Source organism: Molossus molossus, unplaced genomic scaffold (assembly GCF_014108415.1).
Source record: "Molossus molossus isolate mMolMol1 unplaced genomic scaffold, mMolMol1.p scaffold_m16_p_3, whole genome shotgun sequence".
Classification (NCBI taxonomy): domain Eukaryota; kingdom Metazoa; phylum Chordata; class Mammalia; order Chiroptera; family Molossidae; genus Molossus; species Molossus molossus.
The window spans coordinates 99570677-99641101 of record NW_023425366.1 but is presented as its reverse complement, the minus strand read 5'-3'; the positions used below and the strand labels follow the sequence as shown (position 1 = coordinate 99641101).

General features: G+C 52.0%; 3 protein-coding genes and 1 pseudogene across 3 annotated transcripts; 1 reads left to right on the top strand and 3 right to left on the bottom strand.

Moving 5' to 3' along the window:
* Nucleotides 1–38975: 38975 nt before the first annotated feature.
* Nucleotides 38976–51861, bottom strand: TMEM270 (transmembrane protein 270). The gene is given in 6 exon segments (XM_036279725.1): nt 38976–39306; nt 39443–39765; nt 39768–39821; nt 39824–39875; nt 41302–41349; nt 51793–51861. Coding segments are annotated over 6 exon segments (861 nt in total). The 3' UTR covers nt 38976–38991.
* Nucleotides 51862–60441: 8580 nt separating this feature from the next.
* On the bottom strand, nt 60442–60513 carry LOC118643045 (annotated as a pseudogene).
* A 2388-nt stretch (nt 60514–62901) lies between these two features.
* METTL27 (methyltransferase like 27) lies at nt 62902–67242 on the top strand. Its single transcript, XM_036279527.1, is given in 7 exon segments — nt 62902–62975; nt 63273–63399; nt 63997–64125; nt 64321–64456; nt 64851–64943; nt 66904–67024; nt 67026–67242. Coding segments are annotated over 6 exon segments (729 nt in total). The 5' UTR covers nt 62902–62975; nt 63273–63276; the 3' UTR covers nt 67153–67242.
* A 1644-nt stretch (nt 67243–68886) lies between these two features.
* CLDN4 (claudin 4) lies at nt 68887–69810 on the bottom strand. Its single transcript, XM_036279528.1, has one exon. The coding sequence runs from the start codon at nt 69597–69599 to the stop codon at nt 68970–68972; it is 630 nt and encodes a 209-aa protein (XP_036135421.1). The 5' UTR covers nt 69600–69810; the 3' UTR covers nt 68887–68969.
* Between the last annotated feature and the right edge of the window lie 615 nt (nt 69811–70425).

Here is a 70425-nt window from a genome sequence, read left to right as displayed (position 1 = left end):
AGATGCTAAAATCCTCAGTAGAATATTAGCAAACTGGATCCAGCAATACATTAAAAAGATCATACACCATGATCAAGCAGGATTTATTCTGGGGATGCAAGGTTGGTACAATATCTGCAAATCAATAAATGTGATACAACATGTAAACAAATAGATAAAAACCACATGATCATATCAATAGATGCAGAAAAAACATTTTATAAAGTCCAGCATGCATTTATAATAAAAATTCTCAGGAAACTGGGAATAGAGGGAACATACCTCACATAATAAGGCCATATATGACAAACCCACAGCCAAGATCATACTCAGTGGGCAAAAACTAAAAGTGTTTCCCTTAAGCTCAGGAACAAGAAGGGAATATCTGCTTTCACCACTCTTATTCAACATAGTACTAGAAGCCCTAGCCACAGCAATCAGACAAGAAGAAATAAAAGGTATCCAAATTGGAAAGGAAGAAGTAAAACTGTCATTATTTGCAGATGACATAATACTGCATATAGAGAACCCTAAAGATTTTACCAAAAAGCTACTAGAACTGATAAGTGAATTCAGTAAAGTAGCAGGATACAAAATAAATATCCAGGAATCAGTTTCATTTTTTATACACCAATGATAAACTATCAGAAAGGGAAACTAAGAAAACAATCCCATTCATAATTGCATCAAAAATAAAATAAAATAAAATATCTAGGAATAAATGTAACCAAAGATGTAAAAGACCCATACTCGGAAAATTATAAGACACTAAAGAAACTGAAGAAGATACAAATAAGTGGAAGCATATGACATATTCATGGATAGGAAGAAGTAACATAATTGAAATGTTCGTATTACTCAAAGCAATCTATAGATTCAACACAATTTCTATCAAGATACCAATGGTGCCCTGGCCAGTTTGGCTCAGCAGTTAGAGCATCGGCCTGCGGTCCTGAGAGACCAGGGTTCGGTTCCCGCTAAGGGCACGTACCTCGGTTGCAGTTTGTCCCCGGCCCTGGTTGGTCGTGCGGGTGGCGGCCACTCGATGTGTCCCTTTCACATCGATGTTTCTCTCTCTCTCTCTCTCTCTCTGTTCCTCTCTCTCCCTCCCACTCTACCTGAACAAAGAAGTGAAAAAATGTCCTCGGGTGAGGATAAATAAAAAAAAAAGATACCAATGGTGATTTCACAGAACTAGAACAAATATTCCAAAAATTTGTATGGCACCACAAAAGACCCCCAAATAGCCATAGCAATCTTGAGAAATAAGAACAAAGTTGGAGAAATCACACTACCTGATATCAAGGACACAAATAGGCCCTGGCTGGTGTGACTTTGTTGGTTGGGTGTTGTCTAATTGCCGGTTGATTCTTGGTCAGGGCACATGCCTGGGTTGCGGGCTCAGTCGTCAGTAGGGGGCGTGCAGGAGGCAGCTGATGGATGTGGCGCTGATGTTTCTTTCTCCCTCCCCTTCCCTCTCTCTCCAAAAATCAATAAACTATTCTTCAAAAAAAAAAAAGGTGGGGGGGACACAAATAGGTTAAAAGTAAAAGAAAGGAAAATACTTTCCATGCAAACTATAACCAAAATAGCTGGGATGGTTATACTAATTTGAAACAAAATGAACTTTGAGTCAAAAACTGGTATAACTAACAAATAACAAGATTATATTTTAATAAAAGGGTCAACTGATCAAGAAGATATAACAATTATAAACATTTATTCACAAAACAACAGGGTCTCAAAATATATAAATAAAATATTGACAGAATCTTAAAAAAGAAATAGGCAGTACTACAATGAAGTTGGAGACTTCAAAACTCTACTTTTAATAATGAATAAAACATCTAGACAGAGAATCAATAAGAAAAAAGAAGACATGAACATTATAAAACAATTAGACCTAACAGACCTACACAGACCATCTAGTAAACAACAGCACAATACACATTCTTCTCTAGGGCACATGGAACATTCTCCAGGATAGACCATATGTTGGGCCACAAAACAAGTTTCAATAAATTTTAAAAGATTGAAATCATATTTTCTCTTACCACAATGGAATGAAGATAGAAATCAATAACAGAAGGAAAATTGGAAAATTCACAAATATGTGGAAATTAAACAACACAATCTTAAATAACCAATGTTTTAAAGAAGAAATCACAAGACAGAATAGAAAATACTTAGAGACAAACAAAATGAAAGCACAGCATACCAAAATTTACAGGACATAGCAAAAGCAGTGCTCAGAGGGAAATTTATAGCAATAAATGCCTACATTTAAAAAAAAGAAAGCACTGGCCAGTTTGGCTCAGCGGTTAGAGCGTCGGCTCGTGGACTGGAGGGTCCCAGGTTTGGTTCCCGCTAACGGCACGTACCTCAGTTGCATTTTGTCCCTGGCCCCGGTTGGGGTCGTGAGGGTGGCGACCATTCAATGTGTCTCTCTCACATCAATGTTTCTCTCTCTCTCTTTCTCCCTCTCTCCCTCCCACTCTATCTGAAGATAAATGCAAAAATGTCCAGGTGAGGAGAAAGAAAGAAAGAAAGAAAGAAAGAAAGAAAGAAAGAAAGAAAGAAAGAAAGAAAGAAAGAAAGAAAGAAAGAAAGAAAGAAAGAGAGAGAGAGAGAGAGAGAGAGAGAGAGAGAGAGAGGGAGGGAGCGAGGGAGGGAGGGAGGGAGGGAGGGAGGAAGGAAGGAAGGAAGGAAGGAAGATCTCAAATCAATAATCTAACTCTGTATCTCAAGGAATTAGAAAAAGAAGAGCTAACTAAACCCAAAACTAGTAGAAGGAAGGAAATAATAAGGATTAGAGTGGAGATAATGAAATGGAGGATAGGAAAAAAAATACAATAGAAAGAATCAACAAAATCAAAAGTTGGTTCTTTGAAAAGATCAACAAAATTGACAAATTTTTTGCTGGATTGACTAATAAAAAGAATAGAGAAGACTCAGATAACTAGAATCAGAAATTAAAGACTGGACAGCCCTGGCCAGTTTGGTTCAGTGGTTAGAGCATCAGCCTGCGGACCAAAGAGTCCCAGGTTCAATTCTGAACAAGGGCACATACCTCAGTTGCAGTTCATCCCCAGCCCCAGCTGGGGTCGTGCGAGTGGCAACCAGTCAATATCTCTCTCTCACGTTGATGTTTCTCTCCCCCCCCCCCCCCACACACACACACACTCTGTCTGAAGAGAAATGTAAAAATAGCCTCAGGTGAGGATTAAAACAAAAAAAAAAGACTGGACATGATTACTGACTTCAGAGAAAAAAAAAGGATTATAAGAAAATACTATGAACAATTGTATGCCAACAATTAGATAACCCAGCTAAAATGGATGAATTCCTAGAAACACAGAAACTAACATGTGACTTAAGAAGAAATAGAAAATCTGAATAGACCTATAATAAGTAAGGAGATCTAATCAGTAACAAAAAACCTCCCAACAAAAAAGAGCCCAGGACCAGATGGCTTCACTCATGAATTCTACCAAACATTTAAGGAATAATTAACACCAACCCTTCTTGAAATCTTCCCAAAAATTGACCAGGAAGGAACGCTTGCTAACTCATTCTACAAGGCCAGCATTACCCTGATACCAGAGCCAAAGAAAGACACTACAAGAAAACTATAGATTAATATTCCTTATGGATATAGATGCAAAAATTCTCATAAAATACTAGCAAATTGAATTCAGCAAGTGTATTAAAATAATTATACACCGTAACCAAATGTGATTTCCTTCCAGAATGCAAGAGTGGTTCAACATATGTAAGTCAAGCAAACATTAACAGAATGAGGGGTAAAAACATGATATTTCAATTGATGCAAAAAAAGCATTTGACAAAATCCAACAGTCTTTCATGATAATAATAATAGTAAACTAGGAATAGAAGAGAACTTCCTCAACAAGATAAAAGCCATATATGTAAAACTCACAGCTAACATTATACTCAATGGTGAAAAGCTGAACACTTTTCCTCTAAGATCAGGAACAAGACAAGGATGCCCACTCTTACCACTTCTATTCAACGCAGTACTAGAAGTTCAAGGCAGAAGAATTAGGCAGGAAAATAAAATAAAAGTCATCCAAATTGGAAAGGAAGGGGTGACACTCTCTCTATTCACATATGATAGGGTCCTATATGTAGAAAATTCCAAAGAATTCACACACACACACACACACACACACACGGTTAGTTGTGTGCACAACTGTAAAAACTAATAAATTCAGTAAATTTTCAGGGTACAAAATCAACCCACAAAAATCAGTTGTCTTTCTGTATACTTTCAATGAACAATGCAAGAAAAAAAAGGAAATTTAAAAAACAATTCCATTTACAATCACATAACAAACAAAGCCCTTGGGAATAAATTTAATCAAGGAAATGCAATACCTGTACACTAAAATCTACAAAACATTGCTGAAAGAAATTAAAGAAAACCTAAATAAATATAAAGATATCCTGTATTCATGGATTGGAAGACACGGTATTAAGAGGACCATACTACCCAAAGCAGATAATGATGCTATCAAATACAGATTTAATGCAATCTCTATCAAACCCCCAATGACATAATTTACAGAAATAGAAAAATCCATCCTAAAATTCATATGGAATTTCAAGGAACCACAAATAACCAAAACAATCTTGAAAAAGAAAAACAAGGTTGGAGACTTCACACTTACCAATTTTAAAACTTACTACAAAGCTACACTAATAAAAAATAATAAGAAAGTGGTACTGGCATAAAGACAGACATGTAGACCAATGTAATAGAACCACATCAATGCCAACCTCAAAACTATGGCCAGTTGATTTTTAACAAGGATGGAAGACTATTCAGTGAGGAAAGAACACTCTCTTCAATAATCAGTGATGGAAAAACTAGATACCCACACACAAAAGAATGAAGTTGGACCTTTGCTTTATACCGCGTACAAAAATTGACTCAAAATTAATCAAAGACCTAAACTTAAGAACTAAATCTATAGGACTGTTAGAAGAAAATCTTCATGACCTTGATTGGGCAATGGTTTCTTAAATACAACGCCAAATGCTCAGGCAACAGAAGAAAAACACATAAATTGAACTTGATCAAAATCGCAAACTTTTGTGCTTTAAAGGGGCACTATCAAGGGAATAAAAGACAACTCACAAAATGAGAGAGTATCTGTAAATCATATATCGGATCAGGGTTTTATATTCAAAATATACAAAGAACTCCTATAACTCAACAACAAAAAGACAACTCAATTTTAAAATGAGCAAAGGATTTGAATATACTTTTCTCCACAGAGGAAATGAAAATGTTCTCAAAATTATGAGCTATTAGGAAAATGCAAACCAAAACCACAATGAGATACACTTCACACCTACTAGGATGGCTACAATTATTTTTTTAAATCAGAAAAATAAGAGTTGGCGAAGATTGAAACCCTCATAAACCATAATGGAGATGTACAATGATGCAACTGCAGTGGAAAACAGTTTGGTTATTCCTCGAAAAGTTAAACACAGAATTACCATTCTATAACCCAGCATTGCACTCTAAAATAATTAAATGCATGTTGTTAGGAATTGAATGTGTGTTTCCTCACATGTTGAAGCCTTAACTCCCCAATGTGGTGGTATTTGTAGATGGGGCCCTTGGGAGATATTTGCAGTTAATTGAGGTCATAAAGCTGGGGTCCTAATCTAATGGAATTGGTGGCCTTATAAGAAGAGGAAAAGAGAGGAATACCTCTTACCCCTCCCCTCTCTCTCCCTTCCAGGTCCACTGAGAAAAGGCCATGTGAGCACCCCGTGAGAAGGTAGAAGGTAGCCATCTGCAAGCAAGCAAGAGAAGCTCTTACCAAAAAACAAATCAGTCAGCACCTGGACCTTGGACTTCACCTCCAGAACTGTGAGAAAACGAATGTCTGCTCCCTGACTACCCAGTCTATGGCATTTTGTTACGGCAGGCCTAGCAGACTAACGCACAGGTATTCAAACAAATACTTGCACGTGAATGTTCTTAGCAGCACTATTCACAATAGCCAAAAGGTGGAAACAACCCAAATGTTCATCAACTGCTGAAGAAATAAACAAAATGTGGTATGTTCATGCAACAGAATATTACTAAGCCATAAAAAAGAATGAAGTTCTGATACGTGCTACCACATTGATAAACCTTGAAGACAATACACACACACACACACACACACACACACACACACCCCACAATAGAGAGAGGGGCAAGGGAAGGAAGAAGGATGGAAGGAAGAGGAGGGGGGAGGGAGGGAAGGTGAGAGGAAGTGGGGGAGGAATCGAGGGTCAGAGGAAAGCGGGAGGGAGAGAGAGAGAATATAATGAAAAGAACTACAACTAAGAATAATACTCAACCCAGCTGGTGTGGCTCAGTGGTTGAGCATCAACCCATGAGCCAAGAGGTCGTCGGTTCGATTCCTGGTCAGGGCACGTGCCCAGGTTGTGGGCCCGATCCCCAGCGGGGGGCATGCAGGAGGCGGCCAATCGACGTTCTGTCTCATAGGTGCTTCTCTCTCTGTCCCTCTCCCTTCCTCTCTGTCTAACATCAATAAAGAAAAAAAAAATTTAAGAATAGTATCCACAGAAATACTCACAGGGAGGCACGATTGCAGGGCGTGGGCACTGAGCATGCAGGTGAGCAGTGTGCCAATGGGACGTGTCCACGGACACCCTGCCTAGACCCCTTGGCCCACCTGAGTTCGCCTGCTGCTGGCGAGCTCCTGGCATGAAAATAGCTTCCCACCTGGAGCTTGTACTTCTGTCTTTCTTCTTCTCTGCCTGGAGGTTCTCTGACAACAGGGAACTTGCCACTCAGAAAGGCAAAGGTCTTGATGACCCCAGGCACGACCCTCTGTTAGAGAATCAGTGCCCTGGCCCCCCCTAGAAATGCCCTACAGTTAATTTAAAGTAAATAAAAGTAAAAATTCACTTCTTCAGTTGCTGTAGCCACGTGTCTAGCACTCAGTAGCCCACATGCAGCCAGCGGCCACCATTCGGACTCGGTGGGTTGAGAACATCCCCTTCATTGTACAGTGGAGTCCCCAGGGGTCTGGGCCTCGGCAGCTGGCTCGTGAGCATGCCTTTTCCTGGCTTTTCTCCCTTCCCTCTCTCCTTTTCCCCACAACCTTTCCTGCGCTTTCTGGGGTCTCCTCCCACATAAAACACCTGCACCAAAGTCATTCTCTCAAGATCTGCTTTCAAGGGAACCTAAATCAATGCGCTGGTGACGTCGGAGTGAAGGCAGCTGGGGTGACTTAGCCACGCCCCCCACTCCCCCACCCCCACCCCCCACCCCCGAGAGCTCATGAGTAGCTGAGGGACTGTGTTGATGACTTGCCCTGACCTCTCCAAAGGTGTCAAGTGGAGGAATAGCCAGAAGCCAACATGCAGGGAGGTCAACAACCCTGAGATCTGAGTGTGAGCAGCCTCTCAGTTTCTGGGTAATGGCAGTGGGGGTCAGAGCCCCTGGCTGTCCCTCTTCCCCCTCCCACCCAAAGGTCCCAGCCCTGCCTGCAGCCAGGCGTCAGGCACTGCCTCCCAGCGATGGGAGTTCCCTCACAGAGGGACCTTTATGTTCCCAGTGGGGACCTGGAGGCTCAGAGAGGGAGGCGATTCCTCAAAGGCTGCACAGCTGCTGAGGAGCTGAGCTGGCTTCTGAGGCCTGGTCTCCTGATACCCAGGCCCTCACTGTGCCCCACCCTCTGGGGAAGACACGGGACCATGACCATAGGAGTTTGGGGCAATGCAGGCCCCAGGCTGCCCAAACCAGAGGAGCTGGCACCTTCCAGCTGGCAGTGAGCAGAGAGCAGCTGGTCCCCCTTCGCTGGTGAGCAGCCTTCATTTGACTAAAAGGCACATGGCTCCAGAGGCCCTGAGAGGCTGCTCCATGGAGGGAGCAGTCAGCACAGTGACAGGGAGTAGGGGGACATCCTGGAACGGGGGTTCTGGCCATCTTACCTTGCCCCGACATTCCCTCACTCCCGGGAGTCTCCCTGATGGGACTGTACAGGCTGGCAGTCGGAGCACTCAGAGCCATGAGCGTTGTCTCAGGGCACTGTCAAAATTAAATTAACATTTTTTCCATTTCCCCTTTATTGCAAGCACATTGAATGCTGTTGCACAAACTCTATTTCTCTGCTGGCTCCTCCACCCCATGGGTTCTTGGCCTGGGTTTCCAGGGCAGGCCTGGCAAAGGGTGAGGAGACAGGTCTCATGCCACCTTCCCAGCTAAACCCTCAAAGGCCCCGTTTCCCTAGAGACGGAGCCAAGTGTCAGCCCCAGACTCAGGCCCACGACCTCCTGACCACCTACTCTTCTTTCTCTGTGGCTGCCAGCCCTCCCGGCTCCCAGGCCCCCACCCCTCTCTGTCCCTCTCCCAAAGTGTTATAAATCTCAAAGGAGAAAAAGTTCCCACACCCACCAGCCACCAACCTATGGCAAAAATGCTCAGAACTCAGACATCAGGACCCAGAGCTGGGAGTGCAGCTGGGGCTTCGGTTGCTTCATCTCAGCTCGGTCTTCGAGGAAGGCGAAGACTTTGCCGGGCTCATTCATTCATTTGGTCAGGAGGTTCGTGCTGAGTACTCCCTCTCCTTCAGCCGGTGGAGACACCAGAAGGATCATGCACAGAGTTCACCCTCAAGAAGGGGATGCAGCGAGGCAGCGAAGCCACCCAGCGTGGTAAGAACAGGGTCCTGGAGGCCGTCACCAAGGAGGGGACTTATGAGTTGGGCAGACAGTTTGTTTTTTTGAGAGAAGGAAGGTGTGTCCCGGGCAGGTAAAATATTAGAAGCAAGAATCAGTGTGGTGTGGTTGGGGGTGATGAGCACTTGGAGGGGACAGAACATGAGGTTGGAGCTGGGTGGAGCTGGAGGGGTGGTCAGGACCTGGCCACAGAGGGCTCTGAGGAGTCGTGGGCAGTGGGGAGCCAGCGAAGGGTATTGAGGTGGGGCATGGCAGAGTCAGGTTTGCATTTGAAGGAGCTCCCTCTGGCTCCCCGTGGAGGGCCAGCTGGAGGGACAGAGACCAGTGACGTAGGTGTTGCAATAGTCCTGGACAGCTAGTATGAGCTCAGAATGAAGTCAAGGGCAGTAGGGAGAGACTAGTCACAGGATCTCATAGATCAGCCTTGGTCGACCAACTAGACCAAGGATGAGGGTGAGGGAGAGGGAGGAGTCCAGGTGCTGCCTGCATCTGTCCCCAGGAATCAGGTAGGTGGTGCAGCCCTTCACTGAAAGGGGTGCGCTTGGGAGGAGCAGGGCTGAGGGGGCGCACACAGCTGAGGGCGAGGATCAGCAGACCATCCAGCGGGGCGCATCAACTTGTTTTGAGACATGCCGGTCTGGAGCCTTGGGGAGGGCAGGGCTGGCCATTCCATCGGGGGGCTGCTGGGGCATCCTCGGCTGCAGCGTTTGATCATCGGGCCACTAGCCCGGGAAGAGGATGGTAAGAAGGGAAGAGGGTCTGGGATGACCACCAGCATGAGGAGGGGCTCAGAGGGACACTCTGGGGGAGGTAGGAAGAGACCAGGACCAGCAGGGTAGTGTCAGGCGGGTTGGTGACGGCAGGCTTGGGGGCAGCAGGGAGGAGCAGTCTTCGTGACAAGAGCTCCAGTTCCCACCCCTCCATCCGTAGAGTACTCGAGACGGACCGAAACTGGACGGGAGAGGGCTCCGGAGAGAGCAGGTGGTGAGAAAATAGGGAATGGGAAGTGTAGACAACTCTGAAGAAACTTGGCTATGGACAAATGAAGAAAGCCGAGGTGGGAGACCAGGAGGGTTATTTTTCATTTTAAGATGAGAGGGAATTGCCCTGGCCGGTTTGGCTCAGCGGTTAGAGTGTCGGCCTGCGGATACCTGCGGACAAATGGGTCGCAGGTTCGATTCCAGTCAAGGGCACGTATCTTTTTTGCTTTAATCTTCACCCGAGGACATTTTTGCATTTATCTTCAGATAGATCAGGAGAGAGAGAGAAGAGAGAGAGAAACATCGATGCGGAAGAGACACATCAACTGGCTGCCACCCACACAACCCCAACTAGGGCCAGGGACAAACTGCAACCGAGGTACGTACCCTTAGTGGGAACCAAACCCGGCTCTCTCTGGCCTGTGGGCTGACACTCTAACCGCTGAGCCACACCGGCCAGGGCAAGGGCAAGTATTTTGATTATGATTTGACCCCAGCCCTGGTTGGGGTCTTGCGGGAGGCAGCCACTTGATGTGTCCCTTCCACGTCAATGTTTCTCTCTCTCTCTCTCTCTCTCCCCCCCCTCCCACTTTATCTGAACAAAAATGGAGACATATCCTTGGGTGAGGAAAAAAAAGAAAGAAAGATGAGAGGGAATTGAGTGTAGTGATGTGCTAAGAGCTAGTTAGTGTTTGCAGACAGAGAGCAGGAGCGACTGCTGGGGAGTGAGGTCCCTGTGTCCAGAGGATGTCAAGCACTCTGTGGACAGTTTTGAATAAGTGGATAAGCAGGTACAGATGGCAGGAGCAGACTTGAGCACCATTTAGGCCCCTCCATGTTGGGGACAAAATAAATGGAAAGCCAGCTGAGCAGGGGGATTTTGTAGATGGGGCAGGATAGGGCAGGAGTCTTCATGGGCAGCTTATGTGCCTGGAGTAAATGGGGGAGCAGAAGCAGGTCCTCCACCCCTGCACCCCGCCACTTCCCCGTCGGTCATCCAGGAGCACACGGAATGTTAGGCGTGGGCTGGAACCGACGCTGCGCTGCATGGGGAAGGGCAGGAGTGTGGGCCTCGGACGGAAGGTCGGGCCTGGGCCCTGCCCAACCCGACCTCTGACTCTGCACGTGACCAGGAGCAGACCCTTCTGCCCCCCGGGAGCCCTACTTACCCACCTGCAGAATGGGGACTTGGTGTCAACATGCTGTCAGAGGGGTGCGATGTGGCATTCCACGAATCCTGCATTTCAGGCCTGTGGAATTCCGAGAAGTCAATACTGTATAATTCCAGACTCCTGAAATTCTGTAACATAATTTCTGTATTGCCACCAGGGATGGGTCCAGCAGACATCTCTCCCCTCAAAATTGCTCTGTCTGCCCATCCCAGCTGCCAGCTCTCCTTTCCTCCCTTCTCCCCATCAACTCTGGGCACAGCCAGCCTCGAACACGTCCCAAGTGAGCACTTGGCAGGCGGGGCCGTGATTCATGCCCCTCCAGAAGGCTTCGTGGCTAGCCCGCCCGCCAGAGTATGCAAGACATTCCTGGCCTCGCCTTGCTCTCAGGATTAATGGGGCGGGGGCGGCTGGGGCTGGGGGAGACAGTGTTCTCTGTCCTCAGCCAGGCACGGGGCATCCAGGCACGAGCAAGTCTGCAGTGGCCGCCAAGCTGGCCAGGGAAGGAACATTGTCCATAAACCAAGGCCACGTCTGGGACCCAGACAGCAGGGCTGGGTGGGGACATTCAAGGAAGGCCACCACCTGTTCCTTGTCCAGGGAATGAAGAGGACCAGGAGTCGGGGGCAGGCAAGGTTGCTCACCCCAACCCCTGCCCCTATTTCCCCCATGGGCCCCTTCCCATGCCCCTTCCTCCACTTAGGAGCCTGGCCCACTGCCTGGATCCCAGGCTCGGCTAAGAATGAAACCTACTTCTGGACAGTGAAGGTTCAGAAGAGCTCAGGGGTCTCCAGTCTCTCTCCAGGTCCCCCCACCCGGACACTCCCCACTCAGGGACATGCCGCTACCCTCAGACCATCATTTCAGAGCAAGATATATCTCCTTAAAAGCAAGCCTCCCAAGTCAGGGCTGTGTACACACACACACACATACAGAGAAAAACACAGGTACCTGCAGACACACATGCACACACACACAGACACACAGGTACACACAGACACACAGATACACACAGACACACATGCACACACACAGACATGCACAGGTACACACAGACACATGCACATTGAGACCAGTATCCTAGGACAGGGCCTTGTTCCCCCTCAAACCATCACCTCAGACCAGGGCTGTACCTCCCCCTCAGACCAGAATCCCCATGTCTTGTCTTTCCCTCGGAGTGAGAGAAGGCGGTGGGATCGGGACCTTGGACAGCCCAGGGAACAGAGATGAAGGAGGTGCCGGTGCGTGCTCTCCTGGTGCGGAGGAACCTGTGCCGAGGACAGGTATACACAGCCTCCATCTCAGGGCCAGAGGCCTGGGCTAGACCGGACACTGAGGGGCGGCTTCCTGGTGAGGTGACCTTGAAGAAGGGTCTCTGGGCCTGTGGACAAGGAGGGCCCAGCCGGGGCAGCTGACAGCAGTTTTTCGTCTGGTGGGGGCAGTTCTTCCCGATCCCCGCAAGGCTGTGGCTGAACCCTGTGAAATCCTCCTCCAAGGCAGCCCTCACCCTGGGGCTCTGAGGCTCTGCAGGGACAGAGGAGAGGGCTCAAGCTTTGGGTCAGACCACCTGAATTTAACTCCTGACCATCCAAACCCCCCACCCCAACCCCGCCCTTGCTGCTCGACCTTTCCGAGGCAGGTTTTGCTCATCTAATGTGTGAACAGGCACAGTAGACCCTGCGTCGGGGGTCCCTGTGGTCAGTGAGATCACATTTGTGAAGACCCCTGGCAAATACACAGTTGGCATGAAATCCACGGTGTGCTCTTTCCCTCGTTTGGCCACAGGTAACCCAGGTGACAACAGGACCAAGACACAAGAAGCAATTAGTGTGAATCCAGCCTGTCCCTCATCCCACGTCCAGCACCAAGTCCTCCAGGAAGTCACTGAGACCACGCAGAGTGGTGGGGTGGAGAGAGAGCTGGCTGGTCTAGGGAGGGACAAGCTCAGTGGCCTCTGGAGGAGGACAGAGCCCCCTCCACCAGTAACTGGAATCCCTGGCCCCTCAGGGCTTCCTCAGGAGTCCGTCTCTCCCTAGAGGCTTAGGGTGGGCAGTCCAAAACAGAAGCCCCGGGCTCCTGGCCCTGAGCCCCTGCTGGAGAGGGGAAGGGGTCCTCAGCCGCTCCTGAGTGGGGATGAAGAAGGGACAGAAGCCAGATGGGACAAGGCATGCTTCCAGCCCCAGTTCATTTCTGATCTAAGCACTGAGACCTCTCCCCACAGGGGCACCCAGCCAAGCCCCTTCGAGACTGGGCCAGATCCGGAGGACAGCTCAGCCCAGGGACAGAGCTCGCTCCCTGTTCAGTCCTTAAAAGTCCATTGGGCTGATCGCGTCTCCCACTGTGGAGAGGCCTGTGTGCGCAGGGGCTGCATTCCCAACGTGCCACGGAGGGGGAGCTGACCAAAGGTCTCCCCAGAAAATGCCTGGCTCCAAGCCAGATCCTGGTAAGAGACCACAGTACCAAGACCTGGAGTGACGGGGAAGGGGGCTGTGCAGTTAAAATGGGACTCAATAAGAGGATGAGGGACAGTAAGGGAGACAGCGAGGTGATGGGGGCTCAGAGAGAGGAAAAGAGGCTTAGTGGGCTTACGGAAGGGGAGGCGGGGCCTCAGAGAAAGGGTTCAGGTGAAGTATGCTTGGCAAGAGGCCCAGGCCCGCTCTCCCTCTCATCAGCCTGCCTCTTATCTGTCTCTGCCACACAGTCCTCACTGGTCACTGACCCTAGGCCGTACCCTCTGGCCTCCTGCCTGCCTGGGCCTGACCATCCACCTTGTCCGTCTCCATCCAGGACCGCAGTGAAATCCAGGACCGATGGCCCGAGGCCGAGGCCCTCTCGAAGGACAACTCGAAAAGACCTGGACAGTCAGGCGAGTGGGATTTGGACTCCAGGCTGTTCGGCCTCTGGTGCCAAGCAGGGAGGCACAGGAATTCCTTCCTAGAACGGCCCTGGGGAGGGAGGGGACACAGGCTGAGAGTCAGATCACTGCACACACAGAGACCCAGGCTGCTGTGGTTCAGCTCTGGGTGCAAGCTGGCCCCAGGGGCAGAGGTCAGCGCCCTCCAGCAGCCCAAAGAAAGCTGCCTTGAGGAGGGGGCGTGAGCCTTGAGCTGGGCTCCGAGGAGGAGCAGGCCAGGTAAAGAGGCCTGGCCATGGGTGTGGGGGGCTGTCCAGGGGCAGGTGTGTGGCAGGGGGCGGACACGGGAGGGCTGAAGAAGGGCTGGGTGCTGCCATGCACAGCCTGGAAGTAGGGTTCCATCTCAGAAGCAGTGACAGGGAGCACACAAAGGTGTGTAGGCAGGGGAGCGACCACCTGGGAGAGGGTCCCCAGCGCTGACATGCTCCCTGAGGAGCAGAACAAGAAAGACGTGGCTGCTGGGAACCGCTCACCCCAGGATTGCTCTCCACCCTCTTAAGCTGAGGGAATTTCTTGGACTCTGCAACCCCCCCCCCCCCACACACAGAGTTCATCCATAGAAGATGCACTATCAAAGGTGGGGGGGCGGGGGGGTCATGCAGTCATCCCCAGGCTCTGTGGAGATCAAGGGTAAGACAGGCCCCCAGGCCCCAAGCCCATAAACTAACAGGGGTTGTGGGTCACAGCAGGACCCGTTCCTCCCCACCCTTCTCACCACCCACCACCCAGAAATGCAAGTTGCCCTAGAAATACTGTTTAAGTACAAACACTTCTTCAGGAGATGTCCTGAGGGGAGAGGGTAGGAGCAGGCCCTCTGGGGAGAGACCAGGCAGTGGGGGCCACGGAGAGGTCCCTTCTAGTTACCAAGTGGTCCTGGTGCCTGGGGAAGGGTGGGCAGGGCCAAATCTGCCTTTCCCAGGGCCCCAAGGGACAGCTGGAGTGGAAGGGAGAGTGACAGCAAAGGGGGGAAGGGCAAAGGAGAGTCCTGGACCAGGGTTCCAAGGCCAGATTGCACACCCTGCTCTGCTGCTAGATCTGGGCCTCAGTTTCTCTGTAAAATGAACACATTGTCCCCATGGCTCCTTTTTTTTTTTTTTTTTTTTTTAATATTTTTTCTTTATTGATTTTGGAGAGAGAGGAAGGGAGAGGGAGAGAGAAACAAAAACATTGATGAGAGAGAACATCGATTGGCCGCCTCCTGCACGCCCCCCACTAGGGATTTGGCCCACAACCTGGGCATGTGCCTTGACCGGGAGTCGAACCAGCAACCTCTTGGTGCATGGGCCAATGCTCAACCACTGATGCACACCAGCTGGGAAACCCCATGGCTCCTTTGACTCTGGTTTTCCACCTCGCGTGGTCTCTGCTGCTGTCAGGGCCTCCCCTAGCAGGAGAGGGATCCCAGGCACTTCCCGCTCAGCCCCTTGCAAAAGCCCCTCTCTGCCACCCACTTCTCTCCTCAGAGCCAGTGTGAGAAGGAGCAGCTGGTTGGGATATGGGGGTGCCACCAGGGGGCCAGAGCTGAGGAAAGAGCCTGAAAGGGCAGGGTGGAGAGGGTTTGGAAATTTTTAGAACCTTGACAGCTGGATCCCCGTGAGTCAGTGGAGCAGATGGAAGTGATTAGGAACTGGCGGGAGGCGCAGCGGGCAGACAGGAACCAAGTGCGGGGAGCTCGGAGCTCAGAGCCCAGCGGGCGGCTTCCTCCCAGCCTCGAAGCCCCAAGGCCCAGGGGCCGGGGCTGCTGTGCGGCCAGGCTCACGTGCTGGGAGACCAGGAGGCTAGAGGCGGGAAACCCAGGGAAGAGAGAGGATGCAGGGCAGGAGAGAGGCATGGGATCCAGAGCCGGGAGCCTCCTGCTATTGGCTCCATCGTACTTTCTGTCCAGAAGAAGAGAGGTTCTCAGTGCCTGCCACTCATGTCCACTTTCCCTTCCGGGACCACCCCCAGTGATCATGCAGACCGTCCCCCACCCATCCATCAGATACTTCCCCCTTGGGAGACCACTCTGTGTCCCTCAAATGCTATTTCATCTCTGGGGCAAAGGAGAGCAACGAGTAAGCCATTTTCCAGAGAATTCCATTTTAAACCACCTATCAAGTCCCTCCAGGGCCAAGCCCATGCTGGGTTCTGAGGATTTTGAGGAGAGCCTGCTGAGACCCTGCCCTGGAGAAGAATCCAGTCACACAGGGGAGACTGTTTGTACCACGGCCATGGACAAGCAGAGTGCCTGAGGGTGACCCAGCAGAGCACGTGTGGCAGCTGGAAGGCCAGGGAGGCTGGGGGGGGGGGGTGCTGGAGAGGCAGAGGAGGAAATGGGAGGGAAGTCAGGAGGAGGTGGGAGGGCAGGCACCTCACTGCTCAGCCATTCAGACTGTTGAACAGGGAGCCCCTGTCTCCATGAGGCAGTGGGGTGGGGGCCGAGTCAGAGTGGACAGAGGAACGAAGACAAGAAGAGGAAGTGAAGGTGACCAGAGCCCACCTACAGGCGGGGGGGGGGGGGGGCTGACAGAGGTGAGTCCTAAGGGGATGGGTTGGGAAGGCAGGGAACACACATGCACAACTTGTCCCAAAGCCCAGGACCCACCTGGTGCAACAACAGCCATGTCAGCCAACTGCCTGTCCTCCCCACAGACCAGCCAGCAACTCTGCAAATCACCACAGTGCTCGAATGTGAGCATGGCTGCGGACAGCACACCTAGCTTTTCCCCGAGCAACTCGTGGCTCCGTTTCTCTTCAACCACCCCACCCATCTCCTCGGTGTTCAGCAAACATTCACCAGTGGCCACTGTTCCAGGCCCCTGCTGGGCTCTGGGGCATGGAGGTACAGAGGGAGACAGGTAGAGGGCCCTGGGAGCCATGGCAGACATCTAGAAGGAGAGATCATCAGTCCGAGGAGAAGTGGCTATGGAAGTGTGTCTGGTGCAAGGAGCAGGAGTTTGCCAGGCAGGCCAGGGTGAGGAGCTGTCATGGGCACAGAGATGGAGGGTATAGGGGGCCTCACAGAGGGTGCAAGGCAGAGGTGGGCAAGGTCAGAACGTCAGCACTGAGAACCTGGAGGCCATGGGACTTACCAATAGATTTTAAACAGTGAGGATCTAGGTTGTAGAAAGATCACTCTGGTGGCCTGTGAGCAGACCAGCATAAAGCCTAAACTTAGTGGCCATACATGAAAAAGAGGGGACAGACACAAGAGGAGCTTAGGAGGTAAAACCTGTAGGATTTGGGAACGGGGTGCAGGGACTGCAGGGAGGTAGAAGGAAGCATCCGGTAAGCGGGGATGACAGGGGTGTTGCAGGTGGGGATGGAGGCAGTGGAGGAGGAGCTGTTTTGGGAACTATCACTGATCCTTAGAATCTAGCGGCTTTGCAGCATCTGGGACGTCTCAGTCAGTGATGATAGCCACAGGACCATCACACAGAGCTAGAAACGGAAGTCTTTAATGGGGATGAAGGAAGGATCTTAAACAAGAGGCCAGAGAGCTCACAAGGTTCTCATGGATATGAGAGAATCATTTGGGCAGCAGGGAGGAGGCTAGGACAGAGGAAGACTGGAGGCACGGATGCCTGGGATAAAGGTGAAATGTCCCCTTACAGGCAAGCCTCCAACAGTGGCCAGGGTAGGGTCAAAGAGCAGGCCCTGGGAAGTGACTAATCTAGGTTTATAGGTCACAGTGGATCTCACTTTTTACATAAGTGGTGTCTTGACAAGGTGAGTCATAAATTCTGCTTATGCTGATGTTTATGTCAAACCCTATTTTAAATGACTCAATCCAAAATTTAAATTAAGAAAACAATTTTATTTATAATAACATCAAAAAGAATAAAATACTTGGGAATAAATTTAACACAAGAAGTACAAAACTTGCACACCAAAAGCTGCACATTGTTGAAAGAAATCAAAGATATAAATAAGTGGAAAGACATCCCATGTTCATGAATTGAAAGACTCAAGATTGTTAAGATGACAGTGCTACCAAAAACAGATTTAATGCAATCCCTAGCAAAATCCCAATGGTATTTTTTTGCAGAAATAGTAAAATCCATCTTCAATTTATATGGAATTTCAAAGGGCCCCAAGTAGCCAAAACAATCTTGACCAAAAACAAAACAAAACAAACAAAAAAACTCACACTTCCTGATTTTAAAACATATCACAAAGCCACAGTACTTAAGACAGTGTGATACTGGCATAATGATAGACATATTGCTCAATGGAATAGAACTGAGAAATAAGCTATTACATTTATAGTCAATTGAATTTTGACAGGGGTGCCAAGACCATTCAATGGGGAGGGAAGAGTCTTTTCAACAAATGGCTGGGACAACAGGATGCCCACATGCAAAAGAATGAAGTTGGACCCCTACCTTACACCATATATAAAAATTAACCTTAAATAGATTGAAGACCTAAATGTAAGAGCTAAACTATAAGACTCTTAGAAGAAAACATTGAAGTAAATCTTTCTGACCTCAGATTTGGCAATGGTTTAGATATGACACCAAAATCACAAGTGACCAAAAAAAAAAAAAAAAAGATAAATTGGACGGCATTAAAATTAAAACCTTTTGTGTATCAAAGGACACTAACAAGAAAGTGAGAAGACAATTCACAAAATATTTGCCAACATATTTCAAATGACTGAAGAGAATATGTTGTATAAAAGACTCCTCTTGGAAACTTCTCCACGGTGGGTGTGGAAGAGGGAGACCCTTCCCAATGTACAGCGTGCAACCATCCTGCCCAGCCCTTCATGGAGTAAATTTGCCCAAAGGAGATCTGCCTATATAAGAAATTAGGGAAATGAGAATCGGGGGAGGGTGGGAAGAAGCAGGGACCCTTGCCCCCAAGGCAGCCATAGTTCTCTGGGAACTTGTTCACAAATTCCCCAAATTCTCCCATATTAATTTTAGAACTAGTCCTAGAAACCCGAGGAGTCTGGGGGACGACCCGGCGCCAGTTTGGGCAGCTCTCAGAAAGGGGACAGCATGAGGGAGAGGCTGTCTGGCCTGGCCTCCTGTCCCAGCCAGGCCTCGTCCATGGGAAGGTCACGAGAGGCACGAGCCAGGGCCAAGCCCCGTGCAAGGCGTGGGCCCAGGCAGTGGGCCAGAAGGTCCTAGGGCCTGAGGTCTCAGTTCCCACTGACATCAGTGCAAGGTGTCAGGGGGCCTGAATCATCAGGGCTGGGGCCAGCCCTCTCCCGGGGGGTGAGCATAGCAGAGGTATGAGGCAGCCCCAGCCAGGCAGGCGGCCGGCCCTGGGCTGGGCTAGGCTGGACACGGTGACTGTTTTATAGAATTAGCAAGTGGGACCTGCCACAGGGGGAGGTGGAGATGTCATTGTCCTGGATTCCAACAGGCGGCCCCCCCTCCCAGCCACTTCTGATTCACAAAATTAATTCCAACAGCTAGAGAGAGGAGCCTGTCAGCAGGGCCAGGGGGTCATAAACACGGGGAATATTAATAGCTCCAGCCAGGCTGCCTGGGGGGCTGGGGGACCTGCCAGAGGGACTGACTTATTTAGTCTCCTCATTAATGATGTGGAAAGAGGAGAGTTTACCCAAGCCTGGGGCGGGTGCTGACCTACATCAGGGCAGGGATTGCCCAAGCTGAGGACAGAGGGGGTCCATCCAGGGCTTCGTTTCCCCCAGAGAGGATTCCTCTTTGTACTACCAGTGTGTCCTGGCCCCACAACCCAGCAGGTGTGAGTAGGTACACCAGTGAGTGCCCTGGCTGGTGCGGACGGCTCTCCTTTCTGCACAGGGGGCTCAGAGGTGACTCGCGTGTGCACATGAACACCTTTGCACATTTCTGACAACAGGATAAGATGTACCTCCTCTCTCTCCAGCCAGGTGGGTCCAACCTGGGCATGTGGGACCAAGTTGGGGTACAGAGTGTCTAGCCACTTCCAGAGGTGCATGCTGACCAGGTGAGGATGGGCTCCTTCCTGAACAAAGCCCCTAGCCCTTTCTCCCCACCTCATTCTGCAATTAATCAGGTCTCAAGATACTCAAAACTGGGAGCTCAAGAAAACGCTATCCGCACGTGTGTGTGCTCGTACGCACGTCTTGGTACATGTCTGATACCCACTCCCACACACACTTAGCTGGGCCCACTCTGTGCATGGCCCATCCCACTAAAGGAAACAGAAATCAGTGCAGTTGGCACACTCTGCCCCTCCCAAGACCCTTAGGTCCTGAGAATATTATTCCAAATAGACCTCAGGGCCCTAGCATCAGGGGTCACAAGCACAGGAGTTTATGAAGAGAAGCAGCTGGGAAAGGGTTTGCAGAGAATGGGTTCAGAGGCATGCCCAGGGCGCACTGCAGACGGACTGGGAAAACCTCCACCCCCCGGACACCTCCCAGGCTCCCAGCTGCATGGCTCCTAGCTGCCAGCACAGGGACAGACACAGACTGGCTGGGACTGGCAGCAGCTGGGGCTGGGAGCCTGCCGAGTCCCGAGCTGGAATGAAGGAGAAACCTGTCCAGCGATGAGATCAAGGAGATGGCACTAGTGTCTCCCCAGGGAGCTGAGCTCCGCGTCCCAGGACATTCCAAACTCTGCGAACAAAACATGGGGTGGGAGGCTGGCCAGGCTGGGCCAGTGCCAGGTGGCCCCCCACCCTTCCCATCAGCAGGGGGGCCTGCCCAGCAGTGGAACCGGCTGGGAACGTAGCATGAGCTGCCGGGAATGCTGCCCACACAAGTCGCCTGGGGACGCAGCGTCCAGACACCTGCCACGTTCCCTCGGCAGGGTGCCACGTGTGGTTATCTGCCCAGACTCCTCTGAGCCGGGCCCTGTGTGGAGCGCTGTGGACCGAACCGGCACATCCACCTGCACGGTTCTGTTCCCCTTAGCAAACACCTTCAAAGCCACAATGGGATTCAATAACCTCTGGAGGAAAGCCAAGCCTGGCAGGTTTCCCCCATTTTGTAGGAAACTGGGGCCCAGAGTGGAATTTGTTTGAGGCTACACAGCTATTGAGAGGGTGATGCAGATTCTCACCCAGGACTGCTGCCTCCCTCTCCCAAGCTCTTTCAAATTCACTCGGTATGGGCAGCAGGAGACCACTGAGACCCTGGGCTCAGCCTCCCTGACCAAACCCGAATTCCACAGCAGAGCCTCGGAAATTTGCAAGTTCAATGCCTTCGTTCTATAAATAGGTAAAAACATAAACATTTTTAAAAAGACAAGAGCTTGCCCAAGTTCAGAGGACATTAGAGGTAAAGGTGAAATTCTGATGAAGCTCACAGGAACTATACCAGGAAGCTGATTCTAAGGCAGCTGGACAGCAGCCAGCGTCCAGGGCTCAGGGGGTTGGGCAACAGAGGAAGAATCGTGATGGCTTCCTGGAAGGGTTTTCTCCCCAGCAGCCCAGTCCTCTGTGAAGCCAACGCAGGTGACCCTAGGTAGAGACAGTGAGAGACCAACAAAAGAAAAATTGCCAAGAAGAATCAGAAACGTTGGGGTGAGTTGTAACTGCCCATGTGACCTTGGGACTGTCACTTCTCTCTAGGTCTCATCAGTGCAAAGGGGGAAAGGATGCTGGCTCCCACGGGCTTGCCAGCTCCCACACTCGTGGTGCAGTACTCTGAGGACTAGCCCAGGGCTGCTCCTGGTCACCTAGGAGACCTCAAGCTCCGGTATGGTGCCTGGGGAAGGCAGGGGGCAGGTTGCCCCCAGCTCAGCTGGGATGTGAGGCCTGGGAGGAGCTGGGTAAAGCCTCGAGGAGGTGAGTAGTGCTGGCAGAAGCTGGAGGAACAATGAATGAGCAGGGGATAGAAAGCATGGGCGTAAGTGGCCAGCATCAGCAGCTTGGACCATATTCTATAAATGATAGGAAACTAAAAGAATTAAGTGAGGCAGCGTCATGGTCAGATTGACCATGACGTGGGGAACACTGGCCCAGGCAAGGTCTCATCCATGTAGCCCAGCCATGTAGGCCATGAGGCTGCAGCAGAAGGTTGAGAAGACTCAGGGTGAGACTCAGAAGCGGAATCTTTCTCTCACCCATCCATCCTGGACTGTGGGCCCCTCAAAGAGAAGAGAAGAGCCTGGTCCGCAGGGCAGGTATCAGGAGGCAGGATGGGCCTGATGGCCGTGTTCTGACCCTGAGGGAGCCTGGCCATCACAGCCCCCTGCATGGAGGTGCCACCACCCCTGGGCTGGACCAGGTCATGCTGACCGAAGGCACGACTGACATCTGGTTCAACAGGCTCCTCCCAGTGGCCACAGCTGGCGGTACAGAATGGTTTCCAGAAATTGCAGTTCAAATGTCACATGAACAAAGACAGAGCTTCAAGGAGGAATGAATTATCCACCCTGACCCAGCAAAGGCTCACTGAGCACCTACTCTGTACCAGACTTAGGGATGGTGTGGGGCAGAAATTAGGAAGATAGGGCCTGAGACATCAGGGGAAGAGGATGTCCAGAGATCCATAAGCCGTGGGGTCCCAGGGAGACTGGGCAGTGGGCACCTGCCTGGGGAAGGACCCGAAAATCAGGGCCTTGGCTGGTGGAGAGGACCTAGGAGCAGGAGAAGGGGCAGGAGGGCCAGGGCCAGGCGCTGCCGGAGCAGCAGGGAACATGGAATCAGGAGTCTGCAAGTGAGTGGGAGGGAGGGAAGAGGAAGGGGGCTTGGTGGGGGAGGAGGGTTCAGCAGTACAGTCCAACTCTGGACTAGGGCAGGACCCCAGAGCCCACCTTCCCCAAAACCACTCGTCTTGTCAGGTTTTGGTGGAGACACAGAAGCAGGGCTATGGGCCATTTTCACCTTTTAAAAACCACAGACATCTGACTCTGAGCACCAGAGCCAATTTTCTGGGAGAGACAGAGGCCCTGTGGGCGCTCCGCCTGACGTCAATTGGGGCTTCTCTTTTGTGTCTGCGGCTTTGACCGGCGGAGGCCAGATCAGGGGGCTAACCTGAGGGAGCAAGAGAAGGACCGGAGGACAAGCATGGCCCCTAGGCTTCTGACTGTCCGCTCTGTGCAGAGCCCTGTTTGGAGACCCTGCTGATGAGCAGGGCAGGTGTCGGTTACCGGACAGAGACTGCAGACACATCTGAAGTTAGTGCCACAATCAGGACCCCTCACCCAGCCTCATGCCCGAGTCCGAATGTTAAAGCCACACCCCGTGAGATCTGGGAGGTTCCCTTTGATGACAGAGGTGATACCATCAGCCACAAAGAGACAGTAGGTGCCCTCTTGGCTACAGACCCTCACCCAGTGGGCCCACAGGAAGGTTTTCCGTGCCGGCCCTTCCTTCTTCCCCCTGCCCAGTCCAGGCCTCCCTCCGGGCCAGAGCTCTGGCGGTGGCCCCACAGTTGCCCTCCCACCTCCAATCCTCTTGACACAACTGTCCCCACTGCCGGTTCAAGTTTCTGCAGCCTGGCTCAGCTCTCCAACACAGCTTCTCGGGGAAACTGAGGCCCAGCGAGGGCTGAGGGGCTACCTGTGCACCCTGTGTCTCCAGGACCAGCACAGGCATTAGGATACATTAGGAACTAGACAGAAGTTCCCTCTCCACACACCAAGCCCAGCCCAGCCCCCATTCTGCCTTTGGACCCCTTCTGAGGCTTCAGTAGTCAGGGAGCAGCTGGTTGTGGGAGCAGGGGAGAGACTGGGGTGGGGGGCAGGGATGGCTTTTAACACATACCTGCCTCGATGAGCCCAACACAGGGGTTCTGTCCCAATATATACTGAGTGCCTAACCTGACACTAGTCTCAACCTCAAACCCAGAGTGACCCCAACTGAGCGTGACCCCAAACCGAATACCAGTTCTACTCCCAGACTGAACTCCAACCTGAAATAGAGGCCTACCCTTGAGCCCAAGTCAGATTACGCTCTGACCCTAACGCCAATCCCAGGTTAACCTTGATCCTGACCCCGAACCCAGATCAAATCTTAAACCTGACTCCAAGGCAGAGTCCTGGCCCAGCATAAACAGCCTGGGAAAGACTGTTAGGACACCAGGGCCTTCTGAATGTGGGGACCCTCCGGGTACAAGGAAGAGTAAGACAGCAGAGGCCCCCGACGTATTGTGTCACCCTGGCCATCACCACCCTCCCCGGCCTCAAGTTTATCAAAGCACTGAGCCTGCCTGCCTCTGTGCGAGGTGACCCCGGTGGGATGAAAGAGGCCCAGGTAGGACACTGGGCCCACCCTGGGCCCATATACCCCCTGCACCCAGGTCTTTCAGGAAGAGTAGCCTGACCCAGGGGCGCCCATTCCAGAATGGGCTGTGTTCTGGCATTGAGCCTTCCTCCATGAGGTGTTGACCGTGCCTGGGGCCAGCTGGACCAGGGCCACAGTCTGCAGAGGGTGCAACTGGGGTATCTGTGCATAGGGCTAGAGCACGGGGCCAGGGGCTCAGCAGTGGAGGGGTCCCCCAATCTCTGGGCCTTGCCTAATAGCAGGAGATGCAGGGTGGGGAGATAGCAGTCCAAGTTCTCAGGGCTGACAGGGGACTGGGGAACCCCCGGCCTGAGGGGGTACCCCTCCCTTTCTTCAGGTGCCTTCTGGTCCCCAAATGCAGGATCAGGGCCCTGGGGAGGCCCACCTGAGCCCCCTTCCACATTCCCCAGCCCTGGCCTTGTTTCCCACCTCACTGTGAGAACATGCGCTCGCAGCCACCGCGAAGAGATCAGCATGAAGGAATGTGCTGTCCAGGGGCCAGCGGACAGGAGGGGCCTGCTGGAGAGGGAGCGAGCGAGGAGAGCGGGGAAGATCGGAGCTGGGGAGGAAGACAGAGATGTGCTTAGGCAGCAGGCCAGGCAGCACCGGCCCAGCCATTGTTTCCAGCCCCACGGGTCAGGTGCACTAGGCCCTCCGCCAAATCCCAGCCTCTGCTCAGCGCGGCCCCAGACTTCCCGAGGCTTGCCCGCCTCCCTCCTGTCCCGGACCCTGACCGCTGGGGCTGGGCCCAGCCTAGGAGAAGACAAACCTGGTCCCCCGTGCCCCCAACCAGCTCTATGGACCTCTGTCTCTTGGCACATCTCTCCTCCCCGCCTCCCTGAGATCCAGGTCCTTCCCAAGCCTTACTCTGTCCAGACCTCTCTTGTGGGAGGAAGCTTCTGGTTTCAATGGCCTGATAAGTTAGTCCATGTGTGGGCGTTAATAGCCGATAACGACTTAGACCTGTGTTCTCAAAGTGTGGTCCCCAGACCGGTAACATCAACACCACCTAGAAATTTGTTAGAAATGCAAATTATTGGACCCCACCCCAGACCCACTAAATCAGCAACTCATGTTTTAACAAGTCCTGCAGAGGCTTATGATACATACTCAAGTTTGAGAACCACTGACTTCGAGTGTGACCATGGTCAATTCCACAAATGTTGATAGAAATAATAAGTAATTGAATGAATGAACAAGCAAGTGGATGAGTTTCAAAAGGTCTGGTCTTGTCCCCAGGTTTATGTAGTATGGTTCTTTCTTGCTGTGTAGTGTCCAGTCCCCAGGGACAGTTGAGATCTGCAGATTGAACCAGGGAAGGACTGTCCCTCTGAGATGGAACAGGCTCTCAGTCAATGTCACCTACGAATAGCCATCCAGCGGGTCATGCCTGGGGCCCAGGCAGACCCAGAGGACTCATCAGAGTTAATGTGAAGAAAAGGTCCAGGAGGTCAAGGGGATGTAGTGACAAGAGTCTGGGACCTGGAAACCAGGTAGGAAGGCAAAATTATGGAAATCCAGAGGCAGGGAAGAGGGTCCCCAGCATATGGTTGGGGTCCAGGACTCTCATGCTGGGGAAGAAATGACAAGAGGAACCGTGGGAGCAAAACTGAGCCTCCTTTATTAGAACTGGGACAGGAGTTTGAATGCCGATCACCTGAACGTTGAAGTTGGCTCCTTCAGAAAACCCCTCCCCAGGGTCAGGCTAGGCCCCAGAGTCTGGGGCAGAGCTGAGACTGCCGGTGGAGTTCAGAGACTCCAACCGTGAGGAGGGAACAGGGAGCTGCAGGGTGAGAAGTCGGCCTGTTCTGAGTCTTGGCAACTTATCCCCAAAACTGGCCTTGATGTCAGATCCCTCCTGATGCCGGGATTGCCCTTTCCAGAGCGTCACACCAGCTTGATGAGTGAAGCCCTCCAGCTTTCCCAGCCGCCTGGGTCTTGCCCAGCCTTGGCCATGGTCGACTGAATCGTGGCTAGTATTTTCAGAAGAAGTTGAGAGAGATGAACGAGGTCTGTCCTGACCTACTTGTTCTGTCCACCTGCCAGCTCGTGTGCCGTCAGTGCCAAGGAAGAGGACAAATCCTGCGGCCAGACCTCCACGCCCACACCACGGAACCTCCCGCGGCCAACTTCGTTGTGTGTTGAAAGGGTAATTTTCCACGTGATGTAAAAAGAAAAGCACCTTCGCCCACAGCTGCCATCTCTCCCTGAGGTGTCCCCTAAACCTGTGTGCCCATAGTACGTCTCACATGTCCTGAAAGACTCCATGCGGAAAACACTGTTCACCAGGGCCCCTTCTTAGAAGATCAAAGTTCCTATAACAATGAAAGGCTCTGAGAAGTTCATGAGAAAACCTGTCTGACTGTCGAATCCAGTATTTCCCCCAGCTTAATGGATCCAGAACCTATTTTTCTCTCCCAAAACAATATTCCATGGAAAAAAAAAAAAACACCCAGAATGTAAAGCGGCAGTGCCCACTGCCATCTTGACACAGGTGGGCTTCTTTCTGGTGTTTCAGGGAGGAGAGTGTCTCATTAAACAGTCCTGAAAAAGAGCAGGGACTCTGGAGACACACAAGGGCTCAGCATGGACATCCGTCTCCCAACCTCCAGAAGACGCCATCTCCAGGGCCACTGTCCCAGAAAAGGTGTCATCCGGCAAGTGCCTCCGAGGAGGGGTACACGTGTCTGCTGCTCGTGGAGACGGGTATACACAGGCTGGAGCACCTGACCAGCAAAGGAATAATGGGCACTTCCCAGCATCTCCTGGGGCAGGCAGAGCCTCATCCTTTGGCTGGACTTGAACCAAAGACCAATTCATGTCTCCAGCTGACTACCCAGCCTTGCCCAACTGTCTTCTTCCAGTTCTGCATCTCCCAGGACCTGGAACAGCCTCCCAACCCCCACCTGTGAGCTTTGAGGCTCCCATTCTCTTTGACGTGAAGGGGAGAGCAATCCTGCCATAGCTCCCTCCCTCCTGCCTAGACTCTTGGCTGCCTTCTGAAGCCAGACAATACAGGGAAATGTTTGCACCCAAACAACTCCCCTGCTTCAGGAACTGCCTGACCCTGCCCAGGAAGGCAAACTCCTGCAGCTCCACCCTGCTGCCCCCAGTCTGAGACCAGACCAGAGCGGGCAACCCAGCAGAGAGGTCACCAGAGCAGAAAGGGTCTTAGCCCCCTCCCCCCAGGGTGGGGAGAGGGGAGCTCAGGGGTTGCCTCTCTCTAGGAATGGGGGCTTTCCTTCCTGCCTAAGTCAGAGGGAGCTCTGTCCCTGTCTTTTACACAAAAGCCAGATTGTCAACATTTATCTGGAGAGCATGGCTCTGGATTAATCTGGCCTGAAGATAATGAAAATAGCACTTTGATGTGATTTGAGAAATGTATTAATTCATTCAACAAGCATTTGCTGCTCTTGGGTTCTGGGCCAAGCCCTGTGCCAGGCACTGGGGATGGTGGGGTGGATCGGCCCCCCACCCTACCCTGGAGAAGCCCCCAGTCTAGGGGAAGAAATGGACATCCAAAGTGGAACATGAGGGCAGGAAGGGGGGGACCTGCTGTGCCCCCACTGAAGTTTCTCCTGAGAAATGCCAGCCTGGTGTTGGCTAAAGTGAGGGTTAGTGGGATGGGTGCACACAGGGATGGGTGGACCGGGGAGTCATCACCAAATGCACCCGCAGCCCTAGCCACTGGGCCCAGTGCAGTTCGTAACAGCAGAGGTCCGGATCCCCATGTTTGATCAAGACTGAAATGCCCTCTGGCGGTTCCCCTCCCAGCAGCCCTTCCCATCTGCTTGATTCTGCCCTCGCCAACCCCAACACAGCCCTGAGGTGAAGAACTCCAGGTGCCAGCCAACAAATGCTGTGAAAAGCACAAGAAGGAAAAGCAGACTCGCTTCTCCTTGATTGTTGCCACAAACATGTTCACACGTGACACTGCCGTGGGGGTTGACCTCCAGGCATTCCTGTGCACAGACCTTTGGGGCACAATCTGCTTCCTGTTTCCAGCAGTGGGGGTGGAGGGCAGAGATCACCGACCCAGGCCCCAAACTCAACCCACTTGCACAGCGGCCTGGCCTTTCTTGTTACCTTTGAGGAAACCGAGGCTGAGAGCAAAGGAGCAGGGAAGATGGAGGGGCAGGCTGCTGGGGACAACTCAGGTCAAGGCAGCCAGCCTGCTTGTCACAGCCCCTCACGCCCACCTCGACCAAGTGCCAGAGACTGTGTGTTTTTGTCTTTCTTGGGGGGTGCGGGGGGGGGTGCGGCTCACAGCCTTGAGTGATGAGTTAAGTGACAATGAATTTGAACCACATGGAGCCCGGGCTTAAGGGGAAAGTGTTTTGGCGAAACGCAGCTGGGATTTCATCAGTCCCCACCCCGCAGACAGTACAAAAATAGTGCGGGCCAGGCAGGCTCTGACCCACAGGCCTGGCCCAGTTTCGCCACCCCCTGTCCTGGAGAGGCTCAGAGTGGCCTCTTTCCCTGAATCTGGGTTTCGCAATCCTTCCTTGTTGTTTTGGTCGCCTGTTTGTTGACTGGCCTGGTTTGTCTGGGAGAATTTGTTCCCTGACAAGCTTCCCACTGCTTGGCCCTGAGGAGCGGGTAAGGCAGGAAGACCCTCTCTCGCCGTGGGTAATCGGGCCCGTGGGGGCCTGTGTGAGGCCAGAGCTGGGCTGTCTGGGAGCCTGCCCGGGAGGAACTGTCACAGTCACAGCCTGGGGACTAGTCGGGGAGCCCTGTTGTCTTGGGAGTGTGGATGCGTGATGGGCACTAGACACTAGGGTGAGAGGTGGACTTCACCCAACCAAGAGGGGGAAGGTCCCCTCAACACTGCAAGTCCAACCCCGTTCCTCAGAAGAGGAAACTCAGGCCAGAGGTAGGAAGTGAGGGATCTAAAGCACCTGGTTAGCAACCGGGAGTCACCCCAAGCAAGTAGTTCTGCTTCCCACGCCGAGCCTAGCACCAAGGAGACATCCAGAGTGTTTGCGGATTGAGAGAATGATCAAAGCCCTTCCACCCCCAATCCTTCACTCACACGAAAGAAACAGGGGAACTGGGTCCCTGGACAGCGGGAAAGTCCACCCTGAGCACCTGCCTCTTAGTAACAATCTTCCTCCAGAAGTGAATGGCGAGAGCTGCTCCTGAGGGCTCTCCCAGGTGTGGCCTGGGGGAGGGAATGCTAATAGGGCGCTCGCAGTCCAGCTGCAGGGCCGTGGGACAGCAGCCGAGGTAACGCGCTCCGCTCGAGGCCAGGGGCTACTGGCTGGAGAGCGAGATAGCAGCACCCCAGGTGCGGGCCTTGGGTCAGCCACAGCGTCCCTCAGACCAGCCAGTGAAGCCGCTGACCTGACAGTCCAGAGTCACAGCTGGAAACCTCAGCCCGACCCGGATGCCTAGACCAGGGCTGGACCCTGCCATCCTGGGGGTTGGGGTGATGAGCAATGGCCCTGAGTGAGCATGGCTGCAGGGCCACCGGTGTTCAGTGGCCATTTTGAGAATCGGCATCCTATCCCAGGCACTCAGATAGGACACATCCTCCCAGGACCTGAGCAGAGCATGGAGTCCCGGAGAGACACGGGCCTGGAGACCAGAATGAACAGAGAGCAGGCGCCTGGGCATCGGGCCTTTGCGGCAGGAAGGCGCACGGGACTCTGCCTCCTGCTGCTAACTGAGCCGGAGCTGCCCCATCTGTAACTCTAACAACAGAATGGACAGCAAGGGACGGCACTGGGGGTGGGCGGTGGTGAGAGGCCAGGAAGGGCCACAGAACGTTCACCTGGAGAGACCACGGGAGCAGCTAGGCTGGCCGGGGTCCAGCCAGGGCGTCTTCTGTGGGCTGCGGCAGGGTCACCGAGCAACCTCCCCCTCCCAGCACTCAGCCTGCCGGGGCGGCGGGGGCAGAGGAGGTGCTGTCAGGGCTGGACCAGCAGCTTCCTACTCTTGCCAAACTCAGTAGCGTCAAGTCAAGTTAACCTGGGTCTTACCAGAACCGTCCTCCACTTTCTCCTAGGCTGGGGCCCCCCAGGGAGAGCCAATGCCCTAGGACCACAGCACGGCCGTGTCAGTCCTCCCTGCCTCGGTCTCCCCAGGCAGAGTCAGGCCAAGAACCTCACTGGCACACAGGAAGTGTGGCCCGACGCTGTCTTCCCCCATGCTACCCCTTGCCCTGTGGACCCTGGGACCCAGCTGATTAGAACCCCTGCTGGCCTGGCCTCCCTCCAGGTCACCTCAGAGAGGGCTTCCGCTCCTTTCCCTCCCATTGTTCTCCCCGCTGGCCCTGGGCCAGCCCCTGAAGGCCAGGCGAAGCCTCTTGAAGCCAGCCAGCTAGGGCATAGGGGCGACAGGCTGGGGCTCTGGGAAGCCTGGCCCTACCCCAGGAGTTTAGGGGCAGGGGGGTTTCTCCCCAGCCCTCTTGGTAGGGATGGGAATTAGGAGCTCAGTGAGAGAGGTCAACTGTGCGGGCCAGTGGTTTACCCTTTCCAGCCTCAGCTTCTTCCTAAAACGAGGATGACAATGACAGCTTCCTGCCACGGCTATGGGACTAATGAGATGTCACATCATGGTGCAGTTCCCACCACGGTGCCGGGAATGAGTGCCCACTGAGGGTGGCTGCCATGTTTGTGCTGAAGGTCGCAGCTCTGGGTGGCGGGAAGGTGCCTGCGAGACGAGGAAGGTCGGTCAGAACAGTCCGAAGATGATGCCAATAGCCCCAGAATGCCCTCTCCTCCTTCCGTCCGTTTAGCTCCTCAGGCAGGTCAGATGGCAAGAGACGCCCCCTACACACACACACACACACACACACACACACACACACACACACGCGGAAACCCCCGGCTCCAGCCCTGGAAGCTCTGAGTGACTCTCTAGACAGAGCCTCGACCTCAGAGCCAGGTTTTCCCCAGGAGGCGGGGCACAGAGCAGATGTTCCTCACAGCCCCCAACAGCCCCAGACTCCTGCCTTCTACAATAGCCAGCGGAACCAGCTGTCTCTGGCCAAGCCTAGCACCAAGGAGACATCCAGAGTGTGTGTGAGACTCAGATAAAGCACAGCCTATCTGTTTGCCTTGGAACACTTGACAAGGTGGGGGACAACCCTTTGATGCCTGGACATCTCAGCCGAAGGCCTGGGGCCACAGGGCAGGGTGGCCCTGTAACTCAGCCAGTTTTGCTTCTCCTCTTAGGTTTGGGGCAGCAGAATCACTTGTCAGGGCCTAAGACCTATCCCTCCCTCTGCTTCTCTCTGTGCCTCTCTCTGCTCTCTGTCTCCCCCGTGCACTCAGCTTGCAGAGAGGCAGTGAGGACCAATGGTTAAAGACGCAGACTGCCTGGTTTGAATTCCAGCTCTGCCCCCCAGTGGCTGAGTGGACCTTACCTCAGGTCCCCCATCTATAAAATGGGTTTGTGAAAACAACAGTACCTCCTCACAGGGAGGCTGGAATGAGTTAATGCAATCAAAGTCCTCAGAAGGTATCTGACCCATAGCGAATATTCAATAAATGCTAGCCCTCATTATTTTTTATCTGTGTCTCCGTCTTGCATGTTTGTTGACTCATATTTTCCATGGGTAAGGAGATGCAGAAGGAGGTATGAAGCTCTGTGGTTTAAAGTGCCTATTGCTCCAGGGACTCTGGGCTGGAGGCTACAGCAATAAAGGTTTCCTTTCAATCGGGGCCAGTGATGCTCTGATAAAACTTGACCACAGGATGCAGAAGAGCGGACTCTGTGCTCCCGCTCCAGGCCCTGGAGGCTGGGCCGGCACCAGAGCTGAAGCCATGCTGGGCAAGGAGACAGCAAGTCCCTCAGCCCCAGGCCACAGGCTGGGGACACTTCTCTGCATTCCCGGTGCCCTTCTTCCCCTGCTCCCTTCACCACCCTACATGCCAATTTTCTGGCCTCCACCCACGGCTCTTTGTACCTTCTGTCACAGGACGCTCAGGGTCTGAGAAGGCAGCATCTCAGACTCCTTGAATCTTGGCATTATAGGGCTTGAGCATAGTGCTGGAAGGTTGTCTAACCCAGCTTTGGGCTTCTTGTGAGACTAGCCTCTGCCATCTTTCTGATGGTAAGCAGCCCTACCAGCTTGGATCCCCCCATGACGGGGAGTTCGCTACCATAATGACAATGACTGAGGACTCTCACATGCTTTCACTTGTTAGGGTCCCATGTCCCCAGTGAGATCAGAAGGGCAGGGTCCGTAACTCACTGGGGAGGAATCAGTCCAGGCCGCCCCTGGGCAGTTAGTTCTCTCAGTACAAAGGTTTCCTCCAACACAGACTGGCCATCTCCCTCGGCTGGCCCACGGCGTATAACTGCCCCACCAGTCCCTTGCCCCAGCGCGGTCTTTCCTGCAGGTCAGCCCCGGTTCCCTTGGGCATTTTGCTTTTCCAGGCTCTCTTCTCTGAGTCTGGGGCCTCCAGGGAGACAGCTAGCCCCTGTCCTACTAAACAAGTATTGGTAGAGATGCAGGGAGAAGGAAAAGGACAGCCACGCACATTGCGTGGAGTGGGCTTCGTGACAGGGACCCAATGCAGTCCCCCCACAGCTGGTGGCATACCCTGCAGAGCCCTGGGCACCTCGGGACTGGTGGGAAGGCAGCAATACTGAGGGCCCCCAGAGGCTCTTTCAAGCAATGCCAAGGGACTGCTGGGTGAGTTGGTGCCGAGTGGCAACTGTCACCACTCCTAGCAGGGGACATGTGTCTACATTATGTCAAAACCAAGCTATTCCCAAGGCAGCCCTAAGAGAAGCCCTATGAGCTGTGTCACCCAGATAAGAAGAGTGGACCCGCTGCACCAGAACCCCCTCCTCAGGCAGCGAACTGCAGGCAGCATGGATTCCCTCCCTGGCCAGGCAGGGGTGAGGCAGGGCGGCCACAGGGCTCCAGCCATCCAGCTGTTTAGCCAGCATTCCACTGTGGGGACAGTCAGAGCGGCAGCCAGGGGCCCAGATGGACCGCGTTAACCTGGGAGCAGGCTCTTTGGGGCCCAGATGCTCTGTGTTTAGTCAGCTAGCCGGCTTTGGGCTCCAGATGTGGGCCTGGGTGGGGGTGGGACATAGCTCCAGATGTGTACAGTCTGAGCAGGAATGGCTATAAGGCTCAGCTGCAGCACCTGGGCCCAGGAAACCTGGGGCTTTGGGGGCTGGGCCTCCCCACTCGTGCCCTTTCCAACACCCCAACCCCAGCCCAGAAGCCCCAAGGCCAAGAGAGGTTCAGGGTTCACAAAAACTCTGACTCAGAAATCACAGAGCCCAAAGGCTTATGCTTCATGGCATGAGTAGGGACAGGGCCCAGGGACCTAGCCAGGGTCACACAGCCAGGGACAGACAGGAGCCCCAACAGGAGCAGAGGGTCTGAGGTCACTTAAACCCCAGGCAGCTTGTGGGGGACCCTTGGGGCAGGTGCCTGCCTCTTCCCCACCCCCACACATATGTTCTCAGCCCCACACAATTAGGCAACCCAGACGACCTTGGCTGAGCAGTGGAGGAGGCACGACCCTGACCTTCAAGACAGGGTCTGAGGGACGGGGGCAACCCCAGGAGAATCTCAGAGGATGTGCCTTGCCCCGGCGGCCTCCCTTCCGCATCCCCCTAATCAGACAGAGCTGCTCCCCTGGGAAGTGGAGGAGCAGGCGCCCGGCGAGGCCGGAGGCCGGTGACTGCTGACCCCCGCCCAGGCACTCAGCCACCAGCTGATGGTGAAAGAGGCACTCCCACTCACGGGGCACCCTGGCCTGCCACCTCGGTGTCTCACAGCTCCTGTGCGGGAGGGGGTGTCCTCGTCTCCCAGAGGAGCCAGTGTGTCTAAGGCCACCCGGCTGGGCCAGGCAGGGGTAGAGGAGCACCTAGGGACCTGCCCCTGGCCTGGGCTTGGTCTGGGGGCTCTGCTGGCTGGTGGCTCAATATGGTGTCTGGAAAGCATTTATAAGGGAACCCAGAGGTGCCCTCCCGGGGACCTGGCCCTCTGTTCCCATAGAACACGTCTGCCCCATACGCTGGGACAGACGAGAGAAGCTGGACCCCAGCGTTCGCCCTGGCGGAGTCCTGACACTGCAGCAGCCCAGAGACTGAAAATCTCCCAGCAGCCACCTCCTCAGTATCCCCATCTGTCTCCTCCCCACCTCCTTCCACCAGACCCTAGAAGTGTGGCGGAGAGTTCAGGGATGAGGGCAAAGGGAGAACCCTTACCCTCTTAGCTTCAGTCCCCGTGTCTGCACAGTGGTCCAGCTCTGGGCTCCGAGCCAGGAGGGCATGGCAGCTGCAGTGGGCACAGGTCAGAGGTCAGGCTTGTGCAACCACAAGGCAGCTGCCAGGTAGCCCGGCCCAGCCTAAATGAGGCCTCTGGGTGGACAGCAGCCCCTGGGTCCCCACTGAGTGCAGGGGTGAACAGGCAGTTACCCCCTGGGGTGGTTGGGCCTCCCAAAGCCTCCTCTAACCTTGTCCTGGCAAAGCAGCCCAGGAGAGGGACAACGGGACCAGCAGTCTGGCCTGGGCGGGGAGGCTGGCTGGGGGAGCAGGCTGAGGCGAGAAGCACTAATAGGTTATGTCAGGCGAGTGCTCTGGGGAGGGGGCCGCGCCTCTCGGCTCTGGCAGCCCCACCTGGGGCCCGCGCCCAAGAGCTGGAGCCTGGAGAGAGATGCTGGCTTGGTTCTGAGTGCAGCGTGAGGGCTGGAGAGGGGCTGCTGGGCCCCGAGCAAAGGAGCCTCGCTTGGCCGTGATGGCCAGGAAGGCAGGACCGGGATGAGCCCACCCCATCAGGTCCCTGTCAGGTGGTAAACACAGAGACCACCTCCACCGACTGGGGGTCCCCTGGGGAGGAAGCTTCAGGTTCTATCCAAGCCTACATGTAGCTTGGCATGGTGGGGAGCAGAGCCCCAGGGACAACCCCTAAGCTTCAGGAGGGCCCTCTCACATCCCCTCACTTTCACTCCTGCCCAGAACCCCATCCCAGGGCTCCAGGATCCCATCCCATCAGAAACTCTGGTTTCTCACCCCAGTACTCTGGTTGCTTTGCCCAGGGTTTGCCCACCGGCCCCCATCCTGCAAGCTGCCCAGTGACAGCCCCAACACCGCTGTCTCCGCTGAGGTTGGGTGGGGTCAGAAGCTGGAGGCACAGGGAGAGGACTGAAGGAGCCCCTCTCTCGGGGCTGTGGGCTCAGGGCACGAATGGGAGCACAGAGAAGTGGAGGGGGGCTCAATGCAAGGGGGTCAGCGAAAGGCCAGGGACTTAGGCCTGGGACTGAGAAGGGGCCCCTAGCAGTCATCAAAGGGCGGCCAGGGCCCTGTGTGTCTTGGCCCAGCAGGACCCCTGGGCCGCCAGGTATGTAACAATTCCAGCCATTTCCTGTCCTATTAATGAGAAAGGGGCTGATATAAATACAGCTCAGCATAAATAAATACAGGCCAGGCCCGGGACTGCATAGCAGACAGATTGCGTGGAGCTGCTGGCCAGCCCTTCAGCCAGCTCCCCCCACCCCACCCCCAGCAGTCCAGAGCCCCTTCACACTCAAAGGCCTGAGACAGACAGACTGACCGCCCTCACCCCTGACCTCAGACCTGGGTCCCTGTAGCCCCTGGGGAGGTGGCAGGCCCAGGAGAGGGGGCCGGGCTCCCAGCACCTCCCACACCAGGCCTAGAGCAGGTACCATTCATGTGCAGACCAGGCAACAGCCTGGGAGGCCCGGGTGCTGTGATTGTGCCTGTTCACAGGTGGGGAAACTGAGGCTTGCAGGGTTAAGGAACCAGCCCAAGATCACACAGCAGGGAGGTTGTGGATCCAAGATTCAAACCGTGAGGCTCTCTGATCCCAAGGCCTCTGATCTGCCTACTGTGCGCAAGGGGCAGCCAAGGGCAGATTCTCTCCCTCTTCCCTTCCTCCCCAGCCGCAGCCCCAGACCACCAGGGTCCTCTCAAATGCTGACTGTCTTATCAGGAGTCCCCCGGTCACCCCACATTGCACAGACATGGAAACTGAAGGCGAGAGGGGGCAGAGCCTCATCTAAGGCCACAAAGAGCGACAGGGCAGAGCCATGGAGCCCAAGCACCCGGCCCAGCCAGGCCTTCCCCGCCAGTCTCCCGCTCGGGGTGGGAAGGGCCATGTCCTCTCACTAGGCTCTCCTGCCCAGTGCCTTCCCAGCTCCCCAGCCTGGGCACTTTCCGGGGCAGGCTCAGGTGTCAGTGTGTGTCCCAGAACCCAGCCTAGGGCTGTGCCCTGGGCACCGATCAGCAAGAGCAACTGGGGAAACCAAGGCCACAGAGGGCGGGAACCTGACAAAGCTCACACAGCATGGGGCAGATCGAGGGTCTGTGCCCAGGGTCTTGCCCTCTGGCGGTAGTCAATGCCTCTCTTGCAGGCCCAGTTCAATGCTCCCTCCTTCCAGAAGCCTCCCCAGCCATCCTAGCCTGAAGGAACAGCTCCCTATCTGCTCCCAGCTCTACTCTACCTTCAAGCCTCTGAAATCTTCTCTCACCTGTGTGTCTAGTAGGTGAGCACTTAGCCCGAGGCATGGCCACACTAAAGTGTCCTCTGCAAGCCCAATGCGGGAGGCAGGGGCGAGGCCTCTGCAGTTGCAGTCTCATCGCCACCAGCAGCCAACAATTTGGAGCCGATTCTTTGATGGGGCCAGTGGAGCAGGTGGCCATGCTCCAGAGCAGCAGGGCCCTAAGCCCCAGCTGGTCTCCTGGCTCCAATGCCCCAGGTCCAGGGCCTAGGCTGTTTTCTCCCTCTGGCAGGCTGGGCCTATAACCTCTTTGACCCCAGCTCCTTCCCCAGCCCTGGTCCCTTCTGCCTAGAAACACTCCAGCCATGGGAGGTCTCAGTCCCAGGTCCCCAGAGATGTGGCAGGAGGGGTGGCAGCGTAGCATGTGGAGGGTCAGAGAGGAACTCCCAGGGCAAGGGCCACCTCCCAACCTGTGCCCCTCCGTCTCCTCCCCGGGCAGTTCCTCTGAGGCCCACCCCTTCCCGTGATTCAGAGCTACACTGTGGGAAAAAGAAGAACTGGAAGTTGACCTGAGGACCTCAATGCAGCCATTACAAAGGACAAGCCATCCACGGGGATTGACTTGGAAATGGGTGGGTGGTATACTGTCAAATGCAAAAAAGCAGTTCGCCTCAAGATATGCACAGTATGATAGGGCCTCCATCAGCACCGTCTCCAGGTACACGAGCAGGCATGTGGGTTCGCAGATCTGCCAAGGACCACGGCTGGAAAGGCATGCAGGACACTGTTTCTCTCAAGTTTAGGACGAGAGAAGAAAATATTTTTACCTTAACATCTCTGTATGCTTGGTAATTTTTTAAATTTTTAGTAGAAGGAAAAGGTAGCAGTGTCACAGACACAGCCTGACCTCTAGCCCCACTGCCCAAAACCTCCCCACCGGTCCTGGCCTTCAGCCCACCCCCCAGCTTCGCCCTGGCTCCTGTCCTCTCCTCACACAGTCGTTTGCCTCTCCCCTTTGAGGCCTCTCTGCACCTGCCCCTTCCTCTCCCAGGCCTGCAGGCCCAGCCTCCTCAAGCACCAGCCTGGTCCCTGGCGGTCCATGGCCCCTCCGACTCCACGTGTTGCTCTGGGGCACCCTCCCCACCCCCCCGGCTGCACACGTCTGCTCTGGGGCATCCTCCCCACCCCCCCGGCTGCACACGTCTGCACTGGGGCACCCTCCCCACCCCCCCGGCTGCACACGTCTGCTCTGGGGCATCCTCCCCACCCCCCCGGCTGCACACATCTGCTCTGGGGCATCCTCCCCACCCCCCCGGCTGCACACGTCTGCACTCAGCTTTCCCTGGAAGTGGGTTGTGTCCTGGAATCCTAGTGCCCACTCCTTCACCGGGCCTTGTAGAACCCTCCCCAGCAAGTGTTCCGCGTCACTGGCCAGATGGGAACCCTTCGCAAGTCTCCCCGCAGGGGCAGCTGCTCCTCGGACTCGGAGGAAGGGCCTGGAAGGTTACCCCACACCCACCCTGGGCCATCTGCAGGTACACATGGGAGGCAGGGCAAGAATCTGGCCCTAACTTCCTGAGGATCCAGAATGGAGAAGGGAAAGCAGAGCAGAGTTCGTTGGAACATCTTCCCACACTCACACCACCCTCGGGCTCGGGAGCGAGTGGAGGGTGATTGTTAGCTCTCTAGAAACCACCCCCGCCCCCGCACTGTCACCCACCTCAGCCGCGCCTGGGGGATCTGACCCACTGCAGCACCAGCCGCCCCGCAGCAGGACCAGGCAGCAGGGTGTGTGCTGAGATTCTGGCTGTTACCCTCTTCCAGGAGAGGACGGATGAGTGGGTCTGTGGACGGATTTGTGGGTATGCGGATGGGTAGACAGGCAGAAGGATGGATGGATGGGTGGGTACATGAATGGGTGGATAGGTGGATGCATGGATGGATGGATGGATGGATGGGTGGATTCAAGGGTGAGTAGATGGATGGATGAGTGGGAACGAGAGTGGCTAAGTGTGTAAATGAATGGATAGGCTAGCTACACATGACTCAGGAGTAACTGCTTCTCAAAAGGAATTTTTTAAATCTCTGAAATGTGAGGCCCTGGCACCCCCCAAAGGCCAGAGTCTCTAACTACCCATCTCCTCTAAAGCACTGGACACCAACAATCCCGAGGATGAGGACAGGACCTAGAGAAAACTAGGGGTTCTGGAAAACAAAAAATCTAGGGTTCAGTGATGGCTTTTCCCCTGATTTACTCTGGGAACTTGGGATTATTCAACCTTCTGACACTCAATTTTCTTATCTGGAAAATTGAGCTAATCAAACCTGATGCCTGTGTTGCTATGAGATTTATACAAAATTGTGTGTGTAGTGTCTGAGATGTTTATCTGGCATGTGACAGATGCTCAAATAATGTAATTTCCTTCCCAGAGGCAGCCCAAAGGCACACACACATGCACACACATATACACATACATGCGCGCACACGTGCATATACACATGTGCTCACACATGCGCACACACATACCCCTCCAGCACAGTAGGAAAGAGAGATAAAGAGTGAGACCCTAGGCCAGACCAGACCAGAAGAGGCAGGAGGGACACATTTATTCTCCAAGAGTCCCACACTCTGGCAGGACTGGCTCAGCCTTGAGAACCAGAGACTCAAGGAATGAGGACTCAGACCTAGGCCTTGAGGCCTCCTGTGAGGCCTCCTGGGGCTCAGCCTCCTGGGCCTGGGACTGGGCCAGCTGGGCCGTGTGCTCGAAGGCAGCCTGCAGCAGGTGGGAAGCAAGGCAGGTGGTCCAAGTGACGAGATAGGCCAGGTGCCAGAAGGTGAGCACTACCGTGCTCTCCACCCACCAGTACAGATGCTTCAGCAGTGCCAGCAGCTCCAGCACCACATGGTTCTCCAGCAGAGCCTACAGGGGCAAGAGGATGGGCAGGTGGCCACCACATGGCTGCACTGTCCAACTGCTAGCCCCCCAGCCCAGCCCTGGCTATGCCCAGCGCCCCAGGCCTGCCCTCCGCAGCCTGACCTGCATCCTCCCCACCCACCTTGCTGGGCAGCCAGCCCAGGCTGCAGCGGTGGGCCCTCCACAGCAGCCTCCAGGTCAGCAGCAGCAGCAGCAAGGCCGCCAGCATCAGGCTGTGCAAACATGACAGAAGTAGGTCCATCCAGGTGGCTGCAGACAGGCCCAGCTGCTCCCAGGCACCTGGCCACTTCGGGTCCAGGCCCAAGGCCCGGGCACCGCCCAGCATGCCCGCCCACACTAGCCTGGGCACCTTCAGCACCAGCCACACCGGAACCTGTATGAGTGCCAGCCCAGCCTGTAGAACCCAGACCATCGGGCAGGCTGCAAGCCCGGGCAGTGGGTGTCCTGCCGGCCGCAGGACCCCTGAGCCTCCTGGACCGGCCCTTACAGCCAGTTGTTGAGAGGGTGATCTTGAGGAGCAGAAACTTGTAGAGGTGGACCCGGTTCTGGGCCAGCTGCAGGAGGAGGGGGAGACAATCATCACCCATCGTCTCTCACTCCGGGCAGGAACCTTACCCGAGTTCTGTTGTAGGGGTTGGGGCTGCCAGGTCACCTTGGGTCAGGCCCTCCTCTTCTCAAGGCCTCAGACCACACACGAGAATAATCTTCATCTGTTCACTTCTAAGGATTCCATTCTCAGGAGGGACATTTAGAAGGTTTCTCATATTATACTTGATTTTCTTTCCTATGGATTCAAATAATTACTTATAATACTCCAGACTGAAGGAGATTGATTGATGATGACGATGGCAATAATATAAGGAGTAACCATCCCCCTCAGCCCCTTAATCCTGCAGGATTTGAACCCAGATCAATTTCTTCTCCTAAGCACCTGGGCTTTCCCGCACATCAGTTGCTTCTTGGTGTCATGAGGACAGCTGGGAGCAAAGGGCAGTGTCATTAAGGGTAGACAGATGTGAGCATGGGGGATGGTGACAGAATTAATGACTGACCTACTGAGAGGGGTGAAGGAGAGGGAGGGACCCAAGAAGATGACCATATTTCTGCCCTGGGTGGCAGGGTGGATATGATGCATCCCATCCATTGGGAGGAAGAGGGGGGTTGGGTGGGGAAAGAGTCTGTAAGTGAGAAAGTTCTACTTCAGTACTGGAGCTGAATGGCTCCTCCTCAGAGCCTCGAAGCCCCAGCCCCTGAGTAACCAGCCCACCCATCTGAACCTCATGTGTCCCTGTCCACAGGACCACCTGGAGCCCTAAGGGACAGGGTGAGAGGCAACACTCTGGGGTTGGCTATATGCCCCAACATGGGGGGGGGGGGTAGCAGAGCTGAGGGGATGGAGCTATGCTGGGAAGGGAAGAGAGCCCAGGAGTCCAGCTGGGGGAGGGATTAGGATGGAGACAGGAAGTGGCAGCTGCCCCCTCCCCCAACTAATAGTGCTGAGACCAGGGAGGAGAGCCACCTGTTCTATCCCACATGCTCCTGTAAGATCAGTTATAGGAGAAAAAACAGAGGGTCAGACAGGTAGAATAATGTGCCCAAAGTAACACAGGTAAAAAGAGTGGAGCAGCCAAGATTCAAATCCAATTATGTCTCCTTCTGCTGCACCATGGTCTCTCCCCTCTCTATGCACTGCAGCGGACCCCGGGGACCCCTTTCTGTAACTCAGCCCAGTAAGGAGCTGCGATTTCGAGGTGTGGCCCCAGTTGTCAGCATCTGCATGTCTTAAAGCCATGGAAGACAATGCTTAACCCACAGGAGTGATTCTCTACAGAGAAAATCCCAGCACTCTGGCGGGGGACGGGGCTTCTGGGAGCCGTCAGATTACTCCAAGGGGCAGGCAGTCCCCTGGTTCCACTGCTCAGGTCCGGTCACCGGGTCCAGCAGTTCCGAGGTAGCTGTTCTGTCCCCACCACCACTTACCAGCACTGAGAGCTTCACCACCGGCAGCGAATCCCCATGAGACTGGATCTGAAAGGGGGGTGGCCCTGTCTGGCTTCCTACCCTTCCTCCCGCTGGGAGAGGCAGGGTGACATCACAGATACTACTAGGTGGAGGCCTAGTTACCCGGGGGACCCAGTTGCAACAAAAGACTTACCTTTTTCCCTCCCCCTTCACTGCACCAAAACTGGGGTACATGTCCTGTCCACCCTGGTTGGAGACTGCCCGCAGGGACTCCTGCCTAGCAGCAGCGCCGGACAGGTCGTGGGGGCCTGCGGCCGGCAACTGGAGCAGTCGGCGCGACAGAAACAGGCTGGGCCTCCTCACATTCTTCCACCTCCCCAAGGATCCAAGGCCTGGGAAATAGAAATCGTTACCCCCAGGGCCACGGGCAGAATGTTTGGAGGCAGAGGGAAGCCTCAGCTGCCCAAACCTGAAGGGCCCCGCCTAAGCCCCCACGCCCATTCATTCTTCTTGCATTTCACTGAAGGATGAACGCCCCCATGGAACGCAGGTTACAGATTATACGGGGCAAAATCACGAGACACCATCAGACTTTCCCTGCATCCCTTTGTCTGGTTTCATGGGAAAGTAGCCAGGAGGTTGGTCGTTCTACCTCAGGGCTCAGGAGCTAAAACATAACTTAGGTCAAATGTTATCTTTAGTCTACCCAAGGTCAGGACCCTGTGGCCTTTAGTCAGGTCCCGGCTAGAGTCTAGCTACTGTCTTCTGCTGCCTCAGGGATTGCTGGTTATGGGAAGGGGGTAGGAGGAAGGCTAGGTGTCTAAGGAGAGAGAGAGAAGGGGAGAGAGAGAGACAGGTGATTTCTAGAGCTAGGATTTATAATTAAAGTTAATCAAAGTTGTAAGGACCCTCGATTTCAGGGGATGCTGAGACTAGGTGAAGAAGGGTGGGGAAGAGAACGTGCCTCAGAGGGTCCTGGAGAGGGACAGGTCCTGGGGAAAAGGGCCGGCCTGCTGTGTGCCACCTCTCCAGGCTGCAAGAAGCAACAGGAGGCCAGGAGCTGCCTGGAGAATGTTGGAGAAATTGCTGGAGGCCTTAATTCGGGTCAAAGGTTTAGAATTCTGTGAGAATCCAGAACCTTGATCACAGCATTTCTCAGATTGCTTTCCTGTTTGGGTCTCAGCAGGTGGCCCCAGGGGTCTGCAGGAGGAGGCTCCCACACCTTTTAGGAAAGTTTAAAGCACGCCCTCTGGCACACAGGCCACTGTGGGTGCAGGGCTCGGTGAGGAGAGAGCCCGTCTGTGCAGACTGGAAGGGTGGATCGCACCCGGCCCCTGCACACAGCATGGTTTTAGTCCTCACTCCCTCCCTTGGCCAGGCAGCCCTGTGCAGAGCCCAGACTACCCAACTGTACATGGCAGCCTGCCATAATGAGCACCTAGAATGTCAATGATGACCTTTGCCCAGGGCAATCCTGTTCACTGGCTGGTTTCCTCCCCTGTGGCAAGAGCTGGGGTCTGGAAGGTGGAGTGTTCAAAGTCCCTCGTTTCTGTCCTCTGCCTTTGCACCCCCAGTCACCCACCCTCTTGTCTACAACACTGTGGCACTGAGAGGTTGCTGGGGCTTCAGAAAGGCCTCATTGAGCTAGTTTTGAAGGATGGGTAGTTTTCCAGAGAAGAGAGTGTGAAGGATGGTCCAGGCAGAGGGAACAGCTTGATTTAAACAATTCAGCATTACTAGAGCACAAAGTGGGACATTGGAAGGAGAACAAAGTTGGTGGTAAGGTCAGCAAGGGCTGCATGGGTCATGGAATAGTCTATTAAATGATAGGAGCCATTGAAGAGTTAAGGCAACTGGAGGTTACTGCGGCTTTAGCATGGTCCCTCTGGCTACCTGAGGAAGCTAAAGTAGAGGGCAGAAGGGGTGAGGGGATCAGATAGGAACCCACAACAACAAACCCTCCAGGCACGAGATGATGGGAACCTGGACTGGGACTGTGGCACTGAGAATATACAGAAATGGGCAAATGACAGAAATGTGTCAAAGGTGGAACTGACAAGGTTGGAAGCTGTAAAGAATGGAGAAAGGTCCAAGATTGTGCCCTACTTGCAAGCTAACCAGTCAGCCTGCCAGAGATTCTTGGATGCTAATAGAAGGCATAAGACTCCTGGGCCAGAGATGAAGGACAATGTATTACTCACAGCACCAGCAGTAAACTAGAGTATAAGTATTTTGCATTGATTCTTTGAGTCCCAAATCCCATAGGGTGACATGAACAGAGCCAGGTGACACCTGAACACCCTGTGGATTTATTATGGAAGAGATACCCTGAGCTTAGGGAACCCCAGTCTTTTATGAGAGGCAGAAAGCCTGCTTCTTGCTCCTGAAAGACACATTATCTTTCTCATGCTGGACCATGCCTGTGCTTTGTTCCAGAGGAGACAATTATATATTCCAAGGTTGTCTGATACACAGAGCTCCTGGAGAAGATCATTGAGAACAAAGAGCAATCAATTCCTTTGCAGAAACATGAGAGACCTATGGAAAATGTGTCTCCCAACAGAAGATTGAATAGGAATAGAGGTAAATCAAGGCAGGGCTCAGGATCCCCCTCAGAAGGCTTGGGCAAAGGGTGGGTAGTGGTACTGTCCACTGAGGTGGGGTGGGGATTTGAAGTGAGTTTGGGGAAGAGTCAGAGAGATCGCTGGGAGTCAGATGGTGAGGGCTGAAACTAAGACTTGCAACTTGTTTCCAATCCTCCCTCTTCGGCTTGTTCCCCACCCCGCATCACCATACCCAGAACTTGTCACTAAGGCTGAGTTGGTAATCTTCAACCTCATATTGACAAAACTTCCTGGACCACAAGGCCCAGGCAGGAGCTGGGGTTGAAGAGACCTCACCTAGCCCCACTGCCCCCAGGGCAGCCCCTTGGGGTACCTCTCAAGTCTCAAGGCCAGCAGGAGCTGCTGCAGAGGAGCCCCTCAGCTTGAATTCTTCAACAGGGGGCGCTCCATCCCCTTCTCTTTCTACACCTAGCTCCAAGCCCTTCCCTGCACTATTGTGCTGTGTGGCCTTGGGCAATACCCTCACTCCTGGCCCTGTGCTTACCTTGCAGGATAACTAGGAGAACCACGTGGGATAACCCAATTATCAATGACGCTGCCTTGCAGGACTTCAGGGGGCACCGTTCCCCTGTCCCTACCCCGCCCCGCCCCGTGGAGATCCGCCTCCCCTACCAGGACCAAGGGCGAGGGTAAAGGCAAGGAGCCCGCCTCCCAAACCCAACGCCCAAGGGCTCTGCGGTGTGCTCCCCTACACGTGCAGGACCGCGGCGCGGCCGCACGAGGGCAGCAGACGCCGGGGTGCGGGGCCCGACACACGGGCGCGCTGAGCAAAGTGGTGGAAAGTTTTCGGTTGCTTACTTTTGGTCCTTTAGTCTTGAGGCCGGCTTCCCTGTGATAACAGTGTTATCTCGAGGAGCTCGCCAGGTGCAGGTCCCGTCATGCCTGGGTTGCTGGGGACAAAATCACCGAGAAATGATCAGGGTTTAAGTTTCTCCCTTTTTTTTTCACGTTCTAATATTAAAACTTCATTTTATTTTCAATATTCATCCACCCCGCCCCTCGAAGTACACAAAAATTTTAAACATGCCTTTATATTTATTAAAATTTGTATTTTTTTCTTTCTAAAGATGGTTTCTATGGAAGCCACTTTAAATGCAAGAATAATGATTAAAAACGTATGACAGCATGAAGGACAGCGGTTAAGGGGACAGCGGGGTTTGAATTGACCTCGCTTGATTACAAGCCTACGCTGACGGTTTCCTTCTATGTAAAACTGGGACATACATTGCAGAACCTACCAGGCGAACTTGTGGGGAGGAGTCATGAAAGAGAGGGTCTGTGGAGTGCTTTGAACGGTACCTGGCCCCCCGCCAAAGCCTGGGGCTGGTAGGTAGTAAACTCATCATTTGTGGATGAAAAGTAGCTCAGGATTTTTTAAAGCAAGATCAGCTGCAAGTTAGACAAAATTACTTTAAAATATACACAAATTTGTATTATAAAACGTCACCACTAGCCCGGCCGGTGTGGCTCAGTGGTTGAGCATCGACCCATGTACCAAGAGGTTGATGTTCGATTCCCAGTCAGGACACATGCTCAGGTTGTGGGCCCGATCCCCAGTGGGGGACATGCAGGAGGCAGCCACTCTATGTTCTTTCGCATCGATGTTTCTATCTCTCTCCCTCTCCCTTTCTCTCTCTCTAAAATCAGTAAAGAAAATGAAATGAAAAGTCAACACTGGAGTGCACACATTTTATTAATTTATAAACCAATATGTGGAAATATTCATTGCAATCAAACTGCTTTTGGGCTGTTCATTTGGAGCCTGAAATTCACTTGATTTTTAAATCCTCCCAAAACACTGCAAAATATGAGCAAAGGTCATTGCTGTTGTAAAATTAACCTTACAAGTTTCAACAGAAAAATGAATGAAATGCTTTAAAAGTGCTTTTTGAGGTTTTTTTTTTTATGATATAAAGTTGCCAAACCACCCCATTGTTCTAAAACATTATTCACTACCAAAATAAAAGTTCGGATAAAGGTACAAAACACATAAATGTCAGCCTCAGATTGTGAAGTCTCACCTGTGAGGTACAAAAATCAACATGAAAGTTGAAGAAACAAAAACGTACAGCCCGAGAGTAAACTCAGCATAGAATTAATACTAATAAAAGTAAAAATAAAATAAAATAAACTACAATGAGATACCACCTCACACCTCTTAGAATGGCTATTATCAATAAGATAAGTAATAACAAGTGTTAGAGAGCTTGTGGAACCCTCATTCACTGCCAGTGGGAATGTAAACGGGTGTAGCCACTATGGAAAACAGTATGGAGGCTCCTCAAAAAATTAACAATAGAGCTCTGGCTGGTTTGGTTCAGCGGTTAGAGCATCAGCCCGCATACCAAAGGGTCATGGGTTGGAGTCCGGTCAAAGACATGTAGCTGGGTGGCTGGTTCAATCCCCAGCCCAGTGAGGGTTGTCCAGGAAGCATCCAATCAATGTGTGACTCTCACATCAATGTTTCTCTCTCTCTCTTCCTCCCTTCCACTCTATCTAAAAAAATCAGTGGATGCCCTGGCCGGTTTGGCTCAGCAGTTAGAGCGTTGGCCTGCGGTCCAGAGAGACCTGGGTTCGGTTCCCGCTAAGGGCATGTACCTCGGTTGCAGTTTGTCCCCGGCCCTGGTTTGGTGGTATGGGTGGCAACTACTTGATGTGTCCCTTCCACATCAATGTTTCTCTCTCTCTCTCTCCCTTCCTCCCACTCTAACTAAACAACAACAGCAAAAATGTCCTCGGATGAGGATAAAAATAAAAAAAACTGAATCTGGGAGTTCACTTGGAAAAAAAATTTTTAATTAAATTTAAAAAAATCAATGGAAAAATATCTTCAGGTGAAGATTAACAAAAAAATTAACAGTAGAGTTACTATATGACCCAGCAATCCCTTTTCTGGGTATCTACCCAAAAAATTTAAAAATATTTATTTGCAGCCCAGCCGGTGTGGCTCAGTGGTTGAGCATAGTCCTGTTCACTAAAAGGTTGTGGGTTTGAATCCTGACCTGGACACATGCCTAGGTTGCAGTTTCAGTCCCTGATCAGGGCGTGTACGGAAGGCAACCGATCAATGTTTCTCTCTCTCTCTTCCTCTCCTTTTCTCTCTCTCTAAAATTAATAAAAATATATATTTTTTAAATTAGAAGATGTGGTACATATATACAAACAATGAAATACTACTCAGCCATAAGAAAAGATAAAATACTGCCATTTGCAGCAAATGGATGGATCTTGAAAATATACTAAGCAAAACAGTCAGACAGAAAAAGTTAAGAACCATATGATTTCACTCATATACGGGATATAAAACTGAAAGCAACAAATAAACAAACAAACAAAAATTCATAGACACAGACAACACTATGGTGGTTACCAGATGGAAAGAGATGGGGGGGGTAGTAAAGGGTAAAGGGGAGTTCAAATATATGGTGGTAGAAGAAGATTTGACTTTGGATGGTGGGCACATAATGCAATATACATATGATGTATCTTAGAATTGTACTCTTCACCTGAAACCTAAATAATTTTATTAACCGATGTCACCCCAATAAATTTAATTTTTTTTAATGCTGCAATGGCCCTGGCTGGTGTGGATCAGTTGGTTCTGCATAGTGCCATGCACCAAAAGGTCACCGGTTTGATTCCTGGTCAGGGCACATACCCACCAGGTTGCAGGTTTGATCCCCTCATCAGGGTGCTAAGGGGAGGCAACCAATCAATATTTCTCTCTCACACTGTTGTTTCTCTCTCTCCCTCTCCTTTTCTCTCTCTTAAATCAATAAAAACATTTTAAAAAGAGAGAGTCTAGAATTCAGGCATCTTTTATGTCTCGGCAAGGGAGGAAGAGCCAAGCAAGAGGTGGGTAGAGGCCTAGACAGCTAGACAATTAAGGGATGAAAGGGATCCAGGGAAGAGCATATTTCTAAATCCCTTTGTTCCCTGTTAGTCTGTAGTTGAGTTCTGGAGACTCTTGTAAATCTCTGATAGAGTCGTTACTTTGTGTAAATTTTCCTACCTCTTCTAGAAAGGCACCCTCTGACAAGGGTCTGCCCAAGCCTCCAGTAGAATTCCTCTAGTTAATAAGCATATCTGAAGCAGGAGCTATTAGCCTGAAGGAAGTGGAAGAAATGCAAGCTAGAATTAAGACAGAGAGAGGGAGCATTTCATTCTATTACACAAGGAATTCCTGAGAATAGAAATAAGATAAAATCAGGTGACTCAAATGAACACATAGGCAATGAATGGCAATTCACAGAAGAGGAAGCCCAAAGAGCCAATACTTTTGAAAAGATGTTCAACTTCTTTAGTAAACAAGGGAAATGAAAATTAAAACCACAATATGATACTATCTCATACTCATATGCAAAATTTCACAAGTCTGAGGACTCACTGTGAATTGGGTTCCCCGGAGAAGCAGAGCATCAGGCAGGTCTGTGCCCTGAGCTGGCAATTCCATGCTGGTTTTCCAATCCTGACAGCCACCCAAGGTAAGAAATGTGTTGTACAAAACCACCCATTACAAGCACGCGAAACTGAACAGGAAGTTAACGAAACAGTAATTACCCTTCCAACTTGCAATGCACTTTTAATTTTCTGTTCATTCTATTTCACAACTGACTGGATTGTTTTCAATACCCCCTAATGCGTTGCCAACCCCAGTCTAAGAAGTACTCCTTAGAGGAACATCCACTTGTAAATTAAAAAAACATGTGCAAGGCTATTTGTGGAAGCATTTTTTCCCATCAATAGGGAAATGGATAAATGAACTGGGCATAATCGTCTAAGGAATGACTAAGCAGTGGTTAAAATGAATGAGATGTATAGGCATCAAAGAGGAAAGATCTCAAAAACAGTAAGTGAAAAAGGAAAGTGACCGAATAATAGCTATAAAATAATAGCATTAATATAGCATTTATTTTCAAATCCATCACACAATATTATATGTTGTTTGGCCACATAGATAGTAAAAATATAAGAACAAGACCTAGAAGGTCCTCGCCCATTCATGGTGGTAGCTGGTTCCCTGGGGCAGTCAATGAGGGAAAGAGGAAGTCAGAGAGAATGCCAACTTCATCTGTAATGGTTTCTTCTTTTCTTACTTTCAAATAATTTAAAGCAATAACGACAAAGTGCTAACATTTGTTTATTTAGGGTGGTAGATACCTAAGGTTGAGAACAAGCCAGTCAAGCAAAGATCTGAAAGAAGAGTGATCCAGGCCCAAAAATAACAATGCAAGGGCCCTGAGGTAACTGAGGCAACCGTGGCATGTTCCAGGAACAGCAGAGGCCTGGTGAGGGAGTGGGGAGGAGAGAGATTAGGGGTGAGCTTATTAAGAAATTTAGATTTCAGGTTTTATGCAGAAAAGCAAGTTCATCAAAAAAATTTTTTTAATGTTTTTATTGATGTTTTAGAGAGATGGAGAGAGAGAAACATAGAAGAATCAACATTGACTGGCTGCCTCCTACACCCTCCCCCACCCCCCCACCCCCCACTGAGGATCAAGCCTGCAACCCAGGCATGTGCCCTGACAGGGAATTGAACCAGTGACTTCTTGGTGGATAGGTCGATGCTCAGCCACTGAGCCACACCAGCCAGGCAAGTTCATCAAATTTATACTGTAAAAACATTCCAGTTGGGTATTGTTTTTTTAACTATTGAATCAGAGTAATAAAGAAATACATGGCCCGGCCAGTGTGGCTTACCTGGTTGAGCACAGTCACATACACCAAGAGGTCGCTGGTTTGATTCCCAGTGGCGGCACATGCCCAGGTTTCTGGCTCAATTCCCAGTAGGGGGCATGTGGGAGACAGCTGATGTTTCTACCTCTCTCCCTCTCCCTTCCTCTATCTCTAAAAGAATAAATCAATAAAGACTTTTTTTTTTTAATCCTCACCTGAGGACTTTTTTTTGCATTTATCTTCAGATAGAGCGGAAAGGAGAGAGAAAGGGAGAGAGAGAGAAACATCAATGTGAGAGAGACACATCGACTGGTTGCCACCCACACGACCCCAACGGGGCCGGGGACAAACTGCAACCGAGGTAAGTGCCCTTAGCGGGAACTGAACCTGGGACTCTCTGACTCAGGCAGATGCTCTAACCACTGAGCCAAACCGGCCAGGGCTAATTATTATTATTATTTTTTTAATAAAGACATTTTTAAAAAAGAAAAAGATAAAGAAGTACATGGTGGTGGGGTGTTATAGCGCTAATCTCTTTTTTTGTGTGTTTGAAATTTTCCAGAAAAATTTTAAAATTATAATCAACAGTACCTCTGGCTGCTGAGAGGAAAATGAACTGTGGGTGGGAGCAAAAGGGGAGGCAGGGAGGCCAGTGAGAAGGCTGCTGCAGGGGTCTGGTCCAGAGAAAAGAGTAGATGAGACCAGACTGGCAGAAGTGGAGGGAAGAGGCCACAGGGTGTGCTGATGGACAGAATGTGAAACCAGAGAAAACTGGCTTGGGCTGAGCTCCTAGGTGCATAGTGGTTTAGGGATTCTGCCAAAACAGGATGCTGAGGAGGGGCAGATTTGAAAGTGTGGAAAAAGGGAGCTGGGCCTGGCAGGAATGGTTCAGTAGTTGAGCATCGACCTATGCACCAGGAGGTCGCTGGTTCGATTCCTGGTCAGGGTATATGCCGGGGTTTCGGGCTTGATCCCCAGTGGGAGATGTGCAGGGAGCAGCTGACTGATGTTGATGTTTTTCTCTCATGGATGTTTCTATCTCTTTCTCCCTCTCCTTTCCTCTCTCTTTATAAAATTAAAAATAAAAAAAAAATAAAGAAAAGGGAGCTGGTCTGGGTACATTGCCAGGGAGAGGACTGTGGCCTCCAAGGGGAGCTGTCAGGTAGGTGCTCAAGTCCAGAGTTCAGGGGAGAGTCAGGGCAAGGAGCCACCTCTTTGGGAATGACTGGAATATAAATACCAGTTAAAATCACAGGACTAGATGAGATCACCTACGAAGTAGCTGTTGTTAGAGAGGAAAAGAGGGCCCAGGACTGAACCCAGGGGCTCTCCAACATTGAGGTGGAGGAGGAGGCTGGAAAAAAAAAAAACAGAAGGAGCAGCTTCTGGGATAGGAGGAAACCAGGAGGAAAGGAAGTTGCTCTCTTATCCCCCAAACCCCACAACCTGGCAGCCCCAAGGCAGCCCCTCCACGGCAGCCCTGACACCGCTCGGGACTCCAGCTCTCACCTGAATAATGGCCACAGCCTCAGGACTTGCAGGTTGTCGACTCTCCTTCTGGAGCCATCTTCGTAAAATGCAGGCCTGATGCCAGCACTCCCCATAGCTCACTCGGTAAGACACCAAGCCCCAGCCTGGGGACCACACTCCTCACAGCCTGTCCTGCAGCAGCCGCAGGGGCGGATCAGACACAGACTCAGCACAGCACACCGTCGCCTCCACCCCAGGGGCAGGCGCTGAGGCTAGCACCAACAGCCTTTCCCTTCTCCCTCCTGGCTGAAGGCAGCCTTCCCTTCCCTCGCGGAGCCTGGCAGTGCCAGACCTCACTTTCCCAGCATCTGGGGCTTTTGGAAAAATATTCAGCATCACCATCACCCCCCCCTCCACCCCCAAAGACAAAGAGACACCAGAAGACAAGGCCCATTCCCAGCCTGCCTTGGGGCTTTGTACGTGAGGACACACGAATGTCTGAGTTGCTTCCACATCTTGTGTCCGGAAGTTGCCAACACAGCAAACCCAGCGTGGCACATGGAAGAATGGAGCTGGGGTCCATGGTGAAGTCCGTGGGCCAGTGGGCCAAAGGGCCAGCGTTGGTACTGCTGACCACTGGGATTCCTATCAGAAAAGGTAGCACACTCCTACTATATAAAGGACCTTGGGGAGGGTGTTGGACACTTGTATTCAGAAGCATTCTCACACGTGCACGTACACGCCCCTCACTGCCTGGTCCACTGGAAGATGTGCTGTCCCCAGAACACATGCCCACTAGCAGCGCCATGTCACCCACTCACTCTGGCACGACTCTCACCTCTCCTCAGCCACCCACAGCCATTGGCCTTCAGCTTGTACATCTGTGAGACGGGACAATAGTTTTGAAACATGAACTGCTGATTTTTTTATTTTATGTTTTTAATAAAATGTCTTGTTTTATTTTTATTTTTTAATTTTTTAATTTTTTAGAGAAAGAAGGACAGAGAGAGAGATAGAAACATCGATTGGCTGCCTCCTGCACGCCCCCTACTGGGGTTCACGCCTGAAACCCGGGCATGTGCCCTGACCGGGAATTGAACCAGGACCTCAGTCCATGGGAGGACCCTCAGTCCACTGAGCCACACCGGCTGAGCCGAACTGCTGCTTTTACTACCTCTCCTCACTCCCAGACTATTTTGTTTTCCAACCCTTCCCCCAACTGTGGCAGCAGCCTGACCAGGTGTTATCCACTGCCACGGGACAGGAGCATTTTCAGCAAATGACAGAAAAAGCTGCTGGGTTCCAAAAATTTAGGGATTGAGGATTAGAGGAAACAAAAACACTTGATGAGTCAGAGAAAAGCTTCCTGCCCCGAGGCTAGAGCAGGTTCCTGGGCTCAGGAGGAAGATAAATGGAGCAGGCTGGGCGGAAAGAGAAGTCAGTGGGGCCGTGGTCCACACACGGAAGGAGCAGAGCAGCACCGGACACCACCAGCCCCCACTAATGTCCCTCATGGCAAGTCTCATCCTCCACCAGGGCCCAGAAACCATCTTTTAGGAGCCATGCTGGTGCCCACAAACTGTGCAGCCCCAGGCAGTGAGCAGGACACCACTGAAGGGCTAAGAGGGCAGATATGCAGGCATCCCAAGGACCCCCACCAGGGCCTCTCCTGGAGCAATCCAAGACACCGTCTGATGTCCCAACAGGACTGCCTCTACTGGGGCCATGCCCTTACATTTCTCACTACAACATCTCCATACCACCCACACCCCCTCTTGCCCAAAGGAGTGGTCCTGGACACCGAGAGCAGGGGGGTGGCTTGGAAAGAAAGCCTGCACAGGGACACAGGAGATAGTGGAGAGCCTGAATGGAAGAACACACCTCCCCTGGGTTGGAGTCGGGCTGTTTCTGACTCATCTCAGTAACTTTAGTGCCCAGCCCAGGGTCTATAAAACAGTAGGTGCACAATAAATTTTTATTGGCCTAAATGAAATGTGATGCTGCAGAGATGGGACCTGCACAGTCAGTTGGCTGAGCTCTCCTCCATCCCTAGCCTCCCCTTCCCCACTCACCTTTTAGTGACGACTCAGAGGCAGCCATGTGACCCAGTCTGGCCAATAGGATAAAATAGAAGTCATGGGGTGGAGCGTCCAATAAGCTTTTGTGATGATGAATAGACTCAGCTGGTCTGGCTTTTTGCCCTTTCCCCTTAGTCCTGTCTGCAGGTGTAGCAGCCAAGGCAGCTGTGAGGACAAAGGCCTCTATGCAAAAGGTGACAGAGGAAAGATGACAAAAGCCTGGGTCCCTGATGGCATAACTGAGCACCAGACCCTACTGTCCAGTCTCAGATTCCTTTTTTAGACCAGTAAATCTCTAAGTCACTGTCAAGCAGCAGGTGTTCTTTTATTTGCAGCTGAATACAAAATGTTCACACATATTCAGCTTTGGACTATTACAGATTTGGGTTTAGATCCACTCTCTCAAAACTGCTCTTATCGAAGTCACTAGATTAACTTAAGGAAATGACAATAGCTATTGTAATAAACAAATCCTTAAATCTCAGTAGCTTAACACAATGAAAGTTTATTTCTTGTTCATGTTGTTAACCTAAAAGTAAAAGGCCAAAGTGAGAGGCAACAAGCATTTATTTGAGATTGAAAAAAAATAAAAATAAAAGCTATTGACCTAAGAAATATCCAAACCTGTAGAAAACTTTTTTTTTCTTTATTGATTTTAGAGAGAGAGGAAGGGAGAGGGAGAGAGAGAAACATTAATGAGGGAGAACATTATTTGACTGCCTCCTGCATGACCCCACTGGGGATCGGGCCCACAACTTGGGCATGTACCCTGATCAGAAATCAAACTGGTGACCTCTTGGTGCTTGGGTCAACACTCAACTGAGCCACACCGACTGGGCCCTGTAGAGAATTTTTATAAGAATTTATTTGAGCCAAATTGACGAAATATGCAGCAAGCAAGATCTCAAATGCTCCCCAAAATGATAGCTTCCAGTTTCTTTTTAAGAATTTTATTTTATTTTATTGACTTTTAGAAAAAGAGGAAGAGAGAGGGAGAAAGAAACATCAACGTGAGAGTGAAACATAGATCTGCAACCAGGGCATATGCCCTGACTGGGAATCCAGCTGGCAACCTATTAGTGCACAGGATGGCATCCAACCAACTGATCCACACTGGCCAGGGCTTGCAGTTTCTTTTAGGCCTTTGCTCCATAGGAGGGAGTGGAAGGAAGATCACATGAGGGCAGGAGAAAGCAAGGTGGGACTAGATTACAGGAGAGTTAATGAGATTATGTGTTTGCTTGAGGGTGGTCCCCTTTAGAAGGAGGGGCCTGAAAGAATGGTCAAATACTGTATTAGGATCCTCTGAAGGGGGACATTTCAAAGGCATGTTAATCTGTTTAGACACACAAAACAATGGACAGGGCTTGCTTAAGGCAAAGATAAGCCTTTCACTAGAGAAGTTGTACCTGGGGTGTGACTACCCACCATGACCTGCACAGTTAGGAATTTCATGTAACTTTCCACAGAACCTCTTTTTCCATCCACAGAGCTATTGTACACTGATTTAGGTAGAAACTCAAATAGTGTTTCAATTAGGAAGCGAAAGCAAGAGGTATTTATGAGAAGGGGAAGGGGATATGTACATGAACAAAAGGAAGGAATTTCTATAGGTGCAAATAAGCTAACATTCTAAAGAATATCTTTAACTTTCAGTTCAGTAGTCATGTCTGATTTGTTATTAGCTTTACAAATAGCAGTTTGGAATATTATACTGCTTTAGGCCCAGTCCAAAAGTTATTTTGTCCACTTTTATTTTTTTAACTTATCTTTATTGTTGAATGTATTACAGATGTTCCTCATTTTTCTCCCATTGACCCCCTTCTCCCCACTCCCACCCCCCTTCTGCCTTTTCCCACTCTGTTGTCTGTGTCCATTGGTTATGCATATATGCATTGTAAGGAGGCCAGGCGCCGCCGGTGGGAGGTGGGAAGAAACCAGAGAGCCAAACTGCCGAATAAGCAGAAATCGGGCTTTATTGGGTACACTCCGGGCGGGTTCACAGACTCCAGGGGTCGAGTCCGAGAAGCCGCGCCCGATGCTGGGGTTTGTGATTTTTATATCTGCGCCTATGGCAGCGGGAACTTGTTGTTAGGGTTAGGTCCTGAGGGGCTACGCATGGGGGCCCCTGGAATGTGAGTCTATTGTCCCGGAGCAAAGAGTTCCTGGACTAGGACAGGAGAATGGGACAGGAGTTGATCTATGAGTTGGGGGAAAACAGTTCCTGAAACAGGGTGGGAGTCTGGGTTGGGTAAGCGAGGTAATGGCTGAGCAGCTTGCCTGGCGCCAGTTCCCAGGCTATCGGACATGCATATGAGTTCTTTGGTTTATTTCTTCCCACCCCTCAAACCCCCTTCCCTTTGAGGTTTGTCAGTCTAACAACCAATTTGTACTTCTTAATCCCTTCACCTTTTTCGCCCATTCCCCCAACCCCTCTCCCATCTGGCAACCAACAAAATGTTCTGTGTATCTATGAGAATGTTTCTGTTCTGCTTGTTCATTTTGTTTGTAGATTCAACTGTTGATAGATATGTATTCATTGCCATTTTGTTTGTTCATATATTTTATCTTTTTATTCAAAAAGACCCTTCAACATTTTGTATAATAATGGTTTGGTGGTGATGAACTCCTTTAGCTTTTCCTTGTCTGGGAAACTCTTTATATGGCCATTGATTCTAAATGACAGCTTTGTGGGATAGAGTAATCTTGGTTGTAGGTTCTTGCTTTTCATCACTCTGAATATTTCTTGCCACTCCCTTCTGGCCTGCAAAGTTTCTTTTGAGAAGTCAGCTGACAGTCTTATGGGAGCTCCCTTGTAGGTAACTAGCTACCTTTCTCTTGCTGCTTTTAAGATTCTCTCTTTGTCTTGAACCTTTTGCATTTGATGATGATGTGTCTTGGTGTGTGCCTCTTGGAGTTCATCTTGTTTGGGACTCTCTGTGCTTCCTGGACATGTATGTCTGTTTCCTTCACCAAGTTAGGGAAGTTTTCTGCCATTATTGTTTCAAATAGGTTTTTGATTTCTTGTTCTCTCTCTTCTCCTTCTGGCACCCCCAAGATGTGAATGTTGGCACGCTTGAAGTTGTCCCAGAGGCTCCTTACACCATTCTCATTTTTTGGATTCTTTTTTCTTTTTGCTATTCTGATTGGGCGTTTTTTGCTTCCTTATATTCCAAATCAATGGTTTGCTTCTTGGCTTTACCTACTCTACTATTGAATCTGTGTAAATTATTCTTTATTTCAGTTAGTGCCTCCTTCATTTCTGACTGGTCCTTTTTCTTTTTCTTTTTAATCCTCACCCGAGGACATTTTTCCATTTTTTGTTCAGATAGAGCTGGAGGGAGAGAGAGGAAGAGAGAGAGAGAGAGAAACATCTACGTGAAAGGGACACATAGAGTGGCTGCTACCCGCACAACCTAACCAGGGCCGGGGACAAACTGCAACTGCGATACATGCCCTTAGCGGGAACTGAACCTGGGTCTCTCCGGACCGCAGGCCGATGCTCTAACCGCTGAGCCAAACCGGCCAGGGCCTGACTGGTCCTTTTTTATGCTCTTGAGGCCCTCACTAAGTTCGCTGAGGTTCTCACTAAATTCATTAAGCATCCTTATAAGCAGTGTTTTGAACTCAGCATCTGTTAGGTTGCTTATCTCCATTTCGCTTAGTCCTTTTCTTGGGGTTTTGTTCTGTTTTTTCATTTGGGACCTGTTTCTTTGTCTCCTCATTTTGGCTGCCTCCCTGTGTTTGTTTCTATGTATTACTAAATGAGAGGTATGGGGCTAGCTGAGACCAGATGCTGCTTGTTTGAAAGAATTTAAGAAAACCTGAAGCAGGATCCTAGACAGGCCAATCCTATGGTAAAGCAACTGGCAACAGCTTGGGTGGGTCTGAAAGTTGGGTGGGACGGGGCCTCAGGGAGTCACCAGGGCGGGGCTACCAGTGTGAGCCAGGTTGCTGGAGTCCCAGATATGGCGGCTGTCTGCCGCCCCAGGGAAGGGCTCACCAAAGGAACAAAGGCCTCTGACAGCACGTCTGTCCCAGAGAAAGCCCCCTCTCCAGCCCTCGCTTTAGTGCCAAACAGCTCAGTTCTTCCCTGTATGTCCTGGTGCCTTTCAAGCTGCCTCCCCCACCCTGGAGCCTGGAGGTTGCGAGTCTGAATAAGTCCGTGTGGGGCCCTCTAAGAGGAGCTGCCTGGGGCTCCAGCTGCCTCAGCCTCCCTGAGCCTCAGTTCCCACAGGTTTTTCCAGCCAGAAGTTATGCGGACTTTTCTTCCTGGCTCTGGAACCCTGAGCTGGGTGCCTGGTGTGGGACGGGGACTCCTCAGTCCTCAGGGAGAACCTTCCCAGCCGAGGTGTCCTCCTGATTTTTATCCGCCACACGTGGGTGTGGGGCCAGCCCTTCTGCCTCTGCCCCTCCGACCAGTCTCAGTGTGGCTGCTGCTTTAATTCCATAGTTGTAGGACTTCCATTCAGCTTGACTGCAGGCAGTTTTGAATGATGGTTGTTCTGTAGTTTAGTTGTAACTTCGATGTGGTTGTGGGAGGACGCGATACCACATTCACCTACGCTGCCATTTGACCGGAAGTCTATTTTGTCCACTTTTAACATACCAAAGACTTGAGTAATGTGGTCAAAAAGGGGCCACATGCTAAACTGACAAGCCAGGGAAGCCTGCATGGAGGTCTTGCAAACTCAAAGACCTAAAGTAACCACAAAGGGTGGTCTGAATTAAAACTTTTTTTTTTTTTATCCTCACCCGAGGACATTTTTCCATTTTTTGTTCAGATAGAGCCGGAGGGAGAGAGAGGAAGAGAAAGAGAGAGAAACATCGATGTGAAGGGACACATCGAGTGGCTGCCACCCGCACGACCAACCAGGGCCGGGGACAAACTGCAACCGAGGTACGTGCCTTTAGCGGGAACCGAACCCGGGTCTCTCTGTACCGCAGGCCGACACTCCAACCGCTGAGCCAAACCGGCCAGGGCCTGAATTAAAACTTTTTAACTAAAAGCAGTTTATGGCAGGCAGGTAGTCATGTCCTAGCCGGGCATCTTCCCTGACAAAGGTCAACTTTCACCTTAGTTCTGAGCCTATTGTCTTTTTGCATCTATGATAACAGACCTTTGGAATGTCAGGTAACTTCCCTTGTTCCAGACCCCTCAGGGCACAACCAATGGGCAGAGATTATAAATCCCCTAATTCTTGTTAATTGTTGATTGTTAACTATCCATTAACTATCCGGCACCCACCTATGTAAAAAAAAATGTATGTATATATCATTTTACTTTTTATCCAATCCCAGAGGTTTCCCCACTTTGCTTTCTTCCGCCTCCCTAAATCTATCACCAGTGGATTTCATGTAACTCACTTGCATCTTCTCTTTTGATTGTAATGTATAAAATGAGGTGAATAACTGCCATTCTCAAGCATTACCTCAGCCTGTTGAGATTTGGCAATTGTTGACAGTTTTGACTCAAATAAACTCACAAAAATTCTTCACAGGTTTGAATGTTTTTTATGTTGACAGTAGTAAGACCTGCAAGGCAGTTCCTCTGGGACACAGCTCCAACTTCAAAAAGCAGCTGTTGCCCTGGCCGGTTTGGCTCAGTGGTGAGAGCGTCGGCCTGCGGTGCAGAGAGACCTGGGTTCAGTTCCCGCTAAGGGCATGTACCTCCGTTGCAGTTTGTTCCCAGCCCTGGTTGGGTCGTGAGGTGGCAACCACTCAATGTGTCCCTTTCATGTCAATATTTCTCTCTCTCTCTCCCTCCCACTCTATCTGAACAAAAAAATGGAAAAGGTGTCCTCAGGTGAGGATAAAAAACAAACAAACAAACAAAAAGCAGCTGTTTAGCCCGGTCGGTATGGTTCAACGGTTGAGCATTAACCCATGCACCAAGAGGTCGCCAGTTCGATTCCCAGTCAGGGCACGTGCCCAGGCTGTGGGCCCAATCCCCTGTGGGAGGTGTGCAGGAGGCAGCCAATCAATGTTCTCTCTCATCGATGGTTCTATTTTTCTCTCCCTCTCTCTAAAATTAATGAAGAAAAAAAAATTTTTAATTAAAAAAAAAAGCTGCTTTTTATATCATTTTCACAGTGTTACAGCCCAATGCAGGTAGTTCAGGAGGGCACTGCTCCACACAATCATTTAGGGTCACAGACTCCTTCATCTTGTAGCCCCAATGTCCTCTGGGTGCTTGGAGCCAACTCCATAGAGAATCATATACTAGCTATTTTTTATTGTCCAGGTCTAGAAATGGAATACTTTACCCTGTTAAAGAACATAATTAAGCCAAGTAAATTAAAGATCTGAGTTGGCTTTATTAAGTGATTCACGACTGGAGCAGCGTCCCATCCCTCAACTAGAAGGACACTTGGTTGAGTTGTACAATAAGGGTTTTGTGTGTGTGTGTGTTCTTTTCCCAAGTTCACATGAGACTGGTAATGTAATGATTATCTTTACAAGGTTTTGTTACCAGAAAGGGACCAGGCCTGGAGCGGGTCTGCCTCGAGCCAGCCTATAGTGTGTGGGTTCTTGACTTCATGCAGGAAAGATTGCACAACACAAGTCCAGGTGATTTTGAGAGTACGTTATTAAAGCTGGGGACCGTGAAACAAGGAAGGGCCTAGGATAGAAGAAGCCACAGGAGAGAGACAGACAGAGCTGCTTTGGCTCTCTAGAAATGTTACGGGAAAGAAGTAAGACGGGGCTGCTTTGGCTCACTGGAGAGTCAGGGAAAAAGGGGCCTTGGGGACAGGTCCAGGGGTTTAGTCTGGGGCAAGCTGCTGCTGCCCATTGGTCCCCAGGTTGCGAGCCTCATAAGGTCCCTTAGAGTTTAGGAAGTGCATGCCTGTGAGGGAGGGGAGAGGGGCAGGCATGCTCCTGGGAGAGCTTGACTGAGTCCTTCGTCTTGAGGGTTTTTAAAGCTGAGAGTTTAGGGGATGTCTTAGGAGAGAATCTCAATAGAATATTCTTCAGCTTTTTCATGTGTGCCCTTTTAGGGCCCGTGGTCTCCACTGATTGGTCAACACTAGGGGTCATTAGTCGTGGTGTGGGCACCTCGTTTTGCTGCTTTTGTGGGCCTGGAGCTGAAATACAACTGATGTTATCTCTACGGAGGAAAGGCCAGGTGGGTCGAAACTGAATGACCAGTGATATGCCAGGAGAGAAAAGCCACCCTGTTTTGCCTGTTGTTAGGCACCTGGAGCTTTCTACCCTGGTCACCTTCTGTATCTGGCTTTAAATTGTTCAGCTACCTCAGTTTCCCCATTCCACATGCCAAGAAATTTTCCTAGCTTCTTATTATCCTGCCTCAGTTTGAGAGAGGCTCATCTCACATAAGTGCTTGAACACCCTATCATCACCCTTAAGAACTACAAAAGGATTGAAAAGGGAAGGTATTTATACCAGAAAGAGGGTAGGACTAAGAAGTTAAGAGTAGATTATTTCAAGAGACGATACTTTCTAAGGCAAGTAGTGTCCATCAGGAAATTTCAGACTGATTGGTTTAAAATTCCAATCCTGGGAAAGGCTGAACCTGTAATTAAGTTAGTTATTAAGTTTTTGGGTGGTGGCCTAGCTTAGCAAAAGTAACTCTATTTTGGCCTTTTGTTTCTTTAACACCTCCATACACATTCTATAAGTCAGAATTCAGCTACATGGCCACATTTGAAAGCAAAAGAAGATGGAACACATAGTCTAACTTGGGAAGAGGCAAACTTGGCAACTGGTGTACACTAGGCGGGTCTGTCTAGGCACCAGAGACTTCCACGTCTCTATATCCAGTGCTTCTTAAGCTTCACTTTACACCACCTCTTAGCAACATTGGGCAATGTTAACTATCCCCCATCTTCTTAAAACTCTGTTCTTGGCATCCTTACCAACTTTCTCTGGGTTTTCTCCAACATTCCTAGACATTCCTATTCCACTCTGAGCCGTCTCCTCTTTCCTGCTCTCCCTGCACAATCTCACCTTTACCAGCTGCCTCAATCACCACCAGTTATACTCAGGACCCTAAATCTGTCTGCAGTCTGACCTCTCCATTGTAACAGCAGGAAAAGTCTCCTCTCTATAATGGCCTGAGGGCTAATAGCTCCTGCTATAGATATGCTAATTAACTAGAGGAATTCTGCTAGAGGCTTGAGCAGCCCCCTTGTGAGCTAAGAGGTGGGAAAATGTGCACGAAGTAATAACTGTTTTTCCAAGATTCACAGCAGTGTTTATAACTAGACTCAGGTCATCATCAGGGGTCAGTGGACCAACCTGAAACAAAGGGAATTTAGAAATGTTGTGCTCTTCCTTGTCCCTTTAGATACCTACCTGTCTACAGCCAGCACCTACTCCTTGCCTCACCTTTCCTCTCTTCCCTTAACAACAAAAGATGCCTGGATTCCAGACTCTCTTAAGATGGATTTGAGAATTAGTTCTCCCATCTTCTCAATGTAGGCCTTCTCAATCAATAAATCTTCCTTTCCTTGCTACAAACTTTCGTTTGGCCTTTCTTTTGAAGCATCAGGCACACAAACCTTGGACCTGTAACAAACTCGGGACTCTGCCATCAAACAGCTTCCTGTATAGCTTCACATGGACTCCTCAAATTCAACATTCCCAAATTGTTAATATCCTCTTCACCCCAAACTTGCTTCTCCTGGGTTCTTCTGCTGTGAATGGCACCACCATCAACCCAATTGTTGGCGGCGAAACCACACCAGAATATCTCTGGCAATTGAACCTCAGTTCAGCAACCTTGGTGCTTGGATTCTGGTTAAGAAAGAAGTCAGAGTCAAGACTCAGATACAAGCAAAAGTTTATTTATTTATAAAGTCACAGAGATAGAAGTGAGCCATGGAAGAAGTGAACCAGGTGGACTTTGTAGGCTCAGAAAACAAGTTAGAGGCCAGGTGGAACTCAAGAATTTCCATTTCTGACAAGCTTCCCTAATGACTTGTTAGAGCAGTCCTAGCTATACACACTGACCAGATGCTGCAAGCCTTCCCAAAGGTTGAATAACATGGCTCCCTGCCTATAGGCCACTAGCCACAGATGGCTATTTATATTATTAAAATGAAATGTGAAATTCAGCCCTGTCCTGTTTGGCTCAGCGGTTAGAGCGTCGGCCTGCGGTCCAGAGAGACCTGGGTTGGTTCTCGCTAAGGGCACGTATCTCGGTTGCAGTTTGTCCCCGGCCCTGGTTGGGTCGTGCAGGTGGCAACCACTCAAGGTGTCCCTTTCACGTCAATGTTTCTCTCTCTCTTTCTCTCCCACTCTATGAAAACAATATATCAAAAAATGTCCTCGGGTGAGGATAAAAATAAAATAAAATGTGAAATTTATTCCTTCAGTAGCACTAGCCACATTTCAAGTGCTCAACGCGTGTGAATAGTGGCTACCATACTAAACAGCGTTTATTACAGGACATTTTTATCACCGCAGAAAACTCTGGACTGCGTTGCCCAGACCTTGGTGAGCGTTCTAAAAACAAAGGCTGATCCTAGCTCGCTCTCTCTCTCTCTTGCCCCTAAGAATTTAGAGGCTCCCACTGCCTAAAAGCTCATGCTTTTTAGGAAACATAAGACATCTGGAGTTGGGAGGGCACAGGGAAACTCGTAAACCCACCTACTAAACTACCAAGAAAACTTCTCAAAGGGATCTTCCCAGGGTGCAGGCGAGCCAGAACTTTAAGCTCATTGGCTGATGGTGGAGGGGCGGGCAGTCAGCGCTATATTTGATTGGGTAGCTTTCTTAGAAGAAAGCCAATCGTCGAGAGCGCTGAAGCAAGGCCAGGCTTGCTGTACAGTCCTGCTCCGGAGTTCCGGTGCCCACCGGCCCGCGGCGGGTCAGACTGGCGGTAAGTTCTGACCCCGCCTTGACTCTTCCCTGCCCCCCACCGCAGAGCCCTTTCTGTCCTGGAAACCCTCTCATGGCAGCGGGAGGTGGGGAGGTCGGGGCAGGCCCTCCTTCCCGCTACAGGAACACCCCTTCCCCAGCCCTGAATCCCAGGTGTCCAGTCTCTCTGAGCAGTGTCCCCTCCTGTGAAATGGGATTGTGCTGGTGGCCTGGAGCGGCTCTACTGGGCATGGCGGGTGGGAGAGGTGGGGGTGGAGACTGAAATGCATCTCAGGGCACAGAGGCGGTGTCCCAGCAGGAGGATGGCTCAGGAGGAGGGCGGGAGCCTGTCCGAGATGCGGGCGCGGGTAGGGGCCTCGCACCGCATCACCGACCTAGTCCAGAAGCTGCACTTCTATGACCACTGGGCTCCAGACTATGACCAGGTAAACCTGACGGGGGTCCTCCACCTCCCTTGCTCACCCAGCATCAGTTTTCCTGTCTGTACAGCAGGAATAGATAGCCTTGCCTCCCTGGGTGGCTTGTGAGAATGAAGTGAGAGAGACCTGGGCACAACCTTGCAGTCTTGTCCCCTCTTGGACAGGCCCCTCTTCTGCAGCCCTGCCCTCTGACCAGCCCCATCACACCACAGTGGCCCCCCTAGAGATCAGCGGCCAACCCCTCCCTCCCCACTTTGGGACTGCAGCCCAGGTAGAAGGACTGCCTGCCTGAAGGAGGTGCCTTTGAAAGGTCTAATGGACTAATAACAGAGCGCTGCCTTGGCCAGCAGAGCAGGTCTCAAAAGTGGGCTGGGGGTTGACTCTCCAGTCCTGGCCCCATGGTAGAGGACAGCACCTCATGCCTATCTCTTCTCACTGTAATCCCAGCAGAACCCCCCTACACACACACACACACACACACACACACACACCTCACCACACACATACCTTGAGCTGGCTGTCTCCTAGAATACCCCACAACTGAGGTCCCTGGAAGACGAGGACACAAGGTGGTAGTCAGCTCATCATTCTGTCCCTCCCCAGGATGTGGCCGCCCTACAGTACCGTGCCCCACACCTTGCAGTGGACTGCCTCACCCAAGCCCTTCCAGGCCCACCACAAGCTGTCCTGATCCTGGACGTGGCCTGTGGCACTGGCCTGGTGGCTGCCGAGGTGAGGCCTGCCCATATCCCCTGCCCTCTCTTAAGCCCCCAACTTGCTCAAATTTCTTGCCACCCCTGGCCCCAGACTCACTAGTTCCCAAACACTTGGGCTACATCCACTGCAGGGCCCACTGCCCCCCTTGAGGTGCAGGGACCCAGCTGGGATATGGGAGGTGTGAACTGTAACTGAGTCCTCCCACCCCAGCTGCAGGCTCGAGGCTTCCTCCAGCTGCATGGAGTGGATGGCAGCCCAGGGATGCTGGAACAGGCCCGGGCCCGGGGCCTCTACCAGCGCCTCAGCCTCTGCACCCTGGGCCAGGAACCTCTACCCAGCCCCGAAGGTACTTCTTCTTCTACTCTACACCCCAAGGCCCACCCTCTAACCAAGGCCACCTTGACGGTCCCCCTTTCTCTTAGCAAGCTTCCATCACCCTTGCTGAACCCTCCATAATCCCCCTTCTACACTGACCCTTCATTCCCCTCTGAGCTCCCCAGTGCCTCACTAAGACCCTCTGTGAGGTCCCATGAGCCCCTCTCTCTGAGCCCTCCATCCTATGATCTGACCTCAGCCTTGGACTATGCTAACCTGCCATATCCCCCCACGGGATTTGGGTCCTGAAGACACTAGTGGCTGGCCTGGTCCCTCCCCAGACCCTACAATGGGTACCATCCTCCAGGTGGTCTGAGGCCACACCGAAGACAAACCAGCACATCACATCTGCACATCTCACACAGGAACCTATGATGCCGTGCTGATGGTGGGTGCCCTCAGTGATGGCCAGGTGCCCTGTAGTGCAATACCTGAGCTCCTGCGAGTTACCAAGCCAGGTGAGAAGCAGTCCATCCAACCCCACACACACCGTCCCCTCTCCATACCCAAAGACTCAAGCCTCAGAATTCCTGAGGCCAAGCAAGTGGCATTGTCTTGCCTAGGGTCACACAGCCTAGCCTAACATCCCAGCCACCAGCTGCTGACCTAGGCAAGCAGGCAGGGCAGACAAGTGGCCTCCTTATCTCTTATTTATTAGGCAACCAGGAGTAACTCCACTCTCCTCTCTGACCTCTGCTCCTCACCTGTGAGCAGAGTGGCATAGTCCCTTCCTAATAGGATTACTGTGAGAATTGGGAGAAATAATATCTCTAAGGCCTTTGCTTTAGTCTTGGAATATATTAGGGTCTCAATTCACTTTCCTCATCTTCCAGCTTCCTCACTAAGTCTTGGATGGCTGTTGGATGAGGCGCTCTTTCCTAATCTGTGAAATGGGGCTAATTACTGCATTCCTACTGTGTGTCTTGCCCTGTGCCTGCCTCTGCTCTGGGGAGAAAGTACACACCCTGCCCTCTGGGCTCAGTCCCCAACCCACCATGCCCCTGGTTCCCAAACACTTGGGCTACATCCACTGTGGGGCCCACTGCCCTCCCTGAGGTGCAGGGCCCCGGAGAAAAAGACCAGGCCCGAGGTGGGGCCACAGGGCTGTGAGTGCTCAGTGCTCTAAGATATCAGAGGCATTTCCCAGGGCTGGGACCGGGAGTGAGGGCAGTCCTCACAAGGACACAGCCTAAGTGAAGTCACAGACAGAAAGGAGAGTGGAGCGTGAGGATCATGAGGCCCTAACCTGGCTGCAAGACAGGACCAGGAAGCCCTAAGGTTCCCCTATTACAGCAAGTTTATATCTTCTGCAGGGGCCCAGCAGGGGCTGTGGTTAAGCCTGGGCAGGTCTGGGCAGGCCTCGGAACCAAGGAGGCTGACAGATGCAGGGACATTGGAGGGGTCAGAGAAGGAGGTAGTGATTGGACTTAGGACAGGAAATCCTCATTGCCTGAACCAGTCAAGACCAGGCCTCTTAGCCCAGCCTGTACTTACCAGACCCCTCAGCTGGCCAGAGCCCTGTCTGCCTGCCCTCATGCCACAGGGTTCCCACTTCAGTCCTTCCTCTCACCACCCCTCTCCACCAGCAGGACCTGCTTCTCCTCACCCCTTCCTCCAGGAAACCTTTCAGACACCAGTAGCTCCTCAGTGTATCTGAGCCTGCAATGGGCATACTGCAGGCGCCTGGAAAAGATTTGAAGGGATGAGGTCATTCATTTATTCAGCCAGTGCTTACTGATTGCACTGGCCTTTCTGGGACAGGGTAATTAATTAACCCCACTCTGTAAGCTGAGAAACTGACACTCAGGAAGTGAAGGGCTATGTCCAAGGCCGTGTGCTTCCTTTCTGTGCATCCAGACAGCCATATCCTCCAGCAGAGGGTTGAGGAGGGAGCCCCCTCTGTCCAGGGAAATAAAGGTTCCCAGCATGAAGGAGAATTGGGCCCTAAAGGGGACATAGGAGGCAATCAAGCTGGAGAAATCGAGGGTATTCCTGGAGGTGGAATGGTGAGCACCGAGGCTTAGACATAGGAAAATGCTGCCCTGGAGATAGGCTGAAATAACTTATGTCCTTGAGGACATGAGCCAGAAGAAAAGGGGACTACTACCCTGGCCGGTTTGGCTCAGCAGTTAAAGTGTCGGCCTGCGGTCCAGAGAGACCCAGGTTCGGTTCCTGCTAAGGACACGTACCTCGGTTGCAGTTTGTCCCCGCCCCTGGTTGGGTCATGTGGGAGGAGGCAGCCACTCGATGGGTCCCTTTCGCATCGATGTTTCTCTCTCTCCCCCCACCACTCTATCTGAACAAAAAAAATGGGAAAATGTCCTCGGGTGAGGATAAAAAAAAAAGGGGGGACTACTAACCTGGAACTTTGGCTCCTGCTTCTCCCACACTCACCTGCCTTTCCCCACCCCTCCCCAGGTGGGCTGGTGTGTCTCACCACCAGGACCAACCCCTCCAACCTTCGATACAAGGAGGCACTGGAGGCCACCCTGGACAAGCTGGAGGAGGCCAGGGAGTGGGAACGCCTGGTGGCCTGGCCTGTGGACCGGTGGGAACTGGCTACCACCAAGCTTGAGGTGGTGCCTGGCACTTCTGACGGTGATGGCTTCATCTCGGGCATTGTCTACTTATACCGAAAACGGGAGGTGGCCCAGGCTGAGGGAGTGAGGCCCAGTGCTCAGCCCCTAATTGGCCTCTGACCCTCCAGGTGACCTCAGTCAGGCCTGTCCTCAGGCCTTCTGTAATTCATCTGTAAAATGGGGCCACTGCGCCAACCCTGCTACTCAGGAGAGCTCTGCCTATTAAATGAGCCCCAGAAGGGGCAACAGAATTCTGACTGTGCAGTTCTCGCACCCCAGGAAAGAGTGACATTGTCCCTGTGGAGAACAGAAGTGAGAAGAGACTGGACATAGAGGGCCCCCACCGGGGTTGTCCCTGAGCCAGGCACCATAGGGCCACAGATGAGACTTTGACTCCTCCCAGGGTGGTGGGCCCTCTCACCTCTAACTCACCAAACAGGAAACCTGTACTCCCACATCTGGGCCTTGGTCAAACACATGTCCAGGAATCAGTTTCTTCATCTCCAGAGATTGGAACTCAGGGTGAGGCTTGGAGGCTGCCCCGTGAATAGTGCTGGTGATAATTCTTCCGACACGTGGGAAGACTTTGTGGGGGGAGAGGCTCCAAGCTGGGCCTTCAGGATGAGCAGGATTCAGAGGGGTGGAGAAAGGAAAAAGGACATTCCAGGCCAAGGGCAGGGAAAGCCTAAGCAATGGCCAGGAGGTGGGACCTGGAGAGTGAGCAGACCAGCCTGGCTGCCCAGACAGCTGGGACAAACAGGGAGAGAACAGGTGGCCCATTCACCTGGGCTGTATGTTCTCATCTGTCTTCCCTCCTGAAGTCCCCAACACTTCACCAGGGTTCTGGGCACACATTTTCCTGGGTATGGGCTTCACCCTCTATCAAATGAAGGGCTTGAAAAAGTGATTCTAAAGGTCAGTCTAATTCCAATATTTTCATGAAACCAGTTTTTTAAGTGTTCTCATCCAGGCTGGACACAGTGGGCCTGCCCCTCACTGACCCCCTCCAGCCCTGCCCTGCCCACCTCCACAGCTGAACTCAGAAAGAGTCTTCCCATGCACAGGTCCCATTTATTGTAGAAAATAACAGTAATTACCGTGACAAATAGATCTTAAATTACAAAACAAACCACAGAGGAGGCAGAAAAGAGCTCCAGGACATAACTAGGATGAAGGCCAGAGGAAGACCATTCCCTCTGTCTTCCCCAGCTAACCAATGACCTTCCTAGGGATGGCAGATCCAGAGGTGTCCAGTTTCAAGGGGCCCAGGCTTCTGCTGCTGAGGCTGCTGAGGCTGCAGGGTGGGTGGGAAGGGTTAAGGGCAGCCAGGGCCTCCTCTAAAGCCCCCTCCCCCACCACTCCCCAAACCAGTTTGCATGCAGCGCACCTTCACCCCTCCCTTCTAAACCCGTCTGTCAACTCTGCTCCACAGGCAGGTGATTGAGTGAGGCCCCAGCCGTTTTCACAGCCTCAGGTTTCCACAGGATGTACTCGGAGGGAGTGGAGAAGATCAAAGAAGGAAACGGTGACCAACAGGCATGGCAGGGCACCCAGTCGGGGAGCCCGAGGGGAGTCAGGGCTGAGCTGTCCTCGCCAGCAAGAGCCAGCTCCACTCCACTGCCGTGTCCTGTTGCGGCCGCCCCCTCCCCCGTGTCCATATCCATTCAGGGGAAGGTGGCTAGGAAGTCCTTCAGTCCATCCTTGCTGGTGTAGAGGAGGCCTTCGGAAGGTGTCCACCAGGGACAGAAGGAACTGAGGATTTCTGGCCAATGACCTGTCTCAGTCCCTGCTTGCTCATCCCCCAGCAGCCTGCGGACCACGGCAAGGCCATCCTGGGGTCAGAGGCTGTGCTGAGTTCAGTCCAGGGAGAAACAAAGCCAACAGGGGGAGTTGAGCTGCGGCACCTTACACGTAGTTGCTGGCGGGGGCGGAGCGGGCGGCGGAATACTTGGCGGAGTAGGGCTTGTCCGCGCGGGGTGGGCAGTTGCAGCAGAGCAAGGCCCCACCGAGCATCATCAGGCCGGCAGCCGCCCAGCCCACATAGAGTGAGGCGCCTATCTCCCGCTTCTGACCGGGGGCCACCAGCGGATTGTAGAAATCTCGGATGATGGTGTTGGCCGTCCAGGACACGGGCACCATCACCAGCAGGCCGGCGAGAAGGAATACCACGCCCGCCACAATCATGATCTTGGCTTTGGTGCTCTCATCGTCCACGCAGTTGGTGCACTTGCCACCCACCACGGACAGCAGCACGCCCAGCACAGCCAGGATGATGCAGACGACAATGAGGGCGCGGGCCGCCTGCAGGTCCTGCGGCAGCGCCAGCATGGAGTCGTACACCTTGCACTGCATCTGGCCAGTGCTCTGCACCACGCAGTTCATCCACAGGCCCTCCCAGATGGTCTGCGACGTGACGATGTTGCTGCCGATGAAGGCCGTCACCCGCCACATGGGCAGCGCACAGCTCAGTATGGCGCCCAGCCAGCCCAGCACGGCCAGGGCAATGCCCATCACCTGTAGCCCCATGGAGGCCATCGTTCGGTGTCTGCTGGGATCTAGGACCTGGAAGTCTTTAGGGATCTGGCCAGGGGGTCTGTAGAAATCCAAGTGCTGAGGATGGATACTCCAAGTCCACAGGGATAACTTTCAGTTCTAGTCTGAAGACAAAGCCAGTTGGAGCAGCCTTGGAGTGTCTCTCCCAAGTCAGAAGCACCAGCTCAGTGAGTGTGACCAGGCTCTTTCTTGCCACAGCTGCGACATGCACTGGAGCTAGAGCTGGGGGCGGTTATATGGCTCTAGGAAGGGGTGGGGATAGAGGGAGGAGTTTCAATCCCTGGGGCTTTCCCTGACCAGTTTCTCTGGATTCCTGAGCCCAGGCCAACAAAGGCACTTTAAGTCCCCAGCCTTGGGCCCCTGAGTCACAATCTCATAGGAAACTGCCCTCTCCCCCTGCAACCAGGCCCATGCTGAGGTCAGCGGGGAAACAGACACTGAGTCATAGCTCAAGGCACCTGGAAGTGCCCAGGGCAGGGGTTGCAGGTTTGAGACCTGAAGACTAGGGTCCCCACAGCCCTAGGCTCCCTTATTCCAGGCTTGGTTGGGCAGACAGGCAGATGGGTGGGGACCCTCGGGAAGAATGAAGGTGAGAAGGAAATCCTAAGAAAGCAAAAGCAGCCCCGCCTTGATTACTGTTGTTACATCCTTACCACCATCACTGCTGCCTGATCACTACTATTAAGAGTCTCACTGACCACCATGCATTTGCCTCACCAGTATCCTTGGCATTGGCCCAATGAAGTCAGTTTGGGGGAATGAGGGGCTGGGGGGCCAGGACTCCTGAGTCCATCACACACTCTCCCCA

Bases quoted from the DNA above. Each gene is read 5' to 3' on its own strand.
- CLDN4 (XM_036279528.1), bottom strand. From the start codon at position 69,599: ATGGCCTCCATGGGGCTACAGGTGATGGGCATTGCCCTGGCCGTGCTG.